General features: G+C 39.6%; 2 protein-coding genes and 2 long non-coding RNA genes across 7 annotated transcripts; 2 read left to right on the forward strand and 2 right to left on the reverse strand.

The window, feature by feature from the left end:
* The first annotated feature begins 2,047 nt into the window (after positions 1-2,047).
* Positions 2,048-11,757, forward strand: rbm28 (RNA binding motif protein 28). Its single transcript, XM_040025543.1, has 20 exons — positions 2,048-2,385; positions 2,526-2,678; positions 2,760-2,860; positions 2,945-3,020; positions 3,135-3,227; positions 3,342-3,413; positions 3,507-3,600; positions 3,697-3,926; positions 4,012-4,078; positions 4,194-4,303; positions 4,404-4,477; positions 4,932-5,067; positions 6,262-6,326; positions 6,459-6,617; positions 6,759-6,908; positions 7,094-7,168; positions 7,264-7,393; positions 7,613-7,751; positions 7,928-8,045; positions 11,309-11,757. The coding sequence occupies exons 1-20, from the start codon at positions 2,268-2,270 to the stop codon at positions 11,441-11,443; spliced, it is 2,295 nt and encodes a 764-aa protein (XP_039881477.1). The 5' UTR covers positions 2,048-2,267; the 3' UTR covers positions 11,444-11,757.
* Positions 11,758-12,036: 279 nt separating this feature from the next.
* Positions 12,037-13,890, reverse strand: LOC120729719 (leptin-like). The gene is made up of 3 exons (XM_040025544.1): positions 13,867-13,890; positions 13,099-13,299; positions 12,037-13,006 (listed from the first exon to the last, which is right to left on the reverse strand). Exons 2-3 carry the CDS (start codon positions 13,246-13,248, stop codon positions 12,671-12,673), a joined length of 486 nt encoding a protein of 161 aa, XP_039881478.1. The 5' UTR covers positions 13,249-13,299; positions 13,867-13,890; the 3' UTR covers positions 12,037-12,670.
* Positions 13,891-17,713: 3,823 nt separating this feature from the next.
* Positions 17,714-25,486, reverse strand: LOC120729720. Of its 3 annotated transcripts, none has more exons than XR_005694982.1 (2): positions 24,648-25,486; positions 17,714-24,345 (listed from the first exon to the last, which is right to left on the reverse strand). It is a non-coding gene; the product is annotated as an uncharacterized LOC120729720 (long non-coding RNA). The 3 variants fall into 3 exon arrangements; XR_005694983.1 differs by having other exon boundaries at positions 17,714-21,897; positions 24,290-25,481; XR_005694981.1 differs by having other exon boundaries at positions 17,714-21,897; positions 24,648-25,470.
* Positions 25,487-25,934: 448 nt separating this feature from the next.
* Positions 25,935-33,287, forward strand: LOC120729722. Of its 2 annotated transcripts, XR_005694985.1 has the most exons (4): positions 25,935-26,195; positions 26,859-26,896; positions 27,056-27,171; positions 28,797-33,287. It is a non-coding gene; the product is annotated as an uncharacterized LOC120729722 (long non-coding RNA). The 2 variants fall into 2 exon arrangements; XR_005694984.1 differs by having other exon boundaries at positions 27,056-33,287.
* The last annotated feature ends 38,802 nt before the right edge of the window (positions 33,288-72,089 follow it).

The following is a 72,089-nucleotide window of genomic DNA, read 5'->3' on the forward strand; positions in this document are numbered from 1 at the left end:
TTTATGAAACACGACAGGTCAAGATGTGTGCTTGAGGTTTTACTGTCTAATGTTTGGAGTCATGTGTTTTGGTGCTTGCATTAATGAGTTCAGCTTAAATACAATCACTTGTTGCATATCTTTCAGATTTTGAGCTACTGGAGAGAGGGTGGTGGAAATTTTCTCATGTTAAAGACAAAAGGCTAATCATTAGAGTGATAAAGAGATTAATCATTGTTACACAAAATATTTTAGTAGTTAATTTGGTGGACAGCGCTGAACACACGTAACAAACAAAAGAGGGGAAATCAGCATAGTTTTAGATGAAACTTAATTTAACTTTAAATTAAAACTGGACATTTACTTTTCCTGCAGTAATTTACAAGTAAAGAAACTTGTTCCTTGCTTTAAAAAAACAGTTGATTCATGTGAATGAGCTTCAGGGTTAAACTGCTGGTCCGATTTTCAATTTCCTGCTGATGAGTACAGCATGGTGTTTGCACTCAGAAGAAAATGCAATACTACTTGACACTGCTGCTGCTGAAGTTTTGCTTTTTACACATTTTTACACAAAGCCTTGAAAGTGCCTTAAAAAGCACCTCACTTGTTACTACCACCAAGTCTAGCAAGAACTAAGGTGGTCACAACAACACATTTTCATGAAAGTATATATTTGATTAATTTAGGTCAGTGTCTATGTGTGTGTGTGTGTTAAACTACTCTAAGGTGTTTGTATTCTCAATATTCTTGAAGGATGTGACCTACTAAAATTGGGAAAAGAAATCTTATTCAGTCATTTCTGTTGACACTTTTCATGTGACTGACTTGTAAGTTGAAGATGTTTAAGCATAACATGTTATACTTCTAACTCTGTGCAATAAAGATTTGTTTATCTTAACTTGAACCTGTGCAAGTATTTTTTTAACTTTTCCTTTTTTGTCCAAGTTGATTATGAAGGGTTAGGAGTTAAAGCACCAATGTGGTGAAATGCAATATTATTCTTGTTGTAAAGCACTGTACTCTTGCCTACAAAAATTGTTCTTTATAACTATGTGTACAACATAGTTTCTAACTAACTGGGGGTAAATGAAAAGTATGTATTTCTATTAGGAGGTAATTATGCTTGACATTTAACCACCTAACCTCAGAACTGATTAGCACATTTAGACTTCAACTTATTCTACTATTGAGACAGGTGATAAGCAGGTAAAGAAATGAACCTTTGACCAATGCAATTAGTACATCCAGTCATTGTGATGTTTTTCCAGATATGGTTTGATGCAGTCGGTTTCTGTAGGGTAGGTACTGTACTTCTCCAACAATGTCATAGCCCAATGTGATTTTAAAACTGTAACACTAAAGAAGGGAATATCTTTTGGAAGAATGGTATTCAATCCTTTTAGTAGAGTTACGGGTTTTGAGAACTGAAGTGGCCCAATGCCTTAAAACCACACACTGTTTTCTTTACTGTAAATTTTTAGTTTGTACTGTACCTAGAAAGTGATTTGAGCTACTGAAGACACCACCTGGTGGCAGAAGCCATGTAGCTCACTCCCAGTATTATCATTACAGTTATGCTTTACTATCAGCACAAGACCCTAGAAATGATTAAACCAGTGTAATATAAGCATGACATAAAAACAAAACAATACTGAAATTTACAGAAGGATATAGGTAAATTATTGGTAAATTATATCTGTTAACCACAAGGGCCTCTTGTGGTAAGGAAATAAAGAAAATCAACAACATATCAGTTGTTTTGGATTTGTGCTGTCATGGTTGGTAACCGCAATAGCTTCTTGTTTCTTGAAGTAATTGAATAACGGATCCTCATATGCTCCCTTTAGGCTTTCTGCAGGAAGCACCACCTCAATAAAACAGCTATTGTGGGAAGTTAAAGTAAATAGTAAGCATATGCAGGAAACTCAGTAATGGTGAAAACAAACATCAGACAGAAATGGTACTTCACAAAAAGAAGCTGAATTTTACTTTTATATCAGCTTATTTAAATTTAGATATTATTCCTACATTGAAACCTCCTGGACGATAGGTGGCGCACGTGACGAATGCCCTTCTGTTCTTTTTCAAAGATGGCTACTTCCACATGTAAACATGCGACTTGATCCCGTGGCTAACGACGTCCAAGTTAAACAGTTCTGTGGCGTGTATTCATGCCACTGATAAACGTGTTATCGAGAACTTAGACATTAGCTTCCTGTGGTGGATTTGTATTAAACTGCATTTCACTTTTTGAGTTGGTGCACACGCCGTAAAGTTAGCAGTTAGCCATGGCGGCGCACACCATATTTGTTGGTTCTCTACCAGATTCAGCTTCTAATGAGCGACTCGAAGAAATATTCTCAGAAATTGGTCCGGTAAAGAAATGCTTCGTGGTCAGAGATAAAGGTACTGTCGTGTATTCGAAAGAACCATACAGAATAATAATGGAAAAAGTCGTACGAAAGTAGAATTAAATTAAAACTGCAAACATAAACATATTTATTTACATAACAGATATTGGTGGTGTCTATTTATTTTTCAACCAGAGACAGAAAAATGTCGAGGGTTTGGTTTTGTCACATATTCCATGGAGGATGATGCACAACGAGCCTTAAAAGAAATTAAAGAATACGACGGGCAGAAGCTGTCCCTGACAGTCGCCAAGAGTAAAATCAAAGACAAAGACAAAAACAAGAAAGGTTCGTATGAAGACATGTTCCAAAGCGGGCAATTAGGGGAGTCCTGTGTCTCCATGGTAACCTTGCACTTATGTCATTTAGCACCTACAGAGGCAGTCACTGCTCCAAAGGAGAATCAGCAGAAAGGCTCCAAGAAAAAGCTACTGAAAGCAAGACTTATTATAAGGAATCTCAGCTTTAAGGTACAGTATGTTTCATGATTACTAAATGTAACAGCTCAGAGCACACTGACAGAAACCTTTGCTAACACACACCATGTGTTACAGTGCACAGAGGATCATTTGAAAGAAGTATTTGCAAAGTTTGGGACGGTTATTGAGGTCAAAATCCCCCTCAAACCTGGTAAATACATATATGTTTCTTAGCACATGTATACATAAGTGAGCATGTTGAAGTATTGCCAGACTTTGGAGTGGATTGATTCGTTATGAGGTTGATTTTTATGCTTTTTCATAGATGGAAAGATGCGTGGATTTGCATTTGTCCTGTTTAAAAAAGTGCCAGAGGCATCAAAAGCACTTAATGCTATGAACTTGAAGGAGATAAAAGGTGAGTGAGTGAGACCGTTGAGTTGTGTGCTTGAAAAAAGTTCATTATGACTTGTTACATTGTTACTTTGACATTTCTTTTTTTTTTTTTTAAATGTTGGCATTTAATCTCCAGGCCGACCTGTAGCAATTGACTGGGCTGTACCAAAGGACAAGTTTGTTACTACACAGCAGTCCTCAAATTCAGGTAGTTAAATGACAAAAATACTTTGTGTGCTCCAGTTCCAGAAGATATAAAGCTTGTTGTCATTAACACAATTTTTTTTTTTTTGCTTCATAGCCAGTACAAATCCAGAAGAAGCAAATGCTAACACTGACAGCGACACGGACGATGAGGATGAAGAAAAGAAGAAAGCTCCACCTGAGAAGAAAAAGTATGAACCTCAAACATGCATTCCTCTGTTTATATGCCATGAGTGTTAAAAGGTGATTGACTACACTGGTTATTTTTGCTCCACATCTGTCCACAGTGTCCGTTCAGAATCAGCTGTGAAGCATACAGAGGAATTCGAATCAGGTGATGAAGATGGGAGTGAACAAAGCAGTGAAGTGAGTGATTCTGATGATGAAAAAGATGAGGAGGAAGAGGATGATGATGATGGGGAAGAGGAGGATGATGATGATGATGAGGATGGAGAAAGCCTTGATTCAGATCATGATGATGGCAGTATGGATGAAGAGGATGAAGAAGATAAATTAGGTATGGATAGTATAAATAACATATTTAATATTTCCTTTCCTTTGAAGTTGTTTTCATACATTCTGTATTTGGCTTTTATCCGTAGCTGAGAAAAAGACCTCGAAAAAACAGCTTCCTTCAGATGTGAAAGAGGGCAGAACGGTTTTCATCAGGTCAGTGATTTTTCCTCCTACTCAGTCCTGAGCCAGGTTTGGTTTATTTTTCAGTTTATTTTACTGAGACCCGTTTCTTTTGTTTTTTTAAACACCTACATTTAAACCAATTTAGGAACCTGTCATTTGACACGGAGGAAGAAGACTTGGAGGAAGTTCTCCTTCAGTTTGGAGAACTTAACTACATAAAGATTGTTCTCCACCCAGATACAGAACATTCAAAAGGTCAGTTGACAGTCCTCGAAAGTCCTTAAGTGAAACACTTGTGTCTATTAGCTGTTTGGAGAGAACCAGTTCACTTACTCTTCTGTGTTATTGTTGGCAGGTTGTGCCTTTGCTCAGTTTAAGACTAAAGAGGCTGCAGATAAATGCATAGCTGCATCACAGGAGGAGGCAGAGGTAATATATAATCAAGTGTAATGTACATGATGTTTGACTTATTGTGCAATCACACGCTGTTTAGATGGAGCCACTTCTTGGGAATTTGGCCTTTTAATGTTGATGTTTGTAAATTGGAATGTGGAAACAGCATGGGCAGAATTGATACAACACATTGATAGCTCTGAGTGGTCAGTGTATATCTATGTATTTTTATTCAACATATTAATTGATAGTAACTACTAATAAATAATTTTTCTAATTATTTTTTGTCAAGCTACATGGAGGGTAATTTAAATGTTATTAGCTTGAAGCAAAAATGTTTTTACTAATCTGTCACTTGTCCAACTGATGTTTGAACACTGTTATTACAAATTTCTTGTGTATTCACCCTTTTATAGCGTCACTCGAGTCTCTTTTGTGTAATAACCCTTGTTGTAGACAAGCCTTGCAAACATTTGTATGTTTGATGCAGGATGGTGGTATCCGTATACATGGCAGAAAGCTGATGATTGTTGCAGCAGTGAGCAGAGAAGATGCCGTGAAGCTGAAGGTCGATAAAAAGAAGGTCGAAACGGGCACGAGGAACCTGTACCTGGCCAGAGAGGGATGTGAGTAATCATTTATCTTATGTGCAGCTATATGCTATGTGGCCACTTCATTAGTTAGACTTTGCTAGTACCAGGTTGGACCTCCTTTTGCCTTCGGAACTGCTTTAATTCTTCATGGCACAGATTCAACAAAGTGCTGGAAACATTTCTCAGAAATTTTGTTTCATATTGACATGATAGCATCACGCCGTTATGCAGATTTGTCAGTTTCACATCTATGATGGGAATCTCCTGTTCCACCACATCCCAAAGGTGCTAGAGCAGCAGTTTGTGAAACATACAGACTACCCCATCTGGCTCTAACAACCATGCCTCATTCAAATCACTGAAACCACATTTCTGATGCACCTGAAGTGTAGGTTTTAGCAGCAGGTTTGAATTTTGGTCCAGGTTGTTTTTGGTGCCTAGTGCAGCACGGTGGTTAGCACTGTTGTCTCACAGCAAGACGGACCTGGATTCAAAATCAGCGCCTGGCCGGGGCCAAAGACACGCACTGAATGGTGGTGAGGTTAACTGGTCATTGAGTGTGAATGCTTCTGTCTTGCTGTGTCAAAGTGCCCATAAACCCTTCTCAGTGGTCGCTTTACTTACTGCCGCGCTGTCATCACCTAGATGCAGTCATTTATACCTGCAGTTAAGGTGCAAGAAGCTGCTGCAGTGTTCTCCTAAACGATGGGTGTTGCCACTCAGTTATAAGTCAAAACAGGAAATCAAGGGTTCTTTCCACAAACTCTGAAGTTTTCAAACAGTTGCAGCATCTCCCTCTGTGTGTCAGTATGTCTCTGAGCTTGTGTGCAGGATCATTAAAGTGGAGGTAAAAATTGGCACAATTGTACAGTCATGTCTTCAACCCAGCTGCGACAATTGTGGTGCAGCACACAAAGTTACAAAAAAACAAGAGGTCTGGCGACCTGCACCATGCACCCCGCCTCTCGCCTTATGGTAGCTGGGAGGCTCCACCCCTGGATAAGCAAAAGGAGAATGGATAGATGGATATTCTTGATTGATGAACTGTGTTGTCGAACTATTGTTTTGAAGCTACAGCGAAAGACATCATCACAGTGTTTTCTTCAGCTTGTTATCTTTCCTGTGGGACAGCCCAAAGGAGGCTTTAGAGGGCATGAAAGGAATTTGCACTGGCTCCATGTAGCTAAATTGCTTTTGAATGTTATTGTCTTTCACCTCAACTTTCAGTGATTCGTCCAGGAACCAAAGCTGCTGAGGGTGTACCTGAGACAGACATGGTCAAAAGAACCAGAGTAAGTACATTTTTGATAAACAGTTCCACTCGCAGGATGATTTCTGTTGTATAATAATGAATCTTTCACTTGCTCTTTCTAATTGCTTCCATTTTGAGTCATTATTTGCTGTTGCCTTTTTTTGTTTCTTAGTTTGAAGAAATAAAGAGGGCCAAGCTTCGGGACATAAACGTGTTTGTGTCAAAGACTCGCCTGTGTGTGCACAACCTGCCGAAGTCAGTGGACAGCAAAAAACTCAAATCACTCTGCCTTCAAGCTGTGAAAGGAGTAAAGGGAGTTCGCATCACAGAGGTGAGACTACACCATTGGGCTTGACGTAGATTGTTATTTTGTCACAGTTTTGTAAGGAAAAAAATGTTTTGTGCCCAGCAGGGGGTGTTGTGGTCATTTTTTTTCTCATGCGTGTGTGAAACCAGCTGTTTCTCTTTTTAGTGCCGGGTCATCTATGACAAGAAGCCCGAGAAGGGTCAAGTGATGGGACAATCGTTAGGCTATGGCTTTGTTCAGTTCCAGGATCACGAACATGCTCTCGCCACGCTTCGCTACCTTAACAACAACCCTTACATCTTTGGCTCACAAAAGGTACAGAAGTGCCAAAATCAGTGGCAGAGGGTTTGAGAAGCGGCACTATTTTAGCCTCTTTTCCTCTTTGCATTGTGGTTAATTTTTTCATTTTATGCACCAAATTCTGTTTTCATATTTCTTTTCCTGGCCCACAAGCAGTCTCGGATTAGTCAGGCATAAGTGTTTTTTGTGTCATTTTGCAGAGACCCATTGTTGAGTTCTCCCTGGAGGATTTAAGAAAACTCAAAATAAAAGAAATGCGGCAACAGAAAAGCAAGGTACGTTTGTACTGATCTGCGTGTTAGTTGCAGCTTAAAGTATCTTTGGAAATTCTAAAAACAAGAAGAGAGCTTTAGTGTGTTTATTTTTGCAGGAGTTTTTAAAAAATCAGGCTAACAAAGGAGGAGTGAAACCCAAGTCCCAAACAGCCGGAGATGGAAAAGGACCGGGGAAAGGTGGGAATAAAGCACAATCCTCACTGAAGAAAACGGCAGAGGAAAAAAGTAAGAAAAGATTATTTTTGTTATCATTTAGTATATTTGATCACTGGATATGACGGTTTATTAGAGGGGCGTGTCACGAGTATCACAGCTTTTGGTGCGTGATTGAAAACAGCTGCTCTGATACATAAATGTGCTTTCTTATATTTAATACTGTCAAGTTTACTTTTTATTTTATTCTTCTTTAAATACTCCATCTGTGCATTTTTCTATATTTATCAGGTATTCCTGAAGGCCAGAAACAAGACCAACACTTTTCAGGCTTCCAGACCACACCTGAGGTTGAACACGTAGATTTGCAGAATGGGAAGAAACGAAAGAAAGTGCTGCCTTTGCCTTCCCATCAGGGACCAAAGATCAGGTGTTGTTTTTACTACTTTAAGTAGTTGCCTGTCTTTTCCTCACCGGTCACTTTGTACTTCTGAAAACAAAGGCTATAACACAAATATTTTAGGTGTATGTGCCCAATTTCACAAATTAAAAACTAAAAGGACATACTGACCGTCACTCCACAATGGGAACTTTCATCCTTTGCAGATCGCGTGACAAGAGAAAGCAGCAGAAAGCCCCCCCGCCTAAGAAAGCCAAGCCTGGATCAACCAGGAAGGAGCGACCGAAGCGACAGATTGAGAAGCCCACACAGCCCAGAAACCAGGTTTGCAAATTTGGTGTTACATGTGTTTATTTGTAATCTTGAGTAATAGTCACAAAACATTGTAGAGTAAATAGCACCTACGGATTGATGGCAGAATACTTAAAGTAGTCATTCTTAATTTTAAAACACCAAAGCCGTAGGTATTTAGGCCATTTTACTGCACTTTTTACAGGTGCAGTAAAATAGAGAAGACGCTTAACTCAAAATGTGTTTCTTGCAGTGTATTTAGTAGAGCTGATGCGAGTGAAAATTTGTAAACAAAAAAAAGAAATTTTACAGTTTAAGGACAGTGGGGACGTTATAGCAATGTGTCCGAAAGCCACATGACGTCACGTGTATATGACACAAACAACACAACAAAGGAAGGTTGTCGAGGGGATGATATACTTGCTGCTCCGTCTATGCCCTTTTTGTCAGACTCGGGCTAATGGTGTTGGTTTTGTGTAGGTCTTTCTCTTGTTGCTGGGTTTGAAAAATTACAGTTTTGATGTTTGTGAAGGAGTCGCTCTAAATAGTCATCAAGTAGTGGTGCAACGGATCACGGTTGATCCGTAATCCGAACCGATCCCACTCCACGGTTCGGCACGCACGTGATCTTCGAAGATCACGTTTGTGAGTATGTGTATGGTGCGCGTGGTGGGTCTGTCAAGAGATAGTTATGCCCAGCGCTAGCGGTCCAAGCTAAAGCTATTACAAAATCTATTGGGGTGTTTAGCTGCAGACTGGAGGCCGTATTCCGTTGTGCAAAACAAGGGGTTTAAACTATGATGAACGTGCTTGAGCCACGCTATGATATCCCGTTGCGCGTCCACTTTAGTGGCAAGATCGTTCCAAGCATGTATGAGCAGGAAAAGTTTAAAGTTATGGCTGAACTGTCCCAGGCATCTTCTGTTGCCCTAACTACTACAAATGGATGGACCTCCAGGGCAACGGAAAGCTACGTGACCGTGATTTGGCGCTTTATAAATAAAATTGAATTGAATTGAGTGGTAGATACAAAGCCCTATACTGCCCTATATTGAACCATACTTTTTTTAATAATTGCGTGGAATGAGTCTTGAGTTGAATGTTTTTAACAGGCAAAAAATACTTCAATAAGTAAATAGACAAAAATTTAACATTTACTTTTTTCTTTTTTTGCTGATCCGAAAATTGATCCAATCCGTGACTTAAAACCGTGATCTGATCCGAACCGTGAGATTTTTGATCCGTTGCACCACTATCATCAAGTGATGCCATTGACTGGCCAATCGGTGGCATGTGGTCTGTTGAGGTCAGATTTTCAGATGGACTCGGCTCAGCTCATCAGGTACTGCTACCATAAAAACTGAGTTGAACAGAATGGAGTAGGTACTAGTGGAAAAGGGCTAATGGAGAGTGGAAAGAGGTGTATGAAGTTGCAATGCTCAGTGCATTATGGGAAGCACCCCAACAGCCTTGGCTGGTTGGACTGTAAGGGAGGATTCAGTGTCACCTGATCCTGCCCTAACTATATGCTTTATCAAAAAGGAAAGTTTTAAGCCTAATTTAAGAGTAGAGAGCGCGTCTGTCTCCTGAATCCAAACTGGGAGCTGCTTCCCATTTTACTTTGAAATGCTCTTGGAACCTCCAGTAAGCAAAGTGCCCTATTGAGATGGTGCGGCACTATAAGGTCCTTATTATTCAAGACCTTGTATGTGAGAAGAAGGACTTTAAATGTGATTGATTCAGTGAATTTAACAGAGAGCCAATGAAGAGAAGCCAGTATGGGAGAAGTATGCTCTCTTTTTCTCGTTCCTGTCCAAATGCAGCATTGATCGACTGAAGGCTTATCTGGGACATTTTTAGGACATTCTGATAAGGAATTACAGTAGTCCTGCCACGTTTTTCATTTCACTCTGAGACAGGATGTTTCTAATTTTAGAGATATTGCACAAAAATTGCCATAAAACTGAAACGCACTACATAAATGTTATAAATTGATTTGCATGTCATTGTGTGCAACTCGCATTATCTCAGCCAGATTACAATCAGTCAGTCAATTACATTCTCCTCATCTCAACTATGTGTACAAAGCAACTGGTCATGCACATAATGTCTAGAAATCTTGCAGTGCACACAACATCCCCTTGCTCAACATCCCCTTGCTCATGTACTGGCCCGTCTTAAGTTTTTCAGTGATATAAAATGATTCAGAGAGTCTTGGGAGTGAGTGCTGTGGCCAGATGTCAGTCTAATAGAAAATGTGTGGAGGGAATTTAAGTTTCGATTTGAAAAGCGGCAGCCAGGAAATCTGAAGGGTTTAGAGAGTTTCTGTAAAGAGGAGTGGGCTAAGATGCCTCCAAAAATGTGTACAAACTTAGAGACCAACAAGAAATGTCTTATGGCTTTCATTACGAACAAGGATTCCTCTACCAAGTACTTATTCATGTTTTGCTTGGAGATCTAATACTTGATTCACTTCATTCATAGTCTTTTTTTGGTGGATTTTTGGTTGATATTCTGTCTCTCTCTCTCTCTGCATTACTGCAAATTGTGCAAACACATGAATGTCAGGGAGCTAATATCACTGTCAGTTAAAAGAAAGATTAAAACATCAAAATTTAAAATAATTTAAGTGACAAAGTGTTAACGATCGGTGTTTGCAAGAAATCAAACTTTTCCTCTACCTTCGTCTTTGTGTTGGTTAATGTTGATAGAAGCTTACTGTTTCATGTATTCATTTTTGTCAGTACAGTCTCTGATAACAGCTTGCATTGCAGTATTTTTATATTTATTTTTATATAATATTATTTTGGAAAATTACAGAAAAGGTCCTGACAGCTGAATACCCAGTTTTCTGTGATTTATAAAGCAGAAAGATTCTGTTCATTTGTACAGTGTATGTGTAAAATAAATTTCTGTTGTACATAATTGAAAAAAACAAACAAATTTTCTTTGGTGTATATGAATGGCTGTGGTGGAGGTCTTAATCAGTAGGATAATAATACAGTTAAAGATCCAAAAATTTATGTCCTCCTTCACATTTTCTAAAGACGTCTAGTGGGGCAGATTGGAGTCTTTGCTTGGCTGATTACGGCCCCGTGTTATGTTTGACATCCCTGACTTGGAGTAGTCACACTATATAAGTGTTACTAACTGTTAGTTAGTACACTGCAGTTACATTACTCATACGGTCTGTCAGCAGTACTCCTAAACTGTTTTTTTTGCTGTTTATAAAATAATAAGCTGCTTGTTTTATTGTCCTGTAACACCACATGACATTTTGTTTTGTGTCTTTTCAGAAGGTTAAAACGGATAAGAAGCATTTCAAGCAAAAGCACGGAGACCGCTTTGAGAGCCTGGTGGAGCAGTACAAGAAGAAACTGATGGGCAACAGTGGCGCCAGCATCAAAAGAAGTAAATGGTTCGATAGTTAACTGTGCGTTTTTGTGTACATGTGAGAGTGTGTGTGTGTGTGTGTGTGTGTGTCAGGTTAAGTTCCGAAAAACAGGAACTCTATATTTGGCATTCTGTGTGAGGTTTGAGAGTACAACAGATTTTCCTAGAAGTTGGTTTTGTGTCAAACTGAAAGTAAACTGTACAGCTTGATCCCCACATGCCGAACCTCATTCATTCTGTCTGTTTGTTTACTCTTTTAACCAGCGAAGTAAACCTATGTAAGGATACATTTTTGTACATGTACCTGGATTTTAAGGAGAAAATAAAGCGTTGTATTTTGTTGCGACTCACATTTGTCGTGTTGAAAGATTTATTAGTGTCTTACGATGGTTTTCCTTACGCTCGCTTTTCTCGTGTTAGTTTTTATCAGCAGTTAATCATAAGCCGATAGCTCTGGGAAAACACTTCCCACTCATGTCCCCTGACTGTACAAGTGTAGCAAGAGATGAACACCCACGGTGAAATTATACATTAACCTGCTGTACGTGCCTTTTTCACTTCATTCTGATTATTCTGATTTCATCTTAAATCCACTAGACAAAAGTGAGAGAACTTCACACAACACCAAAAATCAGTTTGTTAAAAAATGTATTGATATTTTATTGCAACAAAAATAGTGCCAGCTGCACAGCAAAATAACGTGTCATCTGTGGATATAAATAGACATTTTTGGAAGATGTGATATTGCACTGAAGTAAAGTTTCTCCTCCCCAATTCTTCCAGCTCTCATGCAAACATCATGCGGCTTTCTTGGCAAGTTTCAGGATGGTTGTCAGGAATTTCCAAGGATGACATATCCTCCAGTTTTAATGCTACACTGCTGAGTCAGCTTGATGACTGGCTTAATGGGAAACACATTCTTCACTCAGAGCTCTTTGTTGACACAACAGCAGTGTCATAGTACAAACCTTGTAAACAGCTGATTTACTTTTGTGTCATTTAAAATTTCTCCTGAAACATTTGTGTTGCTGTGGTAAAAAAAACATTATTTTACAAAATACATATCTTCTAATTACCATATATAAATAAATACACAGTGTATATAAATAAGTGCCTGTTCAATAATAATTTCAGTTCAAAACATTATCAAGTTTTCAACGTGGACAACTCAGAATGTTAAGTCAGGCATCGCTGATGGAGACTTTACAAATGTTGTCCAACAATCAGGGCGATAGCTTGGAAATACTGGTCCTGATGTACATCCTTCAGCAAGTCTCCAGCTGATCCAGGTTCTTCAGCAGCCGATTTAGAAACTCCTTCACTCTCATGAGCGCCTCGATGCCCACGGTGTGAATGAATTCTTTGTGGCTCTGTAGCTCTTGCAGTGGCCCTGGTACTTCAGGCTTTGGTCGCTGCTGGCTGCAGTGCCTCTGCCTCCACGGATCAATGTAGCCTGCCAGTGAAGAGATGTCGTACTTGATCTGGGAGACCCCGTTAAAGGTGTCCGAGATCAGGCTGTTGTAACCATTCAAGACCGTCACTATGGAGGAAGTTCCATCCAAATCATCAGTAGGTGGGTTGAGAGTCCAGTTAACTGGGACCTTTAATTGGGAGGCGAACGCATTAGGGTTAATAACACATCGACTCTTTCAAACACTAAAAATTCTGTCTTTGTACACAAAACTATATCTACCTGTATGTCTTTGTCCAGCCTAACCAGCAGCTGTTCAGCCATCCACTTCACTTTTGATTTCATCGTCACTACTTCCACTGGCAAAGGAGCTGCTGTGCCCATGCTTAAAGCTTGAAACAGAAAAAACAGGAGCACCAGACTGTAGTCCATAGCGTTGTGTATTTCCACTGTTGTAAAGAACAAAGAAAGAAGATGGTGTTCCTAGGAGAGGAATGGAAAATTAAATGATTAGACATAAAGAATTCTTTTCTTTCTTTCAATTTCACTATATCATCTCACTAAAAAAAACTGGATGAGTTCCTATCTATATCTAATCACATTACAGATGTTTGTACACATGCTTCCTGCCGGTAATTTACTCAACCTCTTTGGTGCAAATATTTGTGATAGAGACACCTGTGAATTTCTGTCTGTATAACAGGTACAAAGATCACTGATTTTGGCTCCCGCAATTAGTCTCTCCAGTTTTCCAAAATGTTACCAAAATTCCCTGAGAACAGTAAAAGAAAGTACAAGTTTCCTTTACACCCTTCAAACTTTAACTTCAGTTAAAACACATGTAACTAATAAGTAAGAATTTCTCTATAAAAACTTTTGTCGCTGACATCCTTCACTGCAAATTTTAAATTGAATATCATCAGAAAGCTGCACTCATGAATGGAGAAACCACAAGTCTGATAGTTGACACAGACTTAGAAACAAAGACATTCGCCCCTGTGAGATTAAGGTGAATGAGCCGTGCAAAGAGGAGCAGAGAGTTGACCTTACCTCGGTTTGGTGTCTGCGAGTATGCCACTGTTAGGCTCCATCAGGGCATCTTATATTGCAGAGCTGTTGACTCATCTCTTACTCACCTCTCTCTCCGACCCCCCATTCCCCCCGCATCCGCCCCCTCAGTTACCTCTCCTTATCATGCCCCCAAATCTGCTGGTGGTACTGCATCAGACAGGGAGAAGTTGATGATGACACATTCATCATTTAGAGAAAAGTCTATGAGTTGCTTTGAGTGATAATGAAGTAATTTTATTACTTTCTTACCTCTTGGAGACATTCGTCATTTTTTTGTCGAACATGTGTATATCCATACATATATGCAGACTTTAAGGTATCGCAGCGCCCAAGGTGTAAAGAAACTTTTTACTGCTTGACTCACTGCATATGTCATATCCTGCACTGACACAGTGTAATTTTATGACATTGCGTCATATGAGAAATTCCACTTTTGAATTTACCAATAAGCAAGAATATAACTGAAAATAATAAAATCACACGTTTTAAATGGAAAAGTGAGGCAACAGAGTGGATTTTCCTTCATAACTTCAGAAATGACTTAGAATGTAACCAGATCACTGTGTGATTAAGCAGTAAGATCCAAAATAATAAATAAAACCAAACACTGCAACTTGAATAAGCTGTTCAATGCACCTTGGTTCATGTTTATGTGAACATTCTAATCTTTAAAGCCACTAAAGCAGTGTGGCGATCGCAGAATATTCGAGGTAGCAATTATGCTGGAATGTATTTAGTGTGACTGACAGTCTGTAGCAGCTTTCAGCAATTACACTTTCATCCATCAAATTACAATTTACAGTTACATTATTTTTGGTGCCAGATTTCCACAAAAGTTTCTGTTTAATGTGAAATATACGAGTTCATGTGGGCGGCAACTTAATTATCAGCATCTCCTTTTCTCAGCACTTTAGATGTCGCGCTCAAACACAGTTATGTCCATGTTTCTTAAAGTCAGTGCTCTTCTTGGAAAAATGTTTTAAAGGCCCCTTTCCCCTAAAAAGAGTTATTTTTAGAAACAGATGTTAAGGAGGGGAGATGGTGTGCAGAGCATGTTTCGTTTCTCTGAAACAAAAATGAAAAGTGAAAAAGGGTCAGAGAGTCCAAGAACCATCGTGTGTTTGATCCATAGGGAAAAACACAGGGGCATGGTGGTAATTGTGCTTTTCTCTCAAGGTAACTTACAGTAAAACCATCTTATGCTCATGGGGTCTCATAAAGAGATTAAAATCAATGCCAAATTTGGGGTCAAATAAACAGATATGTAAAAGAATGTGAAAATTGATGGAAAAAAGGGGGGAAAGGACGTATTTCTGGGAAAGACAACAAATGTGTGACATTGTCCTGCTTTTTCAACGGGAACAGCGTATTATTCATGAAAGACTAGAAGGAATGATATGAACTATCTAACTGCCAAGTGGTAACAGTTACCGAGCAGGTTTCTGCTTGGTAAGTAAAAAAAAGTTTCTCTAACATCTGTTGTGAATTAAAGCTTTTAAATTATGAGTTTTGTCTGCCAGTATGTGAACTCTCTGTATACAGGAAACAAAATAAATTGCAAGTTTGGAAACAAATGCGTCTGTCGCACTGTTATCTTTATATCAATCTTGTTACTCAGAGTGGTTATGGCTTTTCTCAATTGCAAACAAATTCTCCTAAAAATGATGACTCAAAGAAATTGTTTATTTAGTCCACAGTTTGTGCATTTATTATTTCCAAATAGCAAAGATGCATATTTGAGCTTTTGTGACTGTATTAACCCCCCCCCCCCCCCCCCAAAAAAAAAAAAAAAAAATAGATGCAGTTGTGTGTCTGTCGTCGGGACAAGAGTTGCCTCCTGAGCTATGACAGAGGGACGCCGCAGGCCTTCATTAATAATTCATGATGCCTCTGTATCGCATCACTTATGGGAGAATATGAGTCACAGTCTTCAGAGAAAGTGAGCGCCCGCCTTTTACACATGTACATGTGTAGTAATACTGCAGGTAGCATATACATTTAAGGTTAGGGAAAGCAAAACTACTGACCTGTCCTAGTAGCTCTGCCTCAGCACAGTGTCAAATTACTTTTCCAGATGCTAGATGAAAACCAGGAATTCCTCTCAGCAGGAAATTGCCTGGATGACTCATAGGAATGATGGGAATTCAAATTCATTGATCCTGCATGTGCTGCAATTCAGAACAATGGGCTGTTTTTACCCCCAAGTGTTTGAGGGATGCTCAGACCATCAAACTTGTTTGAAAAGATCTGAATCAGCATTTATTTTGTTGTGTAACTTCAGAGCATCACAGATTTCTGCAGAAAAAGAGGCAAAGCGAGCAAGATCTTCAAGAGAATAACAAGTTTGGGAAGGATAGCACCAAGTGCTGTTTTACACTACTTCCAGCACTGCAAATAAAATTAGAAGTGACCTATTGTAAAGTGAATTCAGGCAGACTATAAGTGGTGACAGGTTATGCAATGCCCAAAAAGATTTTAGGGTTTGTCGGTAACTGATGCTCTTTCCCATCAGCCTATTATCAAGAGGCTTTATATTTTTGTGCTTGTTGAATAAAACATGTGTAGTGTAGTGTGTGTTAAGGTTTCAGTCAAGTTACTGCAACCGAGTTTTACTCCTGTTTTGTCCTGTTTTCTGTAGAGTACAAATGTATTTATCATTACACACTCAAAGTTGAATTAATCTAGTTGCTTTGTGATCTGATTGTTTACTCAAATCTATTTCTAAAGGAAAATCTAAAGGAATGCTAAATGTGTCACATTATTTTGTAGCATCCTCTTGTGCCATGGGATACTTTGTTACAAATAATTCATGCTCATATACAGGTCTAAAAGTCTTACACCTACAATCAGGCTGTGCTGCAGACCACAGACACACACACTAAGGTCTTAGTTAATAAGTTTGCATAAAAAGATGAAACTCTGATTACTGATGTTTTGAGTACTCACACATTGATCCAGACTACAGTGTTGTTCGATTCACAATTAAAACCACATGTTGTGGTATTGCTCAAGCCTTCCTGTCCAAAGAGAAAAAAAGCAGCTGCTTGAACCTCTCTACTGGAAATGCAAGTTGATTAAAACTAAAATATACACAATCTAAGAAAAAAAGGTTTATTTTGTTTCCATAGCTGCAACGCCTGCAATTCTGGAATTACAAGTTTATAGGCAACATGCTCCATCCAGCCATGTGTGTGTTCATCCACTGCCACATTATTGGCCTCATCTTGGACAACTTGTCTTACAGTGTGAATTTCGCAACGGGCAAAAGTTAAAAGAACACACGTCCTCTTTTTATTTACAGTTCAAACTGTATAAACAAAAGGTAGAATAAAGTAGAATGTGGTGTTTACGCTGCATGATCTTTGAGAGCTGATTATTCAGTAAATTTTAAGGATATTACTTGATTCAAAATCACTAAAAGTGAAACACTTGCCATTTATGTAATTTGTTTAATTTTTTATGAAGCTTATTTATAACAAACATTTCAAAACAACAAATACTGACAAAAGTGCTGAACAGCTGTTAGAAAAACACGAGAAAGTTACAGATAACTATATTGTGGAGTCTGTCATTTCATTTTTTAACACTGAAATCATGTTAAGAATGGATCTCTTGTTGGCCAGTACTGGTAGGAAGTACCATGTGCATGTTTTTAATGACTTTATGTGATGTGGAGCTATACATCAAGAAGTGTCTCCCATTTCAAATGTTTCTCTGCACTTGAAATAAAGGTACGGCAATGTTGCTTATACATAAGTCCTAAAAATGAATGATTCAATGTTTGCGGAGTTTAAAAAAAAATCAAAATCAACAAAGGCAAACAATACATTTTTGACACTTTTCTTTCACACATACATGGTTGAAAAGGAAAAACCTAACCAGGGATTTGGGCGCAGTCTCATGTTGTTTAGGGTTCATTAAAAAAAATAAAAAATAAAGAAAAGAATCCTGCAATCGCTCTGAGAGTTTTTCTTGTGTATATTCCTGTTACAAAACTGTTCATCCATCGCCAGAATTTGGTCTTCTCCACAGACAAATGAGATACAGATGACCGCTATTCAGATGGTCACAACATGAGGATTCAAAACAAGGGAAAATGGTGTGTTCTTTTTAACATGACTTATCTACAGCTCAGACTTCAGTTTCTCAAGAAGCAGCTGCCAGATTTCTCCCGGAATATTAAAAACACAACGACATCACACAGTTGCCGTAGATTTGTTGGCTGCACGTCTATGATGAGAATCTTCCTCTCCACCACATCTAGTGCTCTATTGGATCGCGATCTGGTAACTTTAGAGGCCATTTGGATGCAGTGAACTCACTGTCATGTTTAAGAAACCAGTCTGAGATGGTTTTAGCTTTGTGACATGGTGTGTCATGCTGCAGGAAACAAATGGACAGGGTCAGCAACAATACACAGGTAGGCTGTGACATTTAAATGATCCTCAAATGGTACAAAGTGTGGCAATAAAATATCCCCCCACACTATTACACCTCCACCACCAACCTGAACTGATGATGCAAGGCAGGATGGATCCATCCTTTCAGTGTATTTACAACAAATTTGGGTCTTATTGTGTAGCAGCAGAACTAGAAACTCATCAGACCTTTTTCTGTTGTTGAATTTTAATAACCTTGTGTGACAACCTTGTATCCTCACTTTCATTTTTTAGCTAAAGGAAGTGGCATCAGGTGTGGTCGTTTGCTGCTGTAACATATCTACTTCAAGGTTTGATGTATTATATTTTCCGAGATGTTCTTCTGCGGACTTTGGTTGTAACAAGTGGCCATTTGACTTACTGCTGCCTTCCTATCAGCTCAAAGCAATCTAGTGAATTGTCCTTTGACTTCTGGCATCAACATTTTTATATTTTATGTTTCATATATTGCACATTTTCCCTTAATCAGACCGTTCTCAGTAAAGAGATAGTTGTATAGGAAAATCCTAGTAGATCAACAGTTTCTGAAATACTCCAGCCCACCAGGTACCAACAACCATACCATGCCTTTTTGCCCCCATTCTGATGCTTGGCTTGACATCCTGGAAGTTTTCTTGACTGTGTCTGCATGAAAAAAAAAATGCTTTGAATTCCTGCCAGGTGATTGGTTGATTAGATATTTTCAGTACAACTAGCTTACGGTAATAGGTGTTCCTAATGAAGTGGCAGATGGAAATGGAAATTTCTGGTTTCTGCTGCCAACATCAACAGATTGAGTTTAGCCAATTTTATTTTCAAATAATGAGGCCTGGTTTGATGCTGACCCTGAGAACGCTGCAGTAAAACTGTGTTCACCTTTTGTTGGTTCAAGTCTTTCAGAGATGTTTTAAGACATGTAAAAATACTACGACTACTTGGGACAAAAGTTCCATTATCTGTTCTGTAAAGTTCAGTTTATTTCTAAACGTCTCTTACTTTACAGAAATGTTTATTCTCATTGTTTTGGAGCTGGAATTTTCCAAACTGCATCTCATTTCACGGCATGTGTGCCTCAAACCACATTTCCTCCAATCTTCTTGAAATGCTTCCATGCACTTATTTGGTAATTCTTTTGTGGACTTATCTACACTGACTGTAATTTCATCATATCGGGACATAAAACAAACAAGCAGTTGTGGACAGAAGTTCAGATACAGTCACCAATGGCTTGAACGTCAAGGTAATTATGGGCTTTTAATGATTCATTGAACTGTTTCCCCCCCACAGTGGAACGGTTGCACTCCATACATCTTTAATAACTTAAATTTATTGTGGATTTTTCTCAACAAACTATCGAAAGTATACACACAGGCTTGAGTATATACATACACTCACTTAAATCTTTTAATATGTGGTGCTGAAGGTTCTGCAATGTCTGTCGACGTCTTGTTAACTTCTCATTAGTGATCATGACTGACCACAGCTGATAGTTTCTGTTTGCCAGCATAAAAAGGCTGCCTTTGACAGCATTCATTGAACTGACAAACACTTGGAACAATGGAAAACCTGATTAACTCAGTGAAAACTGCAGGTTTACTCTTGTTGGGAATGTCTGTTATTCTATATTCTGTCATTTCTAAACACGTGCAGATTCCATTACATTGTATCTAAGTTTTTCAGATCGGTCACCTTCACCTGAGAGAAAATTTTTTTAGGATGTTCAGGGGCAACTCAGGAACCACTAAGGCCAAAGACTGCCATAAACTGGAAACTGCTGGAACACATATGTCCCTGCCCACAGTGAAACCAGTTTTACATTGCCCTGGCCTTCTGGACAAAGATTTTAGGGTTAGATGAGACAAAAATGGAGCTATTTGCCTACAATGACAGGAGGTATGTTTGAATTAAAGGTGAGTGTGTTTTTTAATGGATAAAGCAGGCTAACATTAAGCTTCTGGAATGACCATCCCAAAGCTCCAACCCCAACCATATAGAAAATCTTTGGACTATGCTTAAAAGCCAGGAACCCACCTATTTAAATGTAAAACTCTATCAATTCTGACAAAAAGAGTGGTCAAATATTCAGATTGAATTATGCCATGAGCTTGTCAATGGCTGCCAAATGTGTGAGACTGAGGTGCAGCTAAGGTTACCTGTATTTATATCTTTAACCTTGTGTGAATTAGAGAAAATCCAAAATAAAGTTCTTGTGTTTTAAAAAGTTATTAAAAATGTATGATGCACAATCATTCCACCCTGGAACAACAACAATTCAAACAAATCATTAAAAAAAACCCAATTACAATGATGTGACGAGTGTATGGCAATATCTTACCACATCTGTACCACTAAGAAAACCATGGTGGAAAAAAAAAAGTACATCATCACTTAATTTTCTAACCTGTTGTTGTGATATAAGAACGAGATGTTTAAAAGATTGATGCTACTGGTTTTGATTTTTAAGAGAGTCTGCGAATAAATCAAACATTTTATAGAAATCAAACATTCTATCAAAGAAACTATAAAGCAAGATTTTTCAGCACACAAGGAATTGTTTGTGTTTCTTTACTTCACTAGAAGGAAAACTCCATCACTGTTCCACTGAACTAATAAAACATCTGGTTCAACACCTGTTTTTTAGTTGAGCCTTTATCCTGTTTTGCACCAAACAACAGACTGATTATTGGGGCAGAAATGAGTAATATATAGGAAGTGACAAATTTCAGCACAAGTGTTTTCTTAACGTGGGAGGTTAAGGAGTGTATTATTCACTTTCTACACTGACGCAAATTGTAGAATAAACAAAACAGTATTACGAGATACAGCAGTGTCTCACTTTCTGGTGAGTGTAAAGTGAGTGTAAAGCATAGTACAGTCCTACCAAACCAATGTTCGAGTACATAAATGTTACAAGTAGCTCACAGTGTAGTTATAGCTGTTGACTGATATAGTGGCTCGCTATTTTTATTAAAAGAAGTTACATTTAAAGGATTGCATAATCGAAAACCTCTGTATGGCGTTTAGTAAGATTTCTAATCTAAATGCCTGAGCAATGCTGCCACCTTCTGGAGAAATTATAAAATGCAACAGACAAATTTAAAGCTGTAGTAACGCCTCTGCCCGGGACATAGAAAGCTTTTGTTCTCAATCACTCTAAATAATTTGGGAGTAAATTATATTTTAAAGTTTAATTTGGCAATTCCATTCATAGAAAAAGCAGTCCTAGTGTGGTTTAATGAAGACCAATATGTGAACCACTAGATTCATGCTCAGCCTTTTTTATTTCTTTTACAATTAACACGGTTTAAATTATGCACCATAATTACTTTATTGCTAAATGACTACTTAAACATGCACTACAAGTGAAACATTGTTTTAACAGTTGTATACACTTACATTACAAACTGAGTAATTGTCAAATGAGACTTGTGTGCAAATTGTCTTTGATGTAAGGATCCCTTGCAGATGCTTTTTGGGGTAAGGGCTTCCTGGATAGACACATGACAGCAAGCCCAGACCGCAAAAAGACCTGAAAAGAACAACAGCGCTCAGCTGCAATCATGGTCACCGTCATACACAGTTGGTCCAGTATCTGAAACACACAGTTACAAATAAGTGGGACTGAATGCAAATTACTGATAAAACAAAACATACACAAAATCATTATTTGTTTAGAGTTTACGTTTTGTTCCTCCTTCAAGTCTTTCATTGAATCACAAATTTCTCAAAGAGATTATTAACTTTATACTTTATTCTACGGCTCCAATCAAGAATAGTGATAAGTACCAAATTGTTTTTCTGCCTTTGCTAATCTAGTTTGTATAAATAAACATTAACTAAAGCTTTAAATGAAATATGCAAGGGCATTAACCTTCAGTGTGAACTGAATTCCCTCTTGATGGTACATGTATATTTTCACATTTCTTTTTGCAGGACCGTAGATATGGAGAAAAACAAAAAAGGGACTATTAAAATATAGAGGACTATTTTTTTTTTTTTTTTTACAGTTCACAAGACTAAAAATCTCTTCTTAAAGTCATTGCTTAATATTATCAAATCAGCAGCAGGTTCCACACTCTGACGTCATGCAAATGTTTGCACTATAACTGCTCATTATTCTGTTTCCTTTCTTTTGCATTTGCTTATAAACTGATTTTAATGTCCTTAAAATAGCAAGATGGAACAGAATGATATTGTTGTCGGTCTCTAGTAGACGCATAACACATGAAAAAAATCAGTTTTGTGCTTTGAGTTGAGTTATTGGCTGATTTTGAGTTTGAAAAGCATAACGTCAAATATACAAGACTAGAGAGAGATGTTAATGTACATAAAATGGAACTGGTGTAGATATACACTCTATGAGCATAGATTGTAAAGGACAATATTCCACACCCAAACATTTAAACATTGAAAATGTATCATATTGTCAAGCCTTTCAGCAAACAAATGCTATTCCTTTTAAAATGTCCACCAGTGCATGAAAAGATATTTAGTTGCAAGACTTATGGAACACTCATTTCTGCACAACCTACTTGATCCCTTGTTGTGGTTTACATTCACCACACCTTACATTTACACAGAGCCAGTGGCTGGCAGTCTGTTGCATTATCAACTGGCAAAATGTCAATTAAGAGAGCATTTGAAATTAACGCATTTTCCTGTGAAAAGAGTCAATTCAGTAAAACTAGTGCACATGTGAATAACACTGAAAAGTCCCAGAGCGCGTGAAAGCCATTCATGATTTTCTACGAGAAGTACAGGATGACGCACTGTTTGTGGATTCAAAAATGGAAGAAAAAAGAGAAAAAGATGAGAATATGGGTACATTTTTTAATGAAATGTGCATTAATTTATAATGAGGCACAAGGCCAGAGAAGAATCTGGATTTCAAGTGAAGTGACGTTAAAACGTGTACACACACTTGCTGCAGAAAACAAGCAGGCATAAAGGTGAAACGGTACATGATCACAAATATGTATATGTGTGACGCTAATAAACATTTTCAATAAGTTTCCCACTACACCTCAAAGCATTTGGCACAGGTGCCAATTTAGCAAATCTCCAGAGGAAAGAAAATATTACATATGATCATGTGTAGGGCCTGTGGGTTAAATATATTTATTACAATGATAACACACTTTCAACAATGAAAAGCAAAGTCATCTGGTGTGTATTTATGAGGCTCTATTGGAAGTGATGCTGCAGGCAGTGCGGACAGAAGAAGGTAGACCACACTGGATGAGCTTCACGTGAGCTGTCCATGGTTCTGAAAGCCTCACACCAGCCCTGCCGGTAAACGCCCTAACCTACCCCACCCCCACCTCTCCTCCACTCACGACATTGTGCATGTGTGCAAGTCAAATGTGTATGTGCGTGTGCCTGTCTGTCTAAAAGTGTGTGTGTCTGTTTAAGCAACCATCTTACTGCTGCATGCAACATCAATCTCTTGGGCTTTTTATTGTAGCAAGGGGTTGCACTGTAAATTCATCCTGCCTACACACACGTCACCTGTCCAGAAGCCTATCCACTGAAAAATTACCCTCGTCTAATAATGTGTTGTCGATCTTTGAGAGGGAAACACACACACACACACACACACACACACACACACACACACACACACACACACACACACACACACACACACAGAGAGAGAGAGAGAGAGAGAGAGCGAACCTACACTATGCATGCTTTAAACTTTCACTACAAATGATGATCCACAGGCGAACTCAAAGTTTTGGAAAAGACGAAATCACCACTCATCACCAACGTTTGGCTGCGCGCGCTTCGGCAGGTCGCCGAGCTGCAAGCAACCATGACGCGCACAATCTTGAGCCACAATAGCTGATATTCATTTTACCGCCATGCAAATCGCGACCAACAATTTCGATATAGATGCGGTACACGAACAAAATCAAATGAAAGCCAAGAGCAAAAAGACAAATAACTGTGTTATTTAATGAGATGGAGAAGGTGCTCGTTACCTCAGTGCGTCTAGATGCGAGCGCTTGGAATAGGTCGGGATTGTGTAGCTAAAGCCCTTGGGAGAACATTAAAAACAAAAAACGTAACAGGAAAATGCTAATACAACACAGTATAATTTACATGTAGCTGCAATTATGGCAGAGCGAGAGAAAGCACATAGCGTTACGCAGGGAAAAACAACACAATACGTACACATACATACAAGGATCATACGAAAAACAAACAGCCGGCAATGTGCACATCAAACACACAGAAATGTTCTCAGAAATGTTATTCCTCAACGCTAGTCACTGGCAGGTACCATCCCACAGATGCACTGTGGATGAGGAGGAAAAAAAAGCATCCATATATACACACCTCCCTTACTATCGCTGATGCTCGAAGGGTTGGGGCGACGTGATGCCACTGTGATCATTTTCACTTCTGTATTTTGATTCACCTCTATTTTCGATGCATTTTTGGAGGAAATATACTTCCATTTTCTACTCGTTTCCATCCTTTCTGTAGGAAATACTGCAAAAGCCCCAAATGGAAGCCACTCAATTCCTCCAGTCTGCGATTGACCCGCATTGACGTCATTGCGTCATTAGGTCTCCCCTGGAAACACGGGGCTCCCAAAAATAGCAACACATTAATTCAGCCTGCGCTGGGGTTGGCTTGGCGGGGGTGACTATTTGTATCAATCCATAACCCCTCCTCTGATTCTAAGCAATAATACAGTCCTCTCTCTCTCTCTCTCTCTCTATCTCTCAAGGACGAGCTGATCACGACTCACGGCTATTTTTGGAAAGAGAGAGAGAGAGAGAGAGAGAGAGAGAGAGAGAGAGAGAGAGAAGTGGGTGTGATGAGAGACGCCCGCACCTCTACTCTCCTCTCTGCTGGCTGGCTGGGAAACAGAAACAGCACCACGGGGATAAAAATAGCAAAAGAGCGGTCAGCCAGCAGTGGGGTGTGGGAGGGGAGGCAAGACCCTAAACCTAGTTAACGACCACCAAAAAGGCCCGGAAGTCGGCCACAGTGGACCGGTGTGTCACTCTGAGGTGGCATCTATAGCCGTTCATTCATTCTGGAATAGAAAAAAAAGCCCTGGCGTTTCATTCATTCGTCCATTCATTTATTCATTGTAATGAAGTAAGAACATTTACAGAATGAAATAATAATTTCCTTCCGATGTCATTTTAGCAGTGTCCATCTCGGTCTCGGTGAGCTAGAAGTATGTCAGCTGGCTACTAGAGCATAATTTTATTGTTTGTCCCTTTAAGCCTCGTTGATAGAGCAGAGGTGATGTACGACACAAAACTACATTAGAGAGAGATTTCTGCAGTTTCTTTGTTGCAATTTTATATGAAAAGTGTCTTTAATGACATATCTGTCTGTTCTGGTACAGCTGCTGCAGGCGGACCAGATCTTTTCCCTCATTGTTTTTACTTTTCACGTTAGCAGTTTTAGGTGAAGTAGGCCGCTCATAGTATTTCCTCCTCGCTTCCTAAGGGACAAGCAAATAATACGCCTGCTACAGCGATCAGATTTCATTTATAGATATTAATGCTGACATTCTAATCAACCGACTGAATATTTGCGCCACTGGATCAGTGTTTTTGCTAAAAAAGAAAAGTATAATTTGGAGAAGTCGTGCAGAATTGACCGGCTACACTGAGCCCACAAGTGTTAATCTTAAACTACTGATGCCATCTACTGGTTATTTAACAGACCTGCATTAAATAGAAACCATGGTTGCATCATCCTAGAAGCACAGGTAGAGATACTGTAGAGGGCCTTCTCACTTGTAAACCTGCTGGTGTAGTTTGGTACTACACTAGGATTTCGTGTGCTGGAAATGGTGGGGTGGAGACACGATCGTGCTTGATTACTTTCCAGCTCGTCCAGTGGAAGAAAAATTAAATAGTGAGTAAATTTTTGGATGAAATTACAATTGTAAAATCCATGTACATATGTCATATATATCCCTTTCTATAGAGAAAATGAATGATGTGTTTGTGTTTAGTTTTGCAAGCAACGATCTGTAGACAATGGAAACAGTGCAAAGATAACTGAACGGTTTGAAAGTGATATTTAAGAAGCTGCAATTGGCTCAATAAACAGCAGATGGCAGGAGGGATCACTATCTGAAGGCCAACCTGTTGCAGAACGTCTATATGGTATGGTATAATTTGGCTTATGTAAGCCTTTCACATGATGAACTGCCAAATGCAAGAACCCCTGCAAGTTGTAAATAACTTTTCATGAATATGCATGATCACTGCGGCTCTGAAATTCATCAGCTTTTCAGATTATCATATCGGGATGGCAGAAAGCTGCAGCACCAACACTAAATATAGACCTTTTTTTAATATGTTTGCAACCGCTGACAGTAATATTTGCGTGTGAAGACAGTGAAACACGGAGGGACGTTTTTTTTCCTAGTCACTTTTCACATAGATGCTCACACTGATTTACCCCAACACACTAATTACAACTTTGATCATTAACGAAACCCATTTTTCCCCACTCTTTAAATTTTCCAGCTCATCTCTCGCTAATGCTCGTCTCTTCTTATCCTGGCTCTAGGGACTCATCGTGACATCCACAGAAAGGGGAAACAATAGGTATGTTTTTAAAAAAAAATAAAAAAAAATAAATATTTACATATATATTTCTGTGCTTATTGAAACCAAAACTTTACTATCTTAGCGATCAATTTCAGAGGTTTTCTGCACATTTTTAATTGCACCATTTTGCTCCCATATGTCTTAAATATAACACAGTAGGGTACCTTGGGAGACATCAGTGAAATCGCCCTGGGAGAAAATAACAGCAGCAATATCTATCCCCAGCCAGAGAAATTAAGAGCAGACGCTGGCATCCATTACAGCTCCTGACGGTAAGCAGTTTAGCTCAGCTTGCTGTAAATCACTGCCACTGGAGACACACGCTCTGCACTGGCTTTATATGTGGTTTTTATCTCCACATATTCTTGATTTATCAGCTGTTCCCTCTTGGCAAGAAATAATGGTACCACAGCTTCACCTGGTGGAGTGCCTCTGCTCTAAAGAATTTATTGATTTATTCACCAAGAGCAAGCTATTTCTTGCATACAGTCGAAGCCATCTGATGTTTGTCCTGCATCGGAAAGGGTGTGTGTCTCTTTAACATCTTATAAAAGCGTTGCAGGGAGGCATAGACTTGTTCATTTTCAATTAGCCAGAGACTCACATTAACTGAAGATATTAAAGAGGAGAGTAATACTGTTGTACAAGCCAATAGTCTGTGAAGGCTGGAATCTGCTGAGCCTGCATTGTGTACACGCAATAGACAGACACAAATACACACCGAGCCACATAGGAGCGTATCTGGTTTGAAATTCAAAGGTACATTCCCAGATGTATGTTCGCTTAGGGACAGCCGTGCATAAGTGGCTTTACATTTGCCTTTGGTGGTACCTGTTTGGCTCACTGTGTTGCTCCCTACAGGACAGCAGGCAGCATGCTGAGGATTCATAGGGGAACACTGTCAAACACCCTGCCGCATATATAGAAGAGCTTCCAGAAGACTTACACATAAGATACTCCAACATATGCATAAATTCAGCACACAGCTCTGCAGAGCCCTATGATCCTACAATATTAATTAAAGGAGAGGAAGCTGGGTTGGTGGATAGATTAACAAGAGTGCAGCCAGAAACTGCAGGAGAAGAAGGAAAATTTGGAAGACTAATTTAACCACCTTGCTGACACGTGTTTCATTTGGTCAGCTATCAACTGGCATGGTGAGCATAACTGTCTGGCTTAAACTGCTACAAGCTACCAAGGGGAGCGAAAAATTTATATACACATTTTACTGCACATACCTCGCATGCACAATATTTAATTCACTTGGCTTGATGCATAGCTACTGCATTTTAAATATCTCTGTGACTGTTAATAGATATGTGAGTAAACCTATTTCAGGGTTAATCCAAATTATTGTTGTCCCTCTATATCTTCCTGGAAGGGAATATCAGCAGATCCTATAACTATTAACTACTGAGACAATGATGCCCTTATACTCTTTGTTATTCATAGTCAGGCCAATAAACAGCAAATAAGCTGCTGTAATACTCAAACTGCCCCGTTAATGTCAACAGAAAAGCTGGGCATGAGGATGTATGTCTTTGTAGCCCCACTAACAATACGGGCCAGTGGATTTCTATGACGACGAGTGTGGTTAAAATATTTTTACAACTCAGAATTGCATTAGCTGCATATGCTGGTTATCTCTTGACCTTGCTCTGTAGCACCTTGAGGAGGTTTAAAGTGCTATCTAGTGAAATATCTGGACATCTAGTAAACTGATTAAACTTACCTATTGATCATTCACCTTGACCACAGTCAAAATTCTTCAGTTTTCGTTGGATCCAGCTTAGCATGCTAAAATGATAAATGCTGTCAGTCTAAAAGGGTTATTCAGTATATTTGGCTGAAAAATGTCCTTTGTTTGCCTCTTCTATTTCTGTGTGTGTTGCTTCAGTGCTAATGTGCAGATGTCAGCGGTGCACCAAGGACAGAGGGGGTTCAAAGAGTCCTGTACTGAAGAGCACCACAAAGAGCTAATGAGTAATGCGCAGCACAACACCTTTATGTTTCTTCTTTAATGTGACTCTGGCTTAACAGCAGAATATTTGCAACGTCACCGTCTTTGCACAATTAGGATTTTAGCTTAAACATCAACTAATTGTAAGTACGGTTGCATAGAGCATACAGCTAATACGGCTACCATCTGTTAGTCTTAGCCTTTTACCAATTCTGAATATGATAAGGAAAATCAACAGCTCAATTACTCTTTCTTTAGGCACTTATAGGCTAGATTGACAAAGTAGCTGCGAACAGATCGGCTCAGTAGAATCCAGAGCAGCTCCAAGTCCAATTAATAAAAGCAAGAGTAGTCTAAATGAGCTGCATGTTCAGTGAATGAATTAGTAGAAAAGCTATTCAGTGGTGTAGAATGTGGACATCCAGCACGATCACTCCACTAATTACTAGAGACAAAGTATACGAGAGAAAGACCCAGTCAGGGTTTGTCTTTAGCATCAGGGTGCTGTCTGAAGTATCTGCATTGCTTACCTACTGAGCAGGGGAGAAAAACAGGACCCACCGAGGAAGCATAATTCACTTCTCAGCAATATTATAGAAATATCATAGATCACCGCTTGAATAAGCACTCAGCGTCCCACTGTTTGGTAAATATTGATAAAGTTGCATCATTCAGAGGCAAAAGAATGAAGCTCTTTGTCACACAGTCGATGGAATGATTTTATATCCTGCCTTGTAGCATGATGGATGATGAAATGATGAAATGCTGGCCTAAAAAACAAAAGTGAACAAACAAAACAGCAAACTCGGCTAGAATACCCAAAGGACAGTCACTGGAGAAGGAAAAAGGAGATTGATATTCTATCAACACTGTTTGTTTGTTTTGCTGTAAATCTACTGAGAATATGCCTGCACATATTAATAGAAGGAAAGCTCTATATGACTGTCAGCAGTATTGCTCCCCAGAAACTATATGTGGAGATCAAATATTTGTACTGATTTTGTCCATGCTTTGGTATTTGTAGCAATACTATGTTTGGTGGAGTGCATAATTTATTTCCCTGCTGTTAAACTCTAGAAATTGAAATTTGATCAATATCTCAACAAATAGGCTGTGGCGTTTCCTGTAACATAATTTGAAGAACTATTTTATTGTTGTATAGACAGCACTTCAAATATATTTTTTTTACGTATATGTTCCCCGTTGCTTGTATGGTTTTTGTCATGAATTCACTCAGTGCTGCAGTTATTAATTATAGGCAGCGGGTCATTATCTTGCAGCACTATTACAGGGTAACTTTGACAAAAAAACAAAACAAACCCAAAACAAAAACAGCCTTCAAGCATAATGGATTCGACTCAAGAAAGCTTCAGCTGTTGTTCATACTCTATGAAATAAATGGAAAACAAAGAACGCCTGGAGCGGTAGAAAAGAGCCCAATCCATTTTTATAAAGTCATACTATTGTTTACAAAGCAATAAGATGTGTAATGTTCAAGTAGATGTTTAAGGTCAAAAACAGGATCCAAACAAGAAGAACGAAAGACGGCCAGGCGAACAAGAAATAACGACAAGAAAACTACACTTACTCTCCAGCCCAGCATTATGGCAAAGCGTGTAATAGATCCGTGGGTTGGACTCTGTGGGCAGTATTTATTTTTAAGGGAATGTTATTTTGTATATACATATATACATTTTGTCATCTTTGTTCTTCTTTAAAGAAGTTTGTAGTGCAGTAAAACCAGATAAGGAAAGCGTGACAGATCTTGAGTGATGGATAATAGGTATTTATTTGTAAATAACTGGACATGAATAACTTGAGCATATTAGATAATATTATAATACAGTATATTTCTAACTAAGTAGGCCTTTCATTCTCTTTCTGTTGACAAGACTTTCGTTAGCACATCAACTTATGTAAGGCAGATGTGAAATGTAAAAGTCAGAGATCAGATGTAGCATGATATTTATTTCTTAAATGATGCCAATATAAACAAAGGTAGTACAATTTCAAGCATAGTTTTAGAGATACAAGTCATTTTATGAAAGTTTGACCTTATTTGACCTTGAAGAAGAGGTCAAAGGTCAAAAATAATGTGATATTTAGAATCACCATGTATTATTCTTTATATGCCTATATGTTTTACATACAAGCAATTGCAATAAAAAATTTAGTTTTAAGTAGCCATATATAGGACTAATCAATGTATTGGCCTTGAAGGAGAGGTCAGAGGTCAAACGTGACATGATATTTTAAACCTTTATACTGTACTTTCTACTTCTTGACAATACACACCACATTTGTAAGAATCATAGTTTTAATTTTTTCGGTCAAATTTCAACCAATAAATTATTAAGTTGTTCTTGAAGACATTGATGGATAATGAACAGTTAACACACATCTACACGTCTGCAAAGTTTTATCAGAATTCATTAGACACTTTTCGAGCAATCAGGTTTACAGACAGAATGAAATGCACGCAAACGCTACCAAAAACAAAAAATAAAAATCTGTAATTTGTGTGCTGAGATATGGAATAGATCATGTCACTGGGGATCGTCAGGAACCAACAAAGAGCTCCTGGTGCACAGGGAGGAAAATACTGGAGGTGAATTCGCTACTTTGAAAAGGCAAGACATAAAGGATTTGTGGTAAATGGGTGTGTAATCCAGCAGGATTACACTATGATAGGTCTGAATTCATCTTAGCTGCATTGTTTACCAGCTATGTAAGTACACTATAATGATCTAAGATCAGCTTTTTTGGGCAGGTCATTTTCTGTGAAGATTTATGCCTTATCTCAAGATTTCTTTTTGCTCAAGCTTCCTTCTATAACTAGTCAAAAAGACCAGCTGCCTTGAACTATTTCATTTTTCCTGCTAAGAAATAGGGCTTCTCCAGCAGTTCAGCATGTTGAACGACTCTACTCACTATATTATTTACACCAGAAGTTTTCATATCTTTTAGGATCTCAGATCTTTTTATGGTACAGAACATATTCAAGGACACTCTCACCTTCCTAACGGTAATTTACCTGGTTTGGGTTTAAGGTGAGATCACACACTAAATGAAACATTTCTCAAATATTTCTGATCATGTAGTTATTAGTGGCTTATAAGCCAAGCTACACAGTAGAACAGTTCGTTGCACCCAGAGAAGAGTGGGTGATTTCATGACAGACTGATGTGATGTGTCATAATGTGTGTCATAGCAGAGTTGGCCCAAAGAGCATGTAGGAGCAATTAATGGGCACAACATGCTTGTTTTATTGATCCAATCTGCATTAATGTGCGTATAATCATAGCACAAATTTATAATTTATCGTAAATTATCTTCCGGATGCCTTTGATCATGCACTGAATTGGAAGTGCCACTGAGCTACAGCATGGACCTTAGCAGATATTGCACTGGCATAATGGTCAGTCAGAGTAGTTTATTCACAGCACTTCATCACGGCAATGGGGATTTTTTTAATAGCATTGCTAAATTGATTAAAAAAGGATTCAGAATGCCAAAATGTTTCTGCACAGCTGGTGAATATGAATTTAGCTGGCTCCAATGCAAACTCACCTGATCTCACTAACCCTTAGTTGCATGGGAAGTAGAATTAAAGGCCTTATGATAACTTACCATAGTACTTCTTTAGATGTTGATGTATGTTTTTTTTCTGGTATCATATTATCATTTATCAATGGTTAATGATTTATTCCAGCTGAGTTGAGTGTATGATGCAAGAGTTATGCTTTTAAGTTTAAGTACTTAACATTGCCGTCCCAGCTGTCATTTTTTTTACTTACCCCCTTTTCTATCCATATGCGCATTACAGCAGTGACCTGACTGGGACTGCCTGGAGAGAAAATGTCAGTGATATCCACTCATTCTCCACCTTCTCAGCAGGGAATCAAAGGGACGTGTGAGTGTGTGAGTGTGTGAGTGTGTGCGTGCGTGCGTGTGTGTATGCATGGGCACTTCTGTGTGTTTATGGGACACATAAGTGAAGACACAGCTGGAGCCCTAGCACTGTTATCAGCTTTCCTGAGGGACGGGGGAAGGACACTGGAGAACTGCTTGTGCAAGATTTACTCCACGTTTTAGATGTGGTGGACGACGTGAAACTGCAGCCTGCCTGCAGTTGCATCCTTTGTCCTGTGTGAGGCAGCAGAGATACAGCCCTCCATTCTTTCATGATGCATGGCATGTGCTGGCACTGCCGCAGAACTGACACACATGAAAGCTTGCACACACACCCCCACACACACATATGTCCACAGACGCTCAGTGAGGCCAGCATGCTGGACGCAGATTTAGACTGGACACAACAGATCAGTGGCGAGTCAACTCTCTTCATTTCAGACTGACACAGATGGTGATGGTGCATAAAGTATGTGGATGGGGAGGAGGAGTTGGTGCTGACGGACTGTGAATTGTTATAAATCTTTGTCTTGTACGGAACAAAGAGATTCCATCCCACACTAACAGGCAAAAGCTTTTTGTGACACCTTTCTAAGATAGTGGGGACAGATGTGTGTGCGGTTGATTGATGGTAATGTTTTGCTTGAAAAATTGGAAACGGGGTTAGGAATGCATTGAGGCAGGACAGAGTAGGCATGAAGAACACTGTTTCTTGAAACTATGCTTAAAGGATAAATATGATTTTGCCCTTGAAAAGGGAAACGGGGAAAAAAACCCTGGAAAAGGTATTGTCTTCATGTAATGGGGTGAATAGAGGCTGTTCAGTAAAATCATTCACATACTGAGTAATTCTTCAAGCGTTTATCATGGAATGACTGACTGTCAGGACATTTCCATTTCCCATCCATTCTCATCAGCCAAATGGCCCAGTGATGAGTGACAGGCCACACATTGCTACCTCTTGCCCCAACAGGTGGTGCATAATGATGTATTTTGACCACACATGCACACACTGAAATGCATATGCACCAACCGAGCCCATGTAATCCAAAAACACCTGCAGCCCTGACAGTTGACATTTAAATGATAAATATTAAATGATAATTATGCAGCATGTTAATTAGCTAAAGCTGAAGAGGTGACTGTTTCAAGAGTGAAACTCATTGCGTTTCTGGTTTAACATTGTCATAAATAGATTCATGAGGCAACATTAAATGGCCTGCTGAGGTGCAGCTCAAAATTCACTGAATGGCAAATCAAATGGAAAATAATTGTCAGGTTTAGTGACGATTAACGGGCACATAAAGTGTAAGTATAACTTTCTCTTTTTTGTTTTTCTTTTTTACTTCCTTCTGTGTCTCTATACCCCTACAGATACTGCTGCTTCACCATTGTCTGTTTTTTTTATGATAACTGTGTGCATGGTTGGCTTGAATACCCATGTGTACACATTTACATCTGAGTGTGTAAATGTCCCAGTGCAGTTCAATAATAAGCTGTTGATTAATGACTTCAGCATTCTGAGGGCATCTCATTGTCCTGTGGCTTACTACAGGGGCTTGACCAACCGCGACATACATACATTTACTCGCACACATTGTCTAGTATGTTTTCTCATTACCACCTATGACTATTAACCTTGGCTGATTTACCTTACATCCTGGAGGCTTTATTGCAGGAGAAACATTACCTCGTAGCTTCCCGGTGACCCATGATAGGGTGATAACGAACCAGCAGATACTATGACCCTCAAAGTAAAAAAAAAAAGGAATTTAACTATTATTAATCTGTCCCTAATGTGTGATACAAATACACTGAACTCAGATATTATACTTGTGATTATGAAACTACCTTTTAAGTAGGCTTCATTACTACAAACAGTTACTTGTAGAAAACCTTTTGTAACCTCTGCAACAGTTCAGAAACTCTAAAAAGAAAAACAAAAGCATCCTGCTGGTTTGCAGGATGCAGAAGTCACACAACCGTGCAATTACATGGTTTGTGGCAGTTTGCCAGATGGTTTGTATTTGTTTGTGTGTGTATGTGTGTGCGTGTGTTTCTCTCGAGTTTGTGTATAGCACTTTTAAACTAAAATCTGTGACACAACACTTCACAGAAGCTCAGCAATCAGCTCTTGGAAATCTAAATGGTGAGCAATTGGCAGCCCTCCTCATGTTCAGACTTGTGGGATGTAAGTGGCTTACCAGCTTCCCCCTTAAAATCCCATGAAAACCCAGTCTCTGTCATCAGCAGTCTAACTTGTGCTTAGAGCCTTGGGATTCAAGATGGCACCCCTTTATAGAAGACAGTAAGAGTCTTATCTGTGAAGGATTACCGAGAACACTCCAAAGGGATAGCATCTTCATCAAATATAATTAACATGATTCCTACTTTTGACAAGCTGGAGATAAGAGCTGTGATTAAAGAAGGATGTGTCAAATGTCAAATGCAGAATGGATGTCCAAGTTCTTAAAATAAATTATTAATTCACCCAGGCATTTTAATTTCCATTGCAAATGCAATTTGGGACACACATGTAGTTTGACATTTGCTGTCATGATCTATGTGTGGAGATTAGGCTGTCACTTGAAGTTTTTGTCTGTAAGAAACATTCACACTACTCAGTAAAGGTAAGTAGTGTACCTTTACACTACTTAGTAAAGGTAGGATTTGACAAAGCAGCGATTGCTTTGTCAAATCTAAAAAATAGGCATGAATTAAAAGTACCAAAGTAAAGAGATTTCTCACTTTTTACCTCAGACAGTACTCACCTGTTTGGATCCATCCTTTAATTACTGCCATTATTGCTGAATGCTCTGTTTGTTTCATAGGAAACTAGCGGTTTCTATTTTATGGGCATGTCCATCTCCTGTAAACAGTGAAATCACTTGGTTAATGATTAGAATATCCATAGAATATCTTTAATCCCCACGTGTGAATATTGGCAGTCAATCATGTCACACACTGCTCAAGCTTTTTAATTCAGCTGATTTTTTTCATTAATGTACTTAAAATACCTTTTTTCAGAGATACTCACAGGTGCTCACAGGATAGCCATTACAGACATATGATTTATAGGCTATTATGCTGGACATTAAATAGATGTAGCTCAGCCTTAAACATATGCAGTAATAATGTTAATCAAATAAATGCTGATGGTGAACATCTTTTGCACAGAATAATTAGTTTTACTTTTGAGACTATATGAAAAATTATCCAATAATACAACTTGATGTATACTGAGTTCTTTTCATAGTGTTTTATAGTTTCTTTTCCTAAAGGAATTGAACAACTCCTCCACCGCTTGTTACTGTCAGCTAATAATAAATAATTGGTGGCAATATAGTGGCTATTTATTTAACTATAGCAGTAATAATATTTTAAAATTCTTCAGAGCCACGAAGGAGTGCAGGTAGCATAAAGATGTTTTTGTTTGTGTGTGTGTGATTGTGGTGGGTACAATTATTTGCTTTGCCTGCTATTACCTTGATATATATATATATATATATATATATATATATATATATATATATATATATATATATATATATATATATATATATATATAAAACACCCAGCACGCCCCTGCGGGCGGTTTATCCTTCAAGCTCGGGTCCTCTACCAGAGGCCTGGGAGCTTGAGGGTCCTGCGCAGTATCTTAGCTGTTCCCAGGACTGCGCTCTTCTGGACAGAGATCTCCGATGTTGTTCCCGGGATCTGCTGGAGCCACTCGCCTAGCTTGGGAGTCACCGCACCTAGTGCTCCGATTACCACGGGGACCACCGTTACCTTCACCCTCCACATCCTCTCGAGCTCTTCTCTGAGCCCTTGGTATTTCTCCAGCTTCTCGTGTTCCTTCTTCCTGATGTTGCTGTCATTCGGAACCGCTACATCGATCACTACGGCCGTCTCAAGCATCCCAGCAGTACCTCCAAGCAGCTGGATAGCGTAGTGGTTAGACTACAAGCCTTTGGAACAGAGGATCGCAAGTTCGATTCCTTCCTGGGGCGTCTGTATCCAGTAAGGGTCCTAAGGCTAGACCCCCTATACTAAGCAAGCCTACCGCAGACATGAGCGAGGCAGATAAATATGAAGGCATGCCGGCTCGGACGTCGCCCGGATCAACAAGGTCCGCATCAGGTGTTGAGGAACCAGGGCACCCTGATGAAAAGTGGGCTACTGCAACAAGAAGGCATTGGTGGGCGAGAGACGAAATATATATATATTTCAATATTAAGGCTGACTTTGTAGCAAGCATTCTTTTTTTTGGATAATGTGAAACAGCTTTTGTGTTTTTCTAGTTTAAAATTTATGATGGAAGTGCCCATTCCAAAAAGTACCAACAGGGGTTTAAAGCTTGTTTAAAGAAAAGGGAAATGACAATTATCTCTACTGTTGCCTAGCTGAAAAGTCAGCCTTATTCTTATGAGCTTTTTAGACTAAAATGAGAAAAAAGCCAGGCTTGTTTTCAATAATACATATAAAGTTTACCTTGCACACTTTGAAAAACTGTATATGGCAGTATTAGGCAGTATATGGCTAAAGCTATCCTTCCAGACATCTGAACTTGCAATATTGTGATTCTTTCTCTCTCGGTCAGTTTTCTGTGCATAGCGAATGCATACTGAGTGCTCCCAGACCACAGTGATTGAGGCAAGTGGTCTGGCTTTGCGAGACTAATAAAATGTATCTTATGTCATAAAAAGTATAGCTAAGGATGACTTCTTTATGGATGGATGATTGATTTCAAGGTTAAAAAAATGGAACATAGTGCCTGCTTCAGCCCTTGCCTCACTAAAACTATGGGGAGGATGTATACAGCCGCTGACTTTAACATTTTACTTCAAAGGCAAGCAACAAAACAAAGTAGAACATATTTACAAGAAAAGTAAAAAAGTCTGGTGAGAGGCTGGGATCTTAAGGGTGAGAAGCGAATGGATAATTTATTTACAGAGTGATTCAAAAGTCATTCAAGGATCTATCCCTGAAATATTTATGTATATATTAAACTACGATGCATCTAACGCAATAATGCTGTGTGCTTTGGGGGTGGGGGTGGGATTGGGGCTGTTGACAGATACAGAATTAGATTTTCTGGATGGCAGGTTGAGATAAGTGGTGGTTGTGCTTGTACAACAAGAGGTAAGAGAGGTCAAAAGGAGTATTATATCAGTGACTTTAAACATTGGTGCAATCCATCATTCACTCAGGTTTGGATGGGTGCATTTGATTTGTCTGTGATGTGCTTTTGTATTTATGGGATAATGATGGAGGGAATTCATCCAAGCATACACATGCATAGCAAGCAAAATGCAAGTGTGCACGCACACACGTGCACAAACGTGCACACACTGATGTGCACTGTCACAGACAAGTGATCAAAAGAAAATTGCAGTGTGCTTTGGGAACCCTGATGGGAATGGGATGAAATTAAAGAAGGTGCTTAATTCAATGCGACACATCCATTTACACAAAGTAAATGGCTAATATTCAAGTGTACATTGGCTTAAAGCTCAACACAACTTATACCAAGTGCTTGCTGGGTCAGGGTAGAACAGAATATGGACATGCCATGTGTAGCATGTAGTACAGGTTACAATTTATTCAATCCCAGTGTTGTCAAGCAGAGCAAAGGAAGAAGTCTCACTTGATCAAATTCAATCCCCCGTCTGGCTTTGAAGCATGCTTTCATAAAAATTGCACATACATATTCAGTTACCCTGCACATATAAAACTCTCTCTGAGGATGCTTTCCTATTTCACTGTCTACTAATGTGTTGTGATCCCTCAAATTTTCCAATGCAAATATGAATCAAGAGCAATAAGCTCCTGAGAAGGGGAAGCTGAATTTTCTGTCTTTGCCCATAAGGCTCCGGATATAGAGTGAAATAGACTAAACACACCCATTACACAATAAGTCTGCTCTTTTGCCTGTCAAAAGATGAAACCAGAGGAACAATATGTAAGAAAATGCAAAATAAGTGCAAGATGTGTGTGGAGTTACAAAGACGAAGTTTCAGTAATACTGGCATTGTTGGGAAGCTGCTATTTTAGTTCTGATTTACATTCACTCTGTGTTCTGGTTTCCCATAAATGGCCTCTGGCTCTTGAGCATCCCATGCCCCTGGGGGGCCAGAACATCTGTCAGTGTGGACAGTCATATGAAACATGCATCATTTTCCAGGGAATGGCTAATTCTTCTTTGATAGACAAGGAGAGAGGAAAAATACCCACAGTAATGATAACTGAGAAAACTGTATATCCAATTATTTGTGTTAAAAAATATTCAGCACTGGTAAAGATGTTTTTCTTTAGATTAAGTACCACTGTCTATCCATTAATTTTCTACCACTTATCTGGAGTCAGCCATGGTGGCAGCAGGCAAACCAAATTAAACTGAATGTCTCTCTTCCCAGCAATGTTTTCTATTTCCTCCTAGGAACCCCAAGGCATTCCCAAGCCAGGTGAAATATGTCATCTCTAGTCATTTCGATGTTCACCTGGATGCCCGGAAGTCCTCAAACTAGAGGAAGTGACCCAATCTGCATTCTGATGAGGTGGCTGAACCACCTCATATGGCTACATTTAATGTGAAGGATCCCAGCTTTTACTTATGAAGGAATATAATCTCAGCTGTTTGGCTGACTATATGTTGGTCAGGTCCAGCAGTTCCTCATTTCCAGATGATATTCTTCATTCAGGTCAGCAGACCTCCTCCTTGCTTCCTCCTCCTTTTCCTTTTTGACTTATCTGATAGTTTGCCATAACTTTGTTGAGCCAACCAATCTTTATCCATAGCCTTTCTAAACTGCTCCGACACCTGGGTCCATGACCACCACAGCTGCAGCTGCAGCGCTTTGGTCTGTCTGCTGGCAGTCAGGCGTTCCAGTTTATCGTCACTACACTTTTGGGTTTACCACATATCCTGGCCATCTGATCAGACTCATCAGCAGATGGAGAACAGTTCACAGCTCTGCGTTTCTTGCCCTTGAGTATTGAACAGCCCTATTCTTGAACACGGTGTTTGTTATAGCTAATCCATTGCCATAACAGTATTACAGAACTACTCTGGTTCAGATCAATCTGCACATCCCTTCCTCATAGTCGATGTCAGTTCAGAAATCTCCCAAGAGACGTGTAAATTTTCATAGGTGTCCAGAAACCCTTAAGTCCAGCTGCTCCGGTAGACTCAGCAGTCAGAACCTTCCTGTCACGGTCGAATAGAGGTGACTTGCTCATTCTCTGGGGAGAACTCCAAAAGGTTGCCCTCTGCCATAGACTCACAACTATGGATTGATATATACCCACCAAAGCAATCTCTTTAGGTCCTAGTACTATAATGGTCAAAGAAATTCAAGATAGTTATTGATGTAGAGATAGCAGGTATCTACAGTGTAAAACATCAGGTAACGTATAGCTATCACCAGAGAAAACACTATTACTGTCAAAGCCTTTGTGATACCCCAAATCAAATACATAAATAAATGAACACAATTACTTTCACTAAGCTTGTACGTTGAGGCTTCAGAGTGAATGCCTGTTACAGAGCAGCAAAACATACAGCAAATGAGCCCCCGTCAAAACAGTTTCTATTCTTTTAAATGCTTTCCTGATGTGTGTAATAGGTCAGAGTAATCAGCATTTTATTTCTGCTCAATTAAAACAAATTGTTTTTTCTAAAGGCTTGACAGAAATAATAGGAATAACACATGCACAGAGATACACACACACACGAGCTCATCATCTCTTCTAGGCTGTCTTTCTACTTTCTAATTCACTCTATTTCCCTGCACTAATCCCCTGTTCAGTGTGAGGTGTTTTATTCTGTGCCTGTCAGCAGTTTGAAACAGCAGGCTCATATCCATTCATGGCATTGTGTTGTACAATTACACTGACAAATGCTTGAGTGATTTTCTTGGCGGTGTTTCATTAAAAAAAAAAAAAGTCAGTACAAGGGGGTAAAAGAAATAGCTAGAGAATAAAACTGTGTTTTTCCACTATGAGGCTTCTCTCATAAATATTATAATTGTCCAGTAATAGAAAGAGAGAAAGCACCCACAGATATTTTCAGTTTTCTGGTTAGCACGGGAAGCCTTAACTTGTCTGCAAGCTGAACTTGGAAGATAATAAAGGAAATCTAAATGGTATCTTCATCATTATGCTGTCCCATAAAGGGATGACAGCACAATGTAATACTTGCAGATTTTGCAGACAGAGGCACATGAGGGGAATGATAATTCTTTAGTGGTTTGTGCCAAGCTTTCTGTGATAAACATAATCTACAGTAAAGTCAAAAATGTGTGTGGACATTTGTGTTTGACATTTGGAAAACGGTGACAGCGGACAGCTGTTCACACGGGGAGATGCTTTTTGTCACTTGCAATCATGAGTTAAAACATTTTCCGTCAGTATTCCAGTTGCAACAAAGCTAGCCTTTGAATGTAAATGGCTGCATCTTACTGTGCGACTGTCCTCATATGTAAATGTGCTACTGGGTCTAATTATTATCTTGGAGATGTAGGACAGCCCTAACGATAACACAGCCAGCCCAAAGGTTTCTCATAAACTTTTAATAATTTTTAAAACAATTGTTGCCCATGATAAGGTGGGCATGAGTCCACAGACTCAAGTTTGTACTAGCAAGAAAACAACTGACATCTAATGTCACACAGAGCAGAAGCAATTATAGTTATCTTAACATTTCCTTGTTTTTGTAACGCAGAATGTCAAGATGCAAGACAACATCCCACCAATGTGATGTGATTAATTGAGATGCCACTCGGAAGGTTATTGTGGTTTGAGCTGATTAGCGGGGTCAGACGCTTCAGGCACACCTGCTCTACTGAACTAGACACTGTGAGCAAAGCAGTCGAACAGCATGATGCAGACTGCAGACACACACCCACACAAATGCACCGCCACAATTGTAAACAGAGACAGACAAATAGAGACAGGAACACGCACACGGAAAAAGGTGTGGACAGACAGGCTGACAGATGCATAAATATAACGCGAGAGTGGCAGAAACATTACTTTTCATGGTAATTAGATGTCTGATCAAGTGACAGAGACAAATATAGGTGGCCAAATACTGGTAGCTCTTCGGCAGTGAATCATAATACACACTGTAGAGAGAATAATACTGCTTTAAACTAATGAGGTTTGTGTTCCAGAGAAATGCTGATCCTTTTTAAAAAAACAAAACAAAAAAAAACAAACAAAAAACCTCTGTATAGTTTAAACTACTTTGAACAACAAAGCCAAAGTCAGACAACAAGAGAATTTCTATTCTATTCTATTGACAACACTGCATATATTTCACTCCAACACTCCATGAGATTTCATTAGGGATTTTTTTTTTTTTTTTTTTACCATTTTTTGCGCAATGATCAAACCAAAAGATGCAATCAATTACATAATCAATTTGAAAATACACTCCAAATGTCCTTCCAATATTTTGATCTACCCTAGATAATATACCCCTTTGTGGTTAGTTAAAATCAGTACCCATATACTGTAATGTCACTGAACTTTCATTCACAATTATTGCCATTATGATCTTAAAAAAGGGTGGCAGTGTGATAGTCCATATTTTTTCAGTATCCTCAAAAAACAGAAAAGTAATTTAAGAGCGGTGAGAAAATGAGTACCAGTCAGATGATAGAAGTATATGTGGAGAGATGAGCCACTGCTTTTTGATATCAAGTGATGAGATTGGAAATAAGAGCTTGACAGTTGATCAGGTAGGGAGAACAGTTATGGAGCTGAGAAAAGGGCCAAATAGTTATGGTAAAAGGTACAATAAATCCAAGATTTAGACCAAATACTTACACTGTGGCTAGAGCCTTGGATTAAACACATTAAGTATAATTTATTAAGGACCTTCATAGGAGCTAGGAGATGGCTGCTTTTTACAGTGAACAGAATCATGCATGGTTAAATGCTGTTTAACTTTGTTTCCAATCCCTATGCAAGGTTAATTGTTGATTCCTGTTCCCTACACAGACACCCGAGTAGACTCAACCTTTTCAGCCCATTCACAGAAAGAGTGCAGTTAACCGGACCTGATCTGTGTGTTATATCAAATGCAGAAATATTATACAGCATATAATCTTGAATGTGTCTTGTCTTCTTCTGGAAAAAAACTAAAAAAAACCCCAAAACCCTCTACCAAACCACTGTTAACGGAAACTGCAACCAGGACAATAAAACCTGACTTCAGTGTCTTCACACAGTGTTTGCATTTCGGCTCAGTGTTTAGTGGCGCATACAGTACGTTCCCATCGGTGTTACAGAACAAATGACCTGGTGCAGTATTACTTTGATCCTCTGAGGGTACATGGTCTAACTCACATCAAGTGTGTGTTGATGTTCCCATTTTTTAAATTGCTCACTTGTTCTTTCTCTCTTACCCTCTATTCCTGGCTCCTCAGCCATTTTTTGGTCCCTAGGGGGGTGGGGGTGACAGAGTTGGGGGGGCTAGCGAGGGAGGGTGGTGGTGAGAGGGACGGGGTGGAATCTAGGACACATGAAATATTGAAATCCTTCCTGGGGAGTCCTCATCATCAGCATATGTTGCTCTCATCTCTGGTTCACTGTCTCTTTTTCTGCCTCGGCAGCTCCTCTTACTATTCCTCCCACTCATGGTGTCAAAGTTCCTTCCATACTCATTCAGACTCCGTATCATTCATTCATTTATTCACTCATTCATTTATTCTGAAGACCAAAAAAACAAAAAAAAATAGTACCTTAACTCAAACAGCTCTGTGCCTCTTACTCGAACAAATTGTTTTGTTCACATGAGTGGCAGCATACCCCTGAGATCTCTTTTGCACCATTAAGCTTTTAGCCTATTCAGCGATACCGCCCCTTCTATAGCATACACAGTCTATGCCTGCATGAATTCTAAAATGTTCTACTGATTGTTTTCCATGCAAGATGCATAGCGTTTTATGTACTTATAATTGATTGTGCTTTATTTTTTAAAATCCTGAAAATCCTAAAGCAAATAAACTCATTAGAGTCTGGGTGATATTATTAGCAGCAGAATCAAACAAACATGAGTTTTTATTCATCTCTCATCATTTCTTACCACCGTCTCTTCTTGTTCCCACACTTTTGGTCTTCTTCTTATTTGGGCCTTATTCACACTGGGTTATTATTTTCAGGTGGTTTCAAGAGTGAAAATTGTCACAGTGCTCACAGTCCTGAATCACCCACTTGGGAAATGAAGAAGAGATGAGAGAGAAAGAGAGATGGGAGTGAGAGATAGCCCATAAATGTAAACTGGGCAAATGTCCAGACATTTAAAGCCTTCCTTTATAGGGAAATAGCTTCATCAAATAAACAGGTGTGCTGATCTAGAAACCCAGGAAGCAACATATCAGTCCTGAGGGATTTATATAGAGAGGCCACTCACTCAAAGTGTTGCGTGACCTTCAGGAGCAATCTGACACTCTGTTAAGCCTGGCCCACTTAGTTTCATTTGGCTGTAATTGGCTTAATAGCCCACAGATACAGAGGGCAGGAAAACTTTCCTCCTAAAATTAGACTTTTTCATGCTGGACCTGCTGCTCTACCAAGACGGAATCTTGACATTATAGAGTGAGGATGGAAAGTGTGGAGCTGTTTGTTTGTTTGTTTGTGACAAAAGGGGAAAAAGTGATTTTCTCTCCTGGGGCAGAGCAGTTTCCTAAACACATTTGGAATGTTTTCCTCAAGTGGCTTAGCAGCAATATGTGTGTGTGCGTGCCACAGCTCCATTTTGTTGATGATGCTGTCACTGCTGCTGGCATCTTGGATACGTACCAGAATCTCTCCAGGCAAAAGAAGGGGACCATATATCTCTTCTTGCGTCAGACACACACAAACTCACTCCTCCTCTAGCCTCTTCCATCCTCTTTTCTCCCATGTGTGGCCTTGGTGGGCTGTGTGGCCTGTAGGAACAGAGAGTGTGTAACTAAGCACATCCTGTCATACAGTCATGCTATCTTCCCCTGGTCCAGACCTCGCCTTTCCTTCATGCTCCGTTTGCCAGTTATTCTCAGGAGACTACTGCTCTGAATAAGAGGTCCTGCAGTATGAAGGCAGGCTGTATTAGATTACAGTTACAAACATCTAACTACAGTATTAAAAAAAAATAAAGGTACACTTAAATGACATGCTGAATAGTCAAAATATTCAGGTTGAAAATCTGTACTATTTACATTGTGTATTTCAGTGAGAACAAGTGGATGTAACAATGGTCAGTGGAAATCATAACCAACTATTTGAAGGCTGGATTCAAAATCAAACACAAAAAAGTTAAACATTTACTTAGAGGTTGATCAAACTTGCATTACAGTGTAGCTGAATCGCCCTCCAGATTCAAGATCAGTGCATCAGTGGACAGTATGCTGCACTTTTTGACTGCATTAGATGCACCCATACATAAGGTTCTCAATTGGATTCAGGTCTGGGGAAAGTGAGGGCCTGCCAATGCCACTGATTCTTTCATTATCCAGGAACTGCCTACACACTCTTGCCACATGAGGCCTGACACTGGGTCTAAGGATTTCATCACCTTGCCTAACAGCAGACAGGGTTCTGGAGGCCTGTAAGGACGTGCCTCCCCAGACCATCAGCTGCTAGCTTGGTAATGCTGGATGATGTTACAGGCATCTTGAAGTTTGCAACGTTTTTCCAAACTTTTTCAGGCCTGTCACATGTGCGCAGTATGAACCTCATGTGTGAAAACACTAAAGGATTATTGGCCATCATATCACCCTCAAGGAGTTCGTTTGTGACAGTTTGGTCAAGAAACATGTGCATGAGTCGCCGGCTGGAGGGCATTTTGTAGAGCTTTGGCAGTATCCCTCCTTTCCTCCTGGCAAAAAGGAGTTGATAGTGTTCCTGCTGTTGGGTTGATGCCCTTCTCCGACTCTGTCCAGCTCTCCTCATATGGTCTTCTGGTTATCTCCTCCACACTCTTGAGACTGTGCTGGGAGACACAGCAAACCTTTTTGTGACAGCGTGTATGGATGCGCCACCAAAGAGGAGCTGGACTACCTGTGCAATTTTAAATAGTCTGCAGGTAGTGACAAGGACACTGGAAAAAACACAACCTAGAGAAAAAATAAAATCAGTGTGAAAGGATAAGGAGTGAGCAGTGGCTTCTGGTATGAACTTTGATGTAATATCCAAAGAAAAGTGCATCAATCTGTCAACCATCAGGTGGAAACCAATGCTCTGCATCAGTACATCTACTCCAAATTACTGGCGAGATTCTCGTGAAAAGCAATGCTGTTAATCTTGTCACCTACTCCTTGTATATACCCTCCTTTAATTTCCTGGACATGCATCAAATATTACAGTATTGCTTAGGTTACCACTGCCTAAGACACCTGTCCCCCATGACAACCGTGTCTTGGAAAAATAGTAAATTCAGCTTTCCTTCAACCTTCCCTCTAAAAAAAAAAAAAAAAAAAGATGAAATGGAGTTTGTAAGCATATAAGACAGGGACAGCTTACAGTGAAAGCCTGCTTTCTGTAAGCACCCTGAGAGCGGCACCCTTAAAGCTGGTGGAGATCTGCTGTCTTGCTCAAGAACATAACCCTGGATATCACAGGCAGCTGGAGCCTTCAGAGATGGTTGAACGAGATCATGTCAATCAAGCAAATTAACCCGCCATAAGAATTGGCTCTGATACTATACATTTCTCTTTCATATTTGCTGCAGAACTGTGTCACAGTGTTAATGCATTCCCATCATCAGCTATGCCAGCTGTTACATAACAGTGATAACAAGTGGGAGTGCAGAGAAGAAAACAAGAATAAGCAGACAGAAAAGTAAAAATAAATCTTTGGTTGAATCACAAGTAAGAAGACAAAAATAATAATTTTCTTATTTAATGAATTCTCTTAATACACCTAACCATCCGCTGAACTAAAGTTAAATAATAAGAAACCATTTGCAAGAAGAAAGCTATCACTCACTGACTGAGTTTGAGTAACTAAGTATAGTACAGAGTTTGACTAGTATTATGGCAATTATTGTGAAGTAGGTTAGGACCCTGAAGTCTAGGCTGCTGGTGGTGGCAGACCAGAGTTAGCAGACGGCTGGTGAAGATTTTGAATGCGACTCCCTGAACATCCAGGATGAGGGTGGACATGGGGATGATGAGGGCTGCACAAAAGACAGTCTGAAAGGAAGAATGACAAAACAACAAAAGCGCTTCAACAATGGGGATCAGAGACTGATTGGCTGACAGAAGACGGCCAAGAAGATCAGTGTTGGTTTGTGGAAGTGATGAAAAGGATATAGCAGCAGGAATAGTTTAACACCAAGGAAGGCAGCAGATGTGAACTCATGCAATCTTCATTTTCCAAGGCATTCAGTCAGACTTTAACAGAGAAAGAAATCCTTAACTGTGGATTATTCTAAGGCCATAATTTTGAGTTATTTGCTTCTGTTTGTTATTGTTCATTTAATCAATATCCATGAGTTGACAACAGTCTGCAGAATGAAACTGAGCTGATTTTGCTAATGGGAACCATATATTATGCATGTATACACAGACCCTTCATCTAGTAACAGCAGAGGTCCCTTTACCTCTCAGTTGCTCAGTTTGCATTCAACACGTCACTCTTACACACATTAACTTAACTGTATCTGCGCATTTCACTCATCATTAGCAGAATTACTCATTACCCAAGGGTATAAGGGCCACAGTACTTGATGTAACAGAGGTTTCAGTGTCACAATGAATAAATGTGACTAATGATGACAGTGTCACAGTACACGAGCAGAGACATATTTGCATTCGTCTCTCCATAAGGAAACGAGCGTCCAGGGACAATTCATTCACTAGCAGATACAACGTGTTTTTTAACATCCCTGTAATTAAGAACATGTGCTCTAATGAATACATAATAATGCAGCACATACTAACACAGGCTAAATCCTTTGCCGTCTTAAACATCAAGTAATTTTTTATTCATGACTTTTATTTGGCTTTTTGGAGTCTATTTGGGTTGCAGAGATTATGAGACTACATCTCAAAATGCCATGGTTGACATCTACAAGAAGCCAAAATAAGTTTAATTCATATTGTGTCTCTTTCGAAAGAAACTGTGGTTAAGATGCTCTTCTTTTGCATCAAAAGCAGTTTCTTAAATTTTGATCAACATCCAATCTGCCTCTTTTTTTGTACTATTCTGGGCACACACAGTTAAGAGAAAACCCTGGACAGACAGAGCATGCTAGGCGGCTTACATTTCCCATCTGTCCTGAATAGCTTGGGATTTCCTCAAAAGCGCTGGAAGATGTGTCAGTTTTTTTTCTCTCCTTGCCATTGCTACCCAAATACATGTAGGCAGCAAAATGTAGAAGGCTGCTTTGGGTATGTGGGTGATCTGTCTCTCTCTGGCATTTTAGAGGTGGTTGGATGACTGCTCGGAAAGTACAAACTGAGTGGCAATTCACATTAAAGAAACTCTTCCTTCTGCCCCCACATATCTTCACATACGCAGAACCCATGTAGAGATGGAGAAATGATGTAATATTGCAGGAGACCACAGTTAGAAAGCAAACTGAATTTTAGGAAGAACTGTGACACATTTTGGGTATTATTGGTCTCATATTTAAGAGATAAAATTGCATACCGTTAAGAATATTTTGCTCTCTACTCTTTTTGGTGTTATGCTACAACAAAAAAACATGTTGTTCTCTTCATTTTAATCACCATAAGTCTGTACAGTGAGAGAGAAAGAAACAAACAGACAGTGACTAATGCTAAAAATATTCTGAGATAATAATAATGAGAAAGGAAGAATCACAGCAGGTTAATAACTGCATTGCTCAGGAAGTACCTCTGTACATGCTGGAGTATGCTGGTCCTTATCTCACTCTTTTACAGTCTGCTTGTCCAGAGTCGTCTGCCGGCGTTGAGGCAAACAAGCCTCAATCATGCAGCAAAGTGAAAGTCAATATATTCGTGAATGAATTTGAAGGAGATGCCTAAGGCCTATAAAAATAATGGAGTGTGTAACATTATCCTCAGCACCCCAAATAGAAACAGCCTTAAGGGGAAAGTATCTAGCATAAGACAGCTTCACTCATCTATGCACAGCAGGGAACACAGAAGAAACAGAGTGCAATGTGGGCTCTTACCTTTCTGGGGAGATGCACAGCCAAATATAGGATATTACAAAGCTTTGCCTAATTGCAATTCTCATCTCAAATATAAGCCTCCCACGTGTAGTGTGAATCTAAGTGCATTTTTGTGCATGTTTGTTTGTGTGTGTAATAAAATATAGTTTTTCCTTCTCTCCCGATGAACCCATGCTCACAAGGCTCTCAGTATTTGCATGCATTAGAATTGCTCAAACAAAGGAGCTTCAGTGCTTATCTCCTAAGATAGAACAGAGAAATACTGTGTGCGGTGTTTGAAGTGCTGCTTTAAAACTGAATGTGATTGCCTACTTTTTATATGTATGAGTTCTGCGCAGCCTGTGGAACACTTGCCTTTTCCAGACAGTGTGTTCAAGCCGAAATAGATGAAACGACAAATATGTAAAAAACATAAAATCACGGCACTATCACATATGCTCACTTTAGAGACAGACCTGACTTCTCTATGCAACACAGCATGCTATCCAGCCGAGTCTCTCGAGTTAGGCTGTCTTTTAGAGTCAGTGTCAGGCAGGCCAGGGATGACAGAGTTGTCACGAAAAGAAATTCGGTCACACCCTGTCAGAGGCAAAAGGACACACTTTGTCTTCATCTGACTTGTTTAAACTTAAAGTTTACTTTCTTTTCCTCCTTGTTTTTGTTTATGTGTGTTTCTCAGTTAGCTTTCATGAACTTCTCATTCAAGTCAACTGACTTGCACTAGGATTTAAGTTATTTCTGGATTTGATGTTATTATGACTGTTCCTCACCAATTCATTTCATTTCGAGTTTTTCTTTGCCAACAAATAACATCTGTATAACATGCATCCCATCTAGCAATGTGCAATGCATAATCAGGACAATAGTTTCATGTAAACATAATCAGTTCCTCAGCCGCTTGCTTGTTTTTTGTTTTGTTTGTCATCCATTTTCCCTCCTTTTCTTCCCCTTATCTGTCACTCTTTTCTAACTAGGTCATCCTATTTTCACCTCAATCCAGTATACAAAAGCCATATCATCTATTTCCATATTCTCATTTCTGTTCAGTTTCATAGGAACAGCTTGTTATTTCACGATTCAGACTTGATTAGGATGTTTTACGTGTTTCCTACCCTCAGACTGGATGGTTTACATGAGAGTAAATCAGCAGTAGTGAATGACTGTGCAAAGGAGCTCCAAGAAATGTAGTTGTTTACCAGCATACTAATCACCCACCATCTCTTCTTCTCTACAGAATCTGCTCCGCCCTCATTCCTAATTTGTCAGTATATTTTTTTCCTCCTCATCCAAGTTATAATGCCCTTGTACAATTTCTGTCTCAGAATATCATTTTTCACTCTGCATTTCTGTCACACTTCACTTCTGTCTCGTCCCCCCCCCCCCCCCCCCCCCCCCGGACATATGGATCAATATGGTTAATAGTAGAGATATAACGTCTTTCCCTCTCACTAACCTCTTTTCACCCTTTGTCTTCTCTTTTACTTTGATGTCTCATGCCATGTGTCAAATGACAGCATAACACATTTTTCTGAAAAGAATATAGCAAGTCTCTGAGAGACAGAGAGAAGGCAGGAGAAGAGAAGAAAGTATATCAACCCCCCACAGGGCAGCAGTGAGAGATGGGCTCCCCCTCTGAGTTTGGTTCTGGGGGTTGCCTGTCACTGCACCCAATCTGGTGCCAGCACACTCATTCTCCCACTCCATAAAATGAAAAACTGCCAGTGCCCTGTCTGCTTTAGTGTCTCTAGCAGAATTCCAACTATGCTTTGTTTGAATTACCACTAAAAAATCCAGTTGGTTTCCAAATGTATTCATTAATAAAAAACTGAACCATTAGGCATCAGTCATAAAAGCTCATTGCCATGCATAAAAATAATAATTACATCGCATGAGCAAGGCAATGATGGCATTATTTGGTGCTATTGTGTATAATATGAATATGTAGAATCTGCAGGAACTCACAATTTTGGTACATGGGAAGGACACGGACGGGTTATATTTGTAACAATGAGAGTTGTCTCATACCTTTTATTTTGTGAACAAACATACTGACTCATCAAAATGAATCTGTTGATATCTGTAAGGTCAATTTGGATTATCAAGCTAACAGAAATGTTAATGCTAAGTGGTGGATTTACTGAGTACAGTCAGTCTGTGCCATCAGGTACTTTTCTGAAACCATTAAAACATCTGTAGGCAGTGTGGTGGTGCTGAATATGATGTTAATTATAATTATAAGCACCACCACCAATAATAATATGTATTATATGTTGAGAAACTGGCTTGATTATAGAATTGCATGAGCACTAATCAGACCTATTAAGTATACCCTGCAAAACCACTCTCCTCAGATACAGTCTAAGAGAGAAAGTCAACTTAATGAATAGTTCAGTTCAGGTAAAAAGGCATCTGATAAGTTAGAGATTGAGTTGTAAGTGAAACACACAAAACAAAATTACTACAAAGATGTTAATTATTTATAAATTGTACATGCAACTGATGAATTAATTCATGTAATAACAGAACCTGTAGAGCAAATATGCAACATATGAATGAGTGTGAATAAGATGTAGCCACCACCTCAAAAGCATCTGATAAATGCAGAGCGCAGAGTTGCATCTAACAAAAAAAGTCAAAGTTTTGAAAACTGCATTACAGAGAAGAGGGTTAGTTGCACCTTGTGTGTCTAAGCTGGGTGCTGAGCATCTTAAAGGAGGCAACACTGGGAACCTTCTAGATGCCATTGCACAAATGAAATTGATGCGTAACTTAAGGTAGTTGTGTTTTCTAGACAATGTTTTTGGAGGCAAATTCAAAGATGCTTCTCACCAATTACAAATGCTTTCATCATTCAGTGGAGGTGTTAGTGTTGACTGTCATACCCGCCATCAAAGGATCAGAAGCTCTTCATAAAAAGGAAGAGCTTAATGCAACTGTAAAATAAGTTAAACTGGATTTTCACGTAGCATAAAACTTTAGTTTTAAAAGAAAACATACCTCTCGTGGTTAATCAGAGCAAGGGCAAGGGTGAGATAGTGCTGAACCTTTTTTTTCTAATGTATGGAGAATGTCTTACATTAAGAAGTCTTGATGTGATAGCTTCTTACACTGCAACTATCAAAGCTCATCGTGTAGAATGCAACTCTGATACATTTTTGATTAAAAAGACACAGACCAGTATCAAGGTTACCATTTACAAGTACATTAATTGGAAAATTATCTTTAAGCAACTAAGTCATGTTTGAACTTTTAAAGGGTACTTTGACTTTGAGTCTAGAACTCGAACAATGAAACAAATCTCTACACTTTCTTTTACCATGAAATATTGTCAATATTAGGAACGCTCTGTCTTCAAATAGTACAGAGAAAGTAGTCTACCAATTTCTAACTTCATGCTCGAACTACTGCTAATGCTTACTATCAGGATGCTCCAATATTGTGGTGAGAATACCGGCAGGAACTAGGAAGAGAGCTCATATTTCTCCTATATCAGTTTACTTTCACTGCCGGCCATTAAACCTAGAATCAAATTTAAAATCCTATCCATCATATCTTAAAGATCTTATTTTACCATATTATTCAATTCAATTCAATTTTATTTATATAGCGCCAAATCACAACAAAAGTCGCCTCAAGGCGCTTCATAGATACAGAGAAAACCCAACAATCATATGACCCCCTATGAGCAAGCACTTTGGCAACAGTGGGAAGGAAAAACTCCCTTTTAACAGGAAGAAACCACCGGCAGAACCAGGCTCAGGGAGGGGCGGCCATCTGCTGCGACCGGTTGGGGTGAGAGAAGGAAGACTTAGAAGAAGGAAGATAAAAGACATGCTGTGGAAGAGAGACAGAGGTTAATAACAGATATGATTCAATGCAGAGAGGTCTATTAACACATAGTGAGTGAGAAAGGTGACTGGAAAGGAAAAACTCAATGCATCATGGGATCCCCGGCAGCCTACATCTATTGCAGCATAACTAAGGGAGGATTCAGGGTCACCTGCTCCAGCCCTAACTATATGCTTTAGCAAAAAGGAAAGTTTTAAGCCTAATCTTGAAAGTAGAGATAGTGTCTGTCTCCCGAATCCAAACTGGAAGCTGGTTCCACAGAAGAGGGGCCTGAAAACTGAAGGCTCTGCCTCCCATTCTATTTTTAAATGCTCTAAGAACAACAAGTAGGCCTGCAGTGCGAGAGCGAAGTGCTCTAATAGGGTGATATGGTACTACAAGCTCATTAAGATAAGATGGGGCCTGATTATTTAAGACCTTGTATGTGAGGAGCAGGATTTTGAATTCAATTCTGGATTTCACAGGAAGCCAATGAAGGGAAACCAAAACAGGAGAAATATGCTCTCTCTTTCTAGTCCCTGTCAGTACTCTTGCTGCAGCATTTTGGATTAGCTGAAGGCTTTTCAGTGAGTTTTTTGGACATCCTGATAATAATGAATTGCAGTAGTCCAGCCTGGAAGTAATAAATGCATGAACTAGTTTTTCAGCGTCACTCTGAGACGTGATATTTCTAGCAGTCTTACATATTTGTTTAATATGTGCGTTGAAGGACATATCCTGGTCAAAAAACACTCCAAGGTTCTTCACAGCGTTACTGGAGGCCAAGGTAATGCCATCCAGAGTAAGAATCTGGTTAGATACCATATTTCTAAAATTTTCAGGGCCGAGTACAATAACCTCAGTTTTATCTGAATTAAGAAGCAGAAAGTTAGCGGCCATCCAGGTCTTTATGTCTTTAAGACATTCCTGCAGTTTAACTAATTGGTGTGTGTTATCTGGCTTCATAGATAGATAGAGCTGGGTGTCATCTGCATAGCAGTGAAAATGTATGCTATGTCTTCTAATGATGCTGCCTAGGGGAAGCATGTATAGTGTAAACAGAATTGGTCCTAGCACTGAACCCTGTGGAACTCCATAATTAACCTCAGTGTGTGAAGAGGACTCTCCATTTACATGTACAAATTGGAGTCTATTAGATAGATATGATACAAACCACTGCAGCACAGTACCTGTAATACCTACAGCGTGCTCTAATTGCTCTAATAGGATATTATGGTCAACAGTATCGAATGCTGCACTGAGGTCTAGCAGGACAAGCACAGAGATGAGTCCACTGTCAGAGGCCAGAAGAAGATCATTTGTAACCTTCACTAAAGCTGTTTCTGTGCTGTGATGAACTCTGAAACCTGACTGAAACTCTTCAAATAAGCCATTCCTCTGCAGATGATCTGTTAGCTGTTTGAAAACTACTCTTTCAAGGATTTTTGATATGAAAGGAAGGTTGGAGAGTAGCCTATAATTAGCTAAGACTGCTGGGTCTAGAGATGGCTTTTTGAGTAAAGGTTTAACTACAGCCAGCTTGAAGGCCTGTGGTACATAGCCGATTATTAGAGATAGGTTGATCATATTTAAGATCGAAGAATTAATTAATGGCAGGACTTCTTTGAGCAGTTTTGTAGGAATGGGGTCTAAAAGACACGTTGATGGTTTGGAGGAAGTAATTATTGAAGTTAACTCAGAAAGATCAATTGGAGAAAAAGAGTCTAACTTAACATCAATGGTACTAAGAGTAGCTGTAGATAATATTACATCTGTGGGATGATTATTGGTAATTTTTTCTCTAATGATAAAAATTTTATTTGTGAAGAAGTTCATGAAGTCATTACTAGTTAACATTAAAGGGATGGTTGGCTCAAAAGAGCTCTGACTTTTTGTCAGCCTGGCTACAGTGCTGAAGAGAAACCTGGGGTTGTTCTTATTTTCTTCAATCAGTGACAAATAGTAAGATGTTCTGGCTTTGCGGAGGGCTTTCTTATAAAGCAGCAAACTATTTCTCCAGGCTAAATGATGATCCTCTAAATTTGTGACACGCCAGAACTAAATCAGATAAAAAGTCTGAGAAATTAGACAGAAACTCTGTGTAAGGCCCAGGTGGACGATAGATGATAACAAGTAAGACTGGTTTCTGAGTTTTACAGCTGGGGTGGACAAGGCTAAGCATCAGGCTTTCAAATGAATTAAAAGTCTGTCTTGGTCTTTTGTTAATTAATAGGCTGGTGTGAAAAATTGCTGCCACACCGCCCCCTCGGCCTGTGCTTCGAGATTTCTGGTAGTTAGAATGACTCGGGGGTGTTGATTCATTTAAACTAACATAATCATCCTGCTGCAACCAGGTTTCTGTAAGCCAGAGTAAATCGATTTGTTGATCAATTATTAAGTCATGTACTAACAGAGACTTGGAAGAGGGAAACCTTATATTTAATAATCCACATTTCACTGTTTTACTCTTTGGTTCAGATGTGGATACTGTATTGTTCTTTCTTTGTGATTGTTTATGTTTAAGTTGTTTATTACTGATTTTTAGTTTGTTTTTTGTCTTTTTGGGAGCTGACACAGTCTCTATGGAGATGGGTTTTTTTTTGGGGGGGGGGGGGGGGGGTAGCAGGAGGAGAGAAGCTGCAGAGAGGCGTGTAAGACTGAAACTCTGCTTCCTGGTCCCAACTCTGGATAGTCATATTTTGGGGGGTTTAATAAATTTCTCCATATTTCTAGAAATGAGAGCTGCTCCATCCAAAGTGGGATGGATGCCATCTCTCCTAACAAGACCAGGTTTCCTCCAGAAGGTTTGCCAATTATCTATGAAGCCCACATCGTTTCTGGGACACCACTCAGACAGCCAGCAATTTAAGGAGAACATGCAACTAAACATGTCACTCCTGGTCTGATTGGGGAGGGGACCAGAGAAAACTACAGAGTCCGACATTGTTTTGGCAAAGTTGCCAATAAGTTTGATGTGTCACATGGCCCTCTTCCTATTGAAAAAACAAAAGTTGTATCCAAGATGGCCGACTTCTAAATGGCCACCATGGTCACCACCCATCTTGAGGAGTTTGCCCCCTTGCATATACTAATGTGCCACAAACAGGACTTTAATATCACCAACCATTCCCATTTTATTATGGTGTATCTATATAAATGGCCCACCCTGTACTATATGTTGTAGACCAGCTTGCTGTTTTTCCCAATTGGGATCTTTGTTTTTTAATCCCCCTACCTGTGCTTGGGCTTCACTATTGCATAGATTTAAACCTCCTGTAGTCACCCAGATGTCATAAGTACGCTTTATTATATTATTTACCTTACTTACCTTACCTTACTCATCCACAAACAGGACAGGTGTATAACAGCTGATGCATCAGCTGACCCAGGAACACAGAAGGTATGTAGGTGTGATGTAAGGGGACCCAGGAAGTGATTCTGAAACAGAAGGATGGTGGTTGACTGAGAAGGTAACTTGGAATTTCCTGACCCAGGAGCTGGGAAGATGCTGCCTTGGGGAGTTGGGAAGCAATGATGAATGATGATAAGGCATGGTGTTGCGGAAGCCACAATTTTTTCTGAAGGACTTACCAGGAGTTGGCTTCTGGGGATGTTAGGGGCAACATGAGACAGTAAACAGATCAGTGGTTAGCTGACTCAGAAGAGCCACTGAGCTAGATAAATGGGATTAACGGTGCCCTCAAGGGCCACATGTTCTGGTGCAGCGGTGGTGGTCCGTAGGGCTGGGCATTTTCCCTTTAAAAAGTGCTGCAGGTTTACTAGGTCTAATACTGTACAACAAAGAAAGCGTGACTGGAAAAAAAAACAAGTTAAAAAAATTATTGTCCTTATTTGGAACAATTTTGGTCAGCTTGTGTTTTTGTGTTGTAAAGTTAAACAAAACAGAATACATCCTAAGTGCAGTCACTGGGAATTTTAGGAAACAAAAATGTGACTAATAACAAAGTAACTCAACAAAAAGGTAACCCAAAACACAAACTTGTTTAGATATAAAAAAGTAGGCAAGGGAACAACGAGTTTAGGAGCAAAGGAAGAGCTCTGTCCACAGAATGACAAAAAGCACAGATACTCACGTTCATGACATAAACTATACAAATACACTCACCTTGTCCTTGTTTCTTTTATTTAAGTCCAAAGGACTTAAATAAAAGAAGCAAGTCCTTTATTTAAGGTGCCACGATGCCACTAAATGGCATCGTGGCACCTTATTTCATTTAGTGAGAAAAGGTCCAATGAGTATCTACGGGATTATTTAAAACCTCCATATCCTGTGCTATTGTCAGGTGTTTTGTTTGGATTTGTCTATTGTTATCATAACCCCCTCATTTTCCTTTTCGGAATATGCATGAGGTAACTCATTTTGTAGATTCTATTGTGGTTTTCTAATTACTGTTACTTGAATCACTATTCTGGTCTATTGTGCTTGTTGTTTTCCCACATTGTCTGTGTGACCTACTCCTTTTCTATAGTTTAATTAATTTTATTTAAATGGTACGTTTCATTTGAGCGCTGCTTTCGAGGTACAATTTAACAGTGTTTCTATTTACTCATCTAATGCGCGAACGACAAGTATAAAGGATTTGGTACGATTTGCTCAGAGGGACATCGTCCCATCCCCTCTTATTTTGCCAGCTGAGCAAACTACTCCAGAAATATAGTGCAGTTATTTACTGTATTGCTTATGTCAGCTCACTGATGTCAATTGTAGAGGTTTAGGACATTGCTACTTTTTAATTAACACTGTTTACATTTGTCTGGCATCCATCTTACATTGATTGCGCAGACAAACAACTACTTACCAAGAAGCACAAGCAATTCCCTGTGCCCTAAAACTAAAAGCACCATATTGCCCTTCAAATCCCTTATCGGCCCACTTCAAGCACCCGTACTAACCCCGACCGTCCTTTTCAGCTCTCAACACACACACAAATACATGCACGCACACCTCCCTCCTGACCTGTTTAATCCTTAATTACCATGTCTAATTAGACCCTGACATCAAGAGGTCAATCAACTAATTACAGAATCAGAAGATGAAAGGAAGAAGAAAAGAGGACCAGTCAGAAACCTCACAGCCATGACTAAAACCAACCATCGCCGTCATCTTTTAAACACATCTGTTCTGCACATACCAGGGGTAACTGAGTTTCACAATGCATTATTGTATACTTGCAGGCGTGTGCAAGCTTCGGGTGTAAAAGTATCCCCTCTGACATCCATAAATGCATGCATGCTTTCATAGATATGATAAGCGTATGGACAGTAAACACTATTCTCTGTGACAGGAGATTCCCCCATAATGCGGCTCACCTTCAGGCCTCTCACTCACAATTTACAGCCTCGCCTCTCATCGATCTGCAGCTGGGGATCCATGCTGGGTACGGCGCAGGTCAATCTATCGGATGTGTGCCTGTGTGTGGTAGGTGAGGTAATCATGTATGTTACTTTTACAGTTAGTTGTATATTTGAGCATATGGATTTATGCACATGTAAGCATTTGTGTTTGTGTGTGAATTTAATGGTGTGTTGTAAAGTGTACGCATTATTGTATGTGTGAGTGTCTTCTAAATCGATATGTGTTGAACTGTCTTGTATTTTACAGCTGCATCAATACTAGGATCAGCGTCTTAATCAGCAGTGTGTATCTGCCCTGGAAATAGAGTCCCCGGGGAAATGCTATTTGGAACGCCGTAACAGCATTGACGCAGGCTGCCCCACAATCGTTCCACCTCCCGTCATCAATCCTTTCATCAATGCTACGTTCATGTACAGTGAAGTAACTATAGGATGCAGCCTTATTTACACTGATGACAGCTGATTTTTTTTTTCTCCTCAAAAATCCTGCCCACGTCATGTAATTTCACACATATTGGCTCTATTTTTAATGAGCTAATGATTTCAACTTCAGTACTGTGTTTTGCTCCTGACAGCATGTTGGCAGGATTGTCAGTTAGTAAACTTGTCATGAGAACATTAAAGAAGTGCTGAAGATCAAAAGCTGGAAAAAGGAAATGGAGGCTAAGACTATAATTTATGGATAGTCAGGCAGAGCCACATCGCCAACTGTCAGGATTTTATTGACAATAAATCCAGTGAAAACAAGCAACACAGGATATTACATCTATATGTTATCATATTTTCTGACTCCCTTACTATCACATTTGCAATGCTCATATTATTAAAATGGATCACATGGATGTTGAGGCGTATGATGAGGCACAGATTGTTGTTAGATTTACTGGAGGTCAGGCCACCGAGCCATCCACCACCGAGCCTTGTCTAAAACACTGTGCACCAGAGAATCTTTCCAGATGGTGCAAACAACCTATCAGGATTGGGCTCTACCAGACCCCACGGGTCCTCCTCCAAGCCTCGTTCCAGGGTGGGACTCCAGAATCCCTTCCACAGGCAAGGTCACATTGTGGTTCTTCTCTAGGGGTCTTTCGAATTGCTCTTAATCTACCCACACATTCTCTTGGGATCTCTCAAGCTCAACCAAACTCCTCTACCATTGTAAGATTGGGATTTTCTGAGTAGCTGTGTATTGTTAAAAAAGTTAAGACTGTGAGAATATGAGAGGTTAATCCTGTGACGCGAATCACATTTTCTAATATGATCGATACGTTCTTGGAAAAGACAGTTATTTGCCTCTGACATTTCTTTTGGGCTCTGGCAGATTATCTGTGCGCTGTAGCAGAAACATTTTGTATGGATGAGACATAATACTCAAAGAATTGTAATCTTGGGAAGATTTGGAAATTTGGAAAAGGTTCATATAATTCTGGTTTTGGTCATCAACCTTTTTGAGAGATTTGTATTTGATCTGACTTGTGAGTTCTCATTGTCCACTGACATTAATTATAATTCAACAGTGCTTAAATATACTCACTGGGCACTTCATTAGAATTAGAATTAGAATTCAACTTTATTGTCATTGCACATGCACAGGTACAGGGCAACGAAATGCAGTTTGCATTCATCCAGAAGTGCTTTAGTGATATAGATACATCACTGACTATAGAGTATAGAGTGACTTGGACTCAGCCATGCTGTTTTCTCGGTTGTTGATTGGACAGGCAAACGGCAAGTTGCGATTTCCTCCAGGCCCCCAGGTGGAGTCTTCTCCGTCTTTGTGGTGAGCTTTTGTGGAGTCTTCACTGGTCAAGGCCGGTTTCTCTACTGGCCAGGCCGGTTTTTTACTGTCAAGTGTTTTCTGACTGTGAGGTGCCCACACTTGAAAAAGACCGGACTTTGAATTTCCAAATATATATTAGCAATAATATAGATATGTAAGTATATTACAGAAATGGGTCTATTATGGTATGTTATAATGTACACAGCATGAAGTATGTTGTGAATATTCTATAACTATAAGTATGTACAGGCTGTAGGCTGTGCTTCATCAGCTACACCTTGCTACTACTGGGATGAACCCTCCTTTTATCTTCAGAAACACTTTAATTCTTCATATAGTTTCAAAAGGCTGCTCACTTGGCAATAAGTAGCCACCAAAAATAATCATCAAATATTCTTACAGAAACCACCAGCCTGACCACTCATGCAAGGCAGGATGGATCCATTCTTTCATGCTGTTTTTGCCAAATTATGACCCTACCATCTGAATGACTGAAAAATTAAGACTCATCAGACCAGCTCATACTGTCCAAATTTAGTGAGCCCGTACAAATTATAGCCTTAGTTTTCTGTTGTTATCCAACAGGAGTGGCACCCAGTGTGGTGGAAGACGTATACCAAGTGAAATGGCCATCAGTGATTTGTTGACTTCCTTCCTCTAGAAGGAAGCAAAGACAAATGCTGCTAAATAATTGGAGATAAAGTATCGGAATTTCAGGAGCGGGACCACACCTCCAAACACGCTCCTTCCGGTTCTTATCTATATATGTTCCCCGAGTTCTACAAGCTGTTCATTCTTGTTTACGTGCTCCACCCTCCCTTCCCTTTTCAATTAACTTCTTCACTTCTATTTAGTGCATAGACATATACATAGACTCTATAAGAAAAACATTTAGTCTCTGCTATGATAATTATCTAACACTATAATCTGCCTGTCATCACATATTAAAAGCTCACATGTGAGAGCTTGCTGCTGCTAGCTTATTGGGGGTAGGTGTAGGACAACAGCCATCACTGGCATCGTGCAACTCTCCCATTGACTTGTGATCACGATTCGTGTTTTTAATGTTCTCCCTCTGCTCTCCGTTCCTCACTCCCTGCAGTGGTAAATTGCATTAGAGGAGATTTATAGAAGACATTCAATTTACAAATCATCTCGCTGCACATCTTCCTATTCATCCCCCACCCCACGTTTATTCCTCACCTCCTCTTTTTCTCATTGTCTTTCTCTCCATCATCAGTGTCATCATCAGCTTTTTCACTCTCTTTCTCTTATAAATAGCAGAGTGGTCAGATTGCAGACCAGCCTAAAAGAGCAGACCACTTATCCGGCTCTGAATACTGGAAACTTGCCACAACCGCAGCGAAGCACAATAACTCTTTCTCTTACAATTACACACTCTGTCGCAGAGGGTGCTATTTAATGTGTGTGTAGGTGTGTGCGGTGGGAGGTATATATATTTTTGAGTTCCTGACACCATTTCAATGCAGGTATAAGAGTGACAACGGGCAACTTGCCCTGCCTACTTTATCTCTGTCGCTCTCACACATGCACGCGTGCACACACACACACACATATAGTGATAGTTCTCGTTCTTCTGCCCATCTTGCCCCCCTAACTCCCCTCTCTCCTACCATCCTCCTGTCCTCCTTTCCTTTCTTCCTTTTTTCGAATCCTTCTCTGCCTCCTGTCCCTGCTTTCCCCGTGCCAGCGCGCTGCTCATATTTGTTGTCTTCGAAACCATCCTCAGCAGGGGTTTCGGTATTGGCTGTAATAAGTTGTATCTCTGTTCTGGGCCACCTGTGTCAGCTGGCACTCTTCTCTTTCCGCCTCATATCACACACTGAGCTCTTAATGCATTTACATCTCAACCGCTGGGAGGCAAGTAGGTGTTTGCTCTGATGTGCGTGTTTACGAGCGTGTGTTGTGCGTATTTGTGTGAAGTGTGTTTGTAGGTATGCTCGCGCGCGCTGGAGCGTTTCATCTGCACATTCAGTCAGTCTCTATGAATTTCAATGCGATGTTATCTGTGGCAGCTGGTGACAGTCCTTGATATGACTCTAGCGCTCCCTAACCTCCAGATGCGCAATCACTTACCTATTTACCTGTTAATCCAGCTCCACATCTCCAGTTTCTTCTGTGCTGGGACATAGATGCACATCTTGTCAATTTACCTATTCATACCAACAAGGTATAAAAAATAACACTTTTTATCTGCACTGTTTTAGTTTTGTCGCACCTATTCCTTTTAAATAAAAGGCCAAAGAAGGCACTATATAAATTTATATAGCTTAAGAAGATGATGTAAATGGTAGTTTTTTGGTACCTTTGATAGTGGAATAGTTTTCATTGGATTAAAAAATGTCCATAATCCCGGCTGTGTGTTTTAGACTTTGATCCAGCTGTGTTCAGTCGGTGGCCTTCAGTGTAAGTGAGGTTTCTGGGGTGAACACCCAGCAGCAGTATATCTAAAAGGCTGTCTTCATGATGAAAGGACGTGATGAAATGATGTGATATCTCTTCAGCTGATGAACTCATCGCTAAATTATGACCTGACGCAACCAGGCTGTTCCTAACCGAGTGTATGATTGACAGTCAGGACATGCGGTCTCTTATCACTCCTGCACACTGACAGAGAGGGACACTCAAAAGCCATTTCACTGGGGACATACGTCAACAGTTTAGTCTGGAAAATGACACACAAGATGCATTTATCTTTAAAGTTAACAAAATAAATTTCTACATCTTCAGTTGGAGAATAGAGCAGTTTTGTAATTTATAGGGAAACAGCTGTATATGTAGATGATTTCATTGAATAAATCATATCCACTGAAATTTCTATTTCTACACTTACTTTCCTTCTTAAAATAGGCCCACACATGGTTTAGCTGGTCTCATGCGCAATATGCTTGTGGTGTAATGGCTATCTGCACCTGGGCGCAGAACTCCAATCACTATTAACAACAGCTGCCTCTGTGAAAATGGCCATGTTAAGTAATCAACAGATCTACCATATCTGTGAGAGGATATTATGTTACCAGCTCCCCAATTAAAGCCTTATTCTCTTGAATACTATACAAGAAAGATACTTCAGATATAGAGATAAACTAATGCAAACTTAGGCTGGTTAAGGGAAGTGTGGGATGGGAGACAATCATGTAGAGACCACACACCTAAACATTGTTGCAGGCCATTCTTGCCTTCCCATGGGGATGACAGAAGGACACAACCTCCCCATAATTGTGAGGATTCATAAGATCCACTGCCAACATCACTGCGCCAGACTGTACTGTAGACCCAAGAGGTCTTGCCCATGCTGTGGCAGGTCAGAGTTGTTTTGGCATCACAAGAAGAGCCTACACAATATTAGTTCAGTACGGCATCTTTTACCCATACTCTGTTCTTCTAAAAATGAAAAAGGGATTTAATATACTTTAAAAAAACAAAGATTTATTTTTTTTGGGGTTTCCATAGTTCAGTTCATGGATACCGATGCTTGTCGCTGATGGACAAAAGTCGAGAGAAAGCAAGAAATGAGGTCAGAGAGGGATGAGGAGCTACGTGCTACAAAGGTCCCTGGCTGGAAATGAAATGGGAACTTTTTTTTTAGGAACTTACCCTACCAGGGTACCCCAGAAAATCCATTAATAAGTATGTCACTGTTTTAAATCTCCATAAAATAAATGCTGTTCTTCACACTGTGTTTTCCATTGTGATACTCACAGAAATTATTTTAATTGCTGCCCTTTTGCTGAACTTATGTAAAACCCAAGAAGAGACAGACAGTTACAGATACAGGCGAATGTCTTGACAGAAGTCAAACTGCACATTGTAGATACAGATGAGACAACAGTGCACATTTTTTGTAACCTGGTTCACTTATTAGAAAGAAGCATATTAGCACGTCTGTGTAATTCTTAACTTTACATGCAAACATGATGGGTTCTCACATTATCTCACGTACAGATGTTAACATTGCACACCTACTTACACTGTCGTAACAAGGCTCTCTACTCTTGTTAGTACGAATATGGATGGTCTACACTTTGTACTTTGTGTCAGTGCCGCTCTAACAGTTTCTCACACTAAGTGAGCAGTGTGAGCAAAAGTGGCCCTGCTTTGTGCCAACTGGAGAACACACAATTAGATCACTGCTGCTAACTTGAACAGGCAAGTTCAATGGAGTGATGCTTCTGTGTGCTGTACTGTGTAATGCGAGGGCAGCATGTAAGGCTGTCACTATGCAAGCAAGTGGAGAAAAGAAGAGTGGAGTAGACAGAGTTGCAGCTAAAAGGGATTTCCTAGAGAGCGGTGGATGATAAATGAAATGGAGCTGAACCAGAGATATGATGATAGTGTAGAGAATACGAATCGTTTGTGGACTTTTGGAAGAACCATTGGACCAAGTGACAAAGCAGAAATGTTTTTTAGTGTTTTCGTTTTCAGTTTATTAATAACTAAATTGGCTCTGTGTTGAGATAACTCATATAGATAGAAACATGGATGAAGAGGCAGCAAGTTTTCACTCAGCTAGAATATTATTCACAAGCAAAGACCACAACACAAACCATGCAGAAACAATATTTATTGATGGTAAATCAGAATCAGAATCAGAATACTTTATTGATCCCTGGGGGAAATTATTTTTTTTGTTACAGTGCTCCATTATAAACCAACATAAACCAACATTAACAAGACAGACAATCCTGTGTCGTTCAGTGGTGCTTTTCGGTAATCTCAGTCTCTCACTGAACGTGCTCCTGTGACTGACCAGCATGTCATGGAGTGGGTGGGAGGTGTTATCCAACATTGTCTTTATCTTGGACAGCATCCGCCTCTCCGACACCACCTTGAGGGAGTCCAGCTCCATCCCCACAACATTACTGGCCTTACGGATTAGTTTATTGAGTCTGTTGGCATCTGCTACCCTCAGCCTGCTCCCCCAGCATGCAACAGCATAGAGGATCGCACTGGCCACAACAGACTCATAGAAAATCCTGAGCATTTTCTGGCAGATGTTGAAGGATCTCAGTCGCCTCAAAAAATAGAGACGACTCTGGCCCTTCCTGTAAAGTGCTGTGGTGATTTTAGCCCAGTCCAGTTTATTGTCAATGTGTACTCCAAGGTATTTATAGTCCTCCACAATGTCAACACTGACCCCCTGGATTGAAACAGGGATCAAGTGTTTCCTGGTCTTCCTGAAGTCCACGATCAGTTCCTTGGTCTTTGCCACGTTGAGCTGCAGATGATTCTGCTCACACCACGTGACAAAGGAGTCGACCACAGCCCGGTACTCTGTCTCATCATCCCTGCTGATGCATCCAACCACCGCAGAGTCATCAGAAAACTTCTGAAGATGGAGGTCTCTGTGCAGTGGCTGAAGTCTGTGGTGTAGAGGGTGAAGAGGAAGGGGGAGAGGACAGCCCCTGTGGAGCAGGTAGATGATGGCGTCCTCAGTTCCGAGACGAGGCTGATAAGCGAACTGAAGGGGATCCAGATGTGGTCTTACTATGGGTCGCAGCTGGTCCAGGATGAGCCTTTCCAGGGTCTTCATGATGTGGGAGGTCAGTGCCACGGGCCTGTAATCCTGGGGGCCACTGGGACGTGGCGTCTTTGGTACAGGGACGAGGCATGATGTCTTCCACATCACTGGGACCCTCTGCAGACTCAGACTCAGCATAAACAGTTTATGAAAGACTCCACACAGCTGGGGGGCACAGGTCTTGAGGACTAGCAGACTTGCCTGAGTGAAGTCTCCTCATTTGCATCTCAACCTGGTATTGAGTGAAGGTGATGGGTGGGGGAGGGGTGTCAGGAATCTCACAGGAGGCAACATCGCCATGTGAAGAGAGAGGCTGGCACAGTGGTATGGCTCTGGATTCCAGGCTGACTACAGGTGAGGTTGTGGGAGTGTGAGCAGACACTGTGGTGTCGAATCTATTGAAAAACAGATTCAACTCGTTAGCTCTATTCTCACCTCCCTCAGCTCCCCTGCTGTTGGTTGGCCTGAATCCAGTGATGGTCTTCATGCCTCTCCACACCTCTCTCATGCTGTTCTGCTGGAGTTTCCACTCCAGCTTCCTCCTGTAATTGTCCGTAGCCTCTCTGATCTTGTCCTTTAGTAACACCTGGACCTTCCTCACCTCCTCTTTATTGCCCCCTCTGAAAGCAGGAGCGACTGTAACAGGCTGCACGCTGGTTGGCGCATGCGCACTGATATGGTCTCCAAGTTTGTTGAGGTTATGTGATGTTTTCTGGGCTCGGCGGATCTTAGAAAACAGTTACAACTAAAGGCCATTACACACCGAGAGGGTTGCGAAAAAGCATCAGGAAATTCCAAATTTTCTGAATCCAAATTTAACACATTATAGCTTTAATGAAAAATTCATCCTTAATCAATGCAATCAGTATTCAGTATTCAGTATTCGTGGATTCACCGATACACAGATTTTTCTCCAAATCCTCAAAAACTCCAAATTATTTGTGTAAAATTTGCGTACTTGCTGACTTTTTTGTAGATCATATCTAAAAATTTGCTGATTATTTGTATTTTTTTCTTGACTAAATACATTTTTTATGATAAAAAAATGATTTACTATTTTTCAAATATTAATATTCATGTAAACACAGGAAAATCTCAATAATTTTTTTTCTTCGCCAAGTGATGCACAAATTCCAAACACAAAGCTCCCGAAAAAAGTAAAATAGGCAGTTATTATCATTATTATAAGGGTATTCATGGATTTCAGGTATTCGTGTTTGGTTGTGGTCCCTAACCCCCGCCAGGGTCGGCTGTAATTCATCAACTATCTTCTGCTGATCTTTAACTAAATCCCGATATCTCCCCACCAAGATTGTGCAGCGTCCCTTCTGTCTCTTGAGGGTCCTCTGTCATTGCCGGTGTGCTCCAGCGTTGGTCTATCCCGAGGTCTCCTACCAGTCATTCGTGTGTGTTTTCTTTTTTTTTATGGCTTTGCTTGTCAAAAATTCTTTTTTGGCTTCAACCTCAGGGGAATCTCAGTGCAGGTTCAACTCAGTGGTTCAGCTCGAGAACAGCCCTCGTGGAGCTGTTCCATGTTCACTCATTCACGCTCATATTTTGATCTCCTGCTTTAATTCAAAGGACAGCAGACGGCAGATACCATCTTTGCCATTGGCAGCACGAAGGCTAATTTGTTATTTAGATTTGCAATTTTCATCTATTGTACGTAGTGTTCTTTGGATGCTGGATGACGGCAAAGTTCATTTTTTTCCAACCCTGTTATTCTTCCATTAGTAGTGTGTGTCTGTGCGCTGATAGTGTACGATAGAGCAGCTCTGAGTGATTACCGTGTAGAGCAACAGTACAGGCTCTCTTACCACAACAAATTAAGCCAGAGAGCCAAGCCCACAGGGAGAACTCTTCATCAGAGGACCAAGGAGAAGATAAAAGAGTGCTACAGCTCAATCACTATCCAATCACAGAGTTTAACAGGAGACAATACTCAGTGTGACACATGCTATGCATCTAATTACTATATACACAGGTGAAGGTGGAAAAAAATGCAACAGAACAGCCTGAAGCTGGAGTTACAGACACAGACACAGTGTTATTCAGCGGTGCATCACATAGAACTGTAAGCTCTGTTTAGAACAACATGACTAATACTCTGTAAACACACAGTATATAGATGAACACATATATTACATATTCACTGTCTATTAACTATAAACACCACGAAAATAGGATAAAACCAGTGCTGCACATACCTACAAAGTCATTCTGGTGTATCAAACAACCATGCCAATAGACACAAGTTCCCAAGGGATATGAAAGGCTAGGACAACCACCACAACAATCTTACGATCTTACACCCAGGACCTAGCTCACATTCATAGTAGGAAGAGCTTAGAGCCCTTAGGACAGAACCACTTCTGAGATGTAAACTCACCAGCAGTGGAGGATAAAAGCCAAGTGGAGAGAATACATGAAATTAATGAAACCAAACTGTTTTTCAGCCCAAAGACATGAATAATAACCGGAATTGCTAAATCTGCTTCCACAGATTTTGTTATGTTGCACATATTATTCTTTGATAAGCTCCTTAATACCATTGTCAAGATGTCATATTTCACTACGCAACTGTTGTGGCAAAAGCATGTGACATTAATAATTACAACCCAGTACAAATGTATCAGTTAAATTAATCTTTATATTTTCTTTAACAGATTTTTTTTTCTCTTATGTTAGCATTTCTATAAGAATACATAGTACATCGATACAGTTATTTAGAATACTGTTACATGTGAGTTTTAAAACTTTACACTTACGCTAAAACATACTGGTAGAGTGGTATGGTAGTGCAGAGGTTGACCATTGTTGTCTCATAGCATGAAGCTTCTGTGTGGAGCTTTCATTCTGCCTGTGCCTGCTCTGGTTTTCTCTGTATACTCTGAAGGTAAAACTGAAAGTCTACAGGTTTTACTGCTGTCCTCCCTGCTATTTAAGCAATGGAAAGCAAAGTTTGGTTACTTTGACCTATACTGACACAGTGTGCTCTTCTTAAGACATATACCCCGGATGCAACTTCGATGGGAATGAATAAGAAATATTTCAGGAATGCAAAATGTTGGAAATCACCACAAACCCACTTCTCCACAGAATTTATTTCTCCACAATAATCCAAATTTGTCTTCAAATACTAGTCTCTCAAGGAGTGGGTGCACAAAAAAAATCACAAGCAAAACATGCAATTTTGAAGTAGGTCAAGGAGAACTCAAAGGTAACAAAAAACACATCATTTGCTGAATGTTACGTACATCTGTTCAGTATAAATATGAATGGTATTAATGACTTTGAGCTATAAGAAGCTTATTTGATCTCTGTTCTTTTTCACTTAGATCTCCAACAATTAACTCACAATCCCCCAGCTGTATGTACCATCATTGTATGTTTATTTTAGCACAACTTCACCAACAATATCCAGAAGGCATCCTACCCTAAACAAGCTTCCCCAGTGGCACTGGATCACCAGTTAGCTAAACAACCTTTTACCACTGCTAAAAAAAAAATCTAATACTACAGGGCTGGTGGGCTGACAGGTTTATACTATATCCTCATTCCTATGCCTAATATCAAGTTGGGCTGTGTCCTTAACTGGAAAAGTGCCAGCTGATCCTGTGTTGATTGTCTTTTATATGTTATATATAGCACTATAGTCTTGGAGGATTGTTGTCAGGCTTCACTGTGTACTGTACAACTGCACAAAGTTGGAATGACATACGGCAACTTGACTTGATCAAGAGAGAAAGTCACCAAACTAGTCACCAGAGGTGGCACTTTTAAATGGGGGCAATATAACCCCTGCTACACATGCATCTACTCTACAGTGCATACTTTGTAGTGACTATATTCTTCCATACTGCCTTGAAAGTCTTTTTTTCCCCTAGTGAGATGTTACATTAGTGGGAAAACATAGTAATAGCAGCTCTGCACACAGCATAACTGCAAGGAAATGAAGCAGAACCATAGATCAGAGTGAGGAGAAGGCCCTCTGAAGGACAGATTTGTCAAGCATCCTTCAACCCACATGCAGATGGATTGGAAGCAGTCTCATTAAAAATAATTGTCCTTCAAATGTATGGCAATCCAAACCCTGAGGAATACCTTTTGCTCTCAGGGTTGGTAATTGAAGCTGACCACAGTAAATCAGCCCCATCGGTTGATGTGTCGACACCCTGGGAGGAGATTAAGCTGGTATCTCAGCTCCTGGAGAAACGTGGATTTACTGCACAAAATAATATAGTTACAGATCACATAAGTCACGCTAAAGGGACATGTGTGTGTTTGTGGGTGCGATGTGCCTTCTGCGTTATGAGGAGTGTTGTAGCATAAAAGACTGCAAACTGGCAACGAAATCAACATATTAACAATATCTATAAGGGTCAAGTATAAGCAAGAAAGTATATATATATATATATATATATAAATCAAATCACAATTATTTTATTACTTTTTGTGTATGTATCAAAGTAGTTCCAGATTGGCTTACAATTAAAACTTTGTCTTTTCTCTTGAGGGCATGTCATGCTAACATTTCTGAGCAGAGTGTTTAACATCTTACTGCGCCCCATGAAGGTTTGAGAGATGATAGTTTGACTCTAACTTCTGTCGCGTTCCAGACACTGATTACCCTCTGTGCAGTTAACTTGGAGCGCCAGCTAATTAGCATCAATGGTAATTAGCGGAGTCGTTAAGAGCCTTATAATCAACTTTTCTCCTTTACTCATTTGACTCCCTGGGGCTGTCAGGTCTGTCTGCATCAGTTCCTTTTCCTCAGCAGGCAACATACATTATACATGCTGTGTTACAGAGAGTATTTTTGTGAAATGGCAACTCTGAATTGGTCTGAAATTAACTCAATAGCAGTGCCAAAGCACTTTGTAATCATCTGCATTACTTGGCATGGAAGATGGCTGTCCGTGGTGCTAAACAGTGGAAGTCTGTGTGTGCTTAAGAGATCCCCTCAGAAGCCCCACATGTACAGTAACATCTCAGAGACACAGTGACAAACTATGAGGTTCCTTCAGTGATTATCCGAATTGTTGTTCCCCTTTGCTTCTGAGAGTTATTATTTTTCACAGTGACCGTTATAAAGACTAACCCTGTTTGCACACCCGTGTCTGTAACTCCATGAGCTGGAAATCTGAAAAGTGGCTGATATCATCATTACAAATCTATAGAAAGTGGTTTGTGTTTTAAGATTTTGTGTGGTTTTTTTAAAGTCATATATAGATCTATATAAAAAACATTTTAAGTCCAACATTGGACCCTAAAACTTTTAAGACCTCATCCTGCTGTTACTGTGAATGCCTGTTTCCCCATAGAAAAAAAAGTTAATGGTTTAACCATTGGTATGGTTTCTTTCCTTTTTTTTCTTTTCTTATATCATTCTTGTAAAACTGCTAATATAAAAACTTGCTTTAAAATTCTTCAGCAGCTCCTTTACTGACTGATTTTGTGCTGACAAATCAGCAACTGTTATAAAAATATCTGCTGTCTTGGCTGCTCAAGAAAAAAAAAAAGGAGGTTAATCGGTTATCATTAATTACTCATACTAAAAATAAACATAATGATAAAAAAAACCCCAATCAGTAGGATATAATGTTCAATTTACACATTATTTTATTTTTTTTTACTAAAGAGGTCACTTTTTCTTCATCATGTAATGGAAGGCAGTGGATCGCTGTTATTCAGGCAATTACAGGCAGTGGGCGTAGGTGAGAAGTTGCTAAACCCCTTTTGGGACATTGGCAAAACTGTGCGTGTGTATTTTGGCTGCATGAGGCCTAATGTGTTGGCATTTATTCATCCTCAACTAATCATCAAAACACAAACACCTACTCACTCTTCATGCTGAGAATCACACGGTTCATGCAGACTGTTGTCACACCTGTTGCTCATGGTGAATATGGATCAAACTGTGTGAGTGTGAGTACATAAATGCTTGGACCGATATACTTGGAGTGTGGGTGGATGGTATGGAGTGATGAATTTTAGTTAGTAAGAAAACAAGGTGAAAGATTACCAAGCTATTTTGCCTTCATGAATCTGTAGTTTGATGTCAGCCAGAGAAAGAAGGTCCACTGTACATTTCAAATTTATGTGTTTTACAGTACTATGTTATTTTAGTGCAAACATAGCAATGACTGTTGGTGAGCTTTTTTTTTTAATTTGGAGAAGTTTTGTGTTTGAATTTAAACCTCGCAGACTTGTTTAATAGGAATTAACTAATTACTTTTTAATCTAGAATAAAAAAAAATATCAGTACACAATAAATTAAAGTGGCTGTTTTATACCTTTCCTTATTTATGTACTGTTAAAGTGGTGAATGTTAATATTAAACACTTTAGCTCAACATGAAACACGATCAAAGTTTCTAAAATTAAGGTCAGTGTATGCCATCCTTGTGAGCTTGCTAGGCTGATGTTAACAGAAAAGTCTGTTCCAACTATAAAGGGCAACGCTGAAGAGTCATAACTATGCTGTGATTAACATATCACCCTAGCTTGTATTAATAATTGGAGCAAATGGGCTGTTACTTTAGTTTTATTGAAGTCAGTGGGCATATTCAAATGTAGCTGCGTTGCTCTTCATAAGTCTACGGTTTTATATCTGATTTTATGTGTTTAAGAATGGTTTCAA

Source organism: Simochromis diagramma, unplaced genomic scaffold, assembly GCF_900408965.1.
Source record: "Simochromis diagramma unplaced genomic scaffold, fSimDia1.1 OVJJ01000293.1, whole genome shotgun sequence".
NCBI lineage: Eukaryota > Metazoa > Chordata > Actinopteri > Cichliformes > Cichlidae > Simochromis > Simochromis diagramma.

What these genes read in the sequence shown, in the direction of transcription:
- rbm28 (XM_040025543.1), top strand. Translation starts at nt 2,268, where the DNA reads ATGGCGGCGCACACCATATTTGTTGGTTCTCTACCAGATTCAGCTTCT. An exon ending in GTACCTGGCCAGAGAGGGAT is followed by an intron (nt 5,068 to 6,261) that starts GTGAGTAATCAT and finishes CTCAACTTTCAG; the next exon opens with TGATTCGTCCAGGAACCAAA. An exon ending in GAAAACGGCAGAGGAAAAAA is followed by an intron (nt 7,394 to 7,612) that starts GTAAGAAAAGAT and finishes TATATTTATCAG; the next exon opens with GTATTCCTGAAGGCCAGAAA.
- LOC120729719 (XM_040025544.1), bottom strand. Translation starts at nt 13,248, where the DNA reads ATGGACTACAGTCTGGTGCTCCTGTTTTTTCTGTTTCAAGCTTTAAGC. An exon ending in GGCTGGACAAAGACATACAG is followed by an intron (nt 13,007 to 13,098) that starts GTAGATATAGTT and finishes TCCCAATTAAAG; the next exon opens with GTCCCAGTTAACTGGACTCT.